At 38.8% G+C, this 72,089-nt stretch overlaps 1 protein-coding gene and 3 non-coding genes across 5 annotated transcripts; 2 read left to right on the top strand and 2 right to left on the bottom strand.

The window, feature by feature from the left end:
• The first annotated feature begins 10,187 nt into the window (after window positions 1-10,187).
• LOC106074173 (uncharacterized) lies at window positions 10,188-40,014 on the top strand. 2 transcript variants are annotated; one of them, XM_056024952.1, is made up of 7 exons: window positions 10,188-10,391; window positions 12,347-12,524; window positions 14,765-15,014; window positions 18,326-18,547; window positions 18,851-19,036; window positions 27,106-27,369; window positions 39,853-40,014. In XM_056024952.1, exons 1-6 carry the CDS (start codon window positions 10,328-10,330, stop codon window positions 27,364-27,366), a joined length of 1,161 nt encoding a protein of 386 aa, XP_055880927.1. In that variant the 5' UTR covers window positions 10,188-10,327; the 3' UTR covers window positions 27,367-27,369; window positions 39,853-40,014. The 2 variants fall into 2 exon arrangements, with proteins under 2 accessions (XP_055880927.1, XP_055880926.1); XM_056024951.1 differs by lacking the exon at window positions 39,853-40,014 and adding an exon at window positions 30,222-30,536.
• Window positions 40,015-50,206: 10,192 nt separating this feature from the next.
• On the bottom strand, window positions 50,207-50,278 carry Trnap-ugg (transfer RNA proline (anticodon UGG)). The gene has a single exon. It is a non-coding gene; the product is annotated as a tRNA-Pro (tRNA).
• Window positions 50,279-53,649: 3,371 nt separating this feature from the next.
• Trnap-agg (transfer RNA proline (anticodon AGG)) lies at window positions 53,650-53,721 on the bottom strand. Its single transcript has one exon. It is a non-coding gene; the product is annotated as a tRNA-Pro (tRNA).
• A 1,098-nt stretch (window positions 53,722-54,819) lies between these two features.
• On the top strand, window positions 54,820-54,891 carry Trnap-ugg (transfer RNA proline (anticodon UGG)). Its single transcript has one exon. It is a non-coding gene; the product is annotated as a tRNA-Pro (tRNA).
• The last annotated feature ends 17,198 nt before the right edge of the window (window positions 54,892-72,089 follow it).

Here is a 72,089-nt window from a genome sequence, read left to right on the forward strand (position 1 = left end):
ATGGATGTGTGGTATGCGCAGTGGAATGTCGTTCGGATGGTTTCGCTGGCTCAAGGTTCATACCCTGCTCGCTGTGATTTCCCTAGTCCTGCGGGAGGTTTGGATTAAGAGGAAATCATCTTCAAATCTGAAGGAACATCCGAAACATGTCAAACAAACCAACAAGAAATCTAGAAATAATAAAAAAGATTTCATACTTCCCCATCCCAGAATCCCTCATTACACATGTTTACGTAATGTCTACGAGAGGAACAGAGTTTTACACAGTGGCGTAGCATTCATGGCGCGAACGGGTTCAATGAACCCAGGTCCACGACCAATAGTGGTCCACAGCTGTGTCGTAGCATTCATGGCGCGAAGGGGTTCAATGAACCCGGGTCCACGACCAATAGTGGTCCACAGCTGTGTCGTAGCAACCATGGCGTGAAGGAATTCATTACGCTTGGGCCTATGACTCATGGCCAGTTGGAGCCCACAACTTAGGAAGAACATTTGTTTGTTCATTTGAAACACTTTGAAGTCGTTTAACTCTGTTAAGAAATTGTAAAAACATTGACTTTTAAGACACTATTACGTATATGCAGTCCTAACGGAGTCAAACGTTATGACATAATTACTTATTTTAAAAAAGGTACGATCTTTACATTGGGATATCTTTACATTTAGATTACTCATTTTTTGTCACATTTTAAATTTGTCTTATTGGCTGGAAAGGGGGGGGGGCACCAAGATGTTCTTCAACCTGTACCCACGGGTACCTTGCTACGCCACTGCTACTAGTTTGATACCGATATTTACTTGTGTAGCAGGCAGTGGTTACGTATAGATCTACCGTCTCTTACTGTCACCTAAATTAAAATTTAACGTAACACTAATAGTCCAATATTTAAACTACATGCTTACATATTACTTCCTAATGTGTCTTAAAACGAATAGATATTAATTAATAATAATATCTTTTAATCTCGTGCTTTTAAGAATGTGCGCTTATAATACTGTCTCTAATTCAGTCACAAGAAGCACTGGCACTTGATTTCCAACATCAATTCGGTCCAATACCAAGCCGTGTTTATGCCATCTCCCATTTAGCTCGAGCCTATCTTTATAGTTCTTTAAGCTATCTCTATTTTTTGTGCTTTCACCCAGACTGCTTTCACATTGGATAAATTGTTATGCTCCAATCAAGACTTACAACACACATGCCAGTCCTATCATATATCATATGAAATCATATTTATCTGGAGCTTCTAAACATTATCACCGACAGCACCTCGGGGGTGGGAGGGGGCTGGGGGCGTGAGATAGAAGGTAGATTGGTCATGAGGCCATAATCTCCAAAAGCAGTAACTCAGATTTAACAATATCTGTTTCAGAACAGAAAAGAAATAAAATAGATTCTAGAACCAACATGTTAGACACATGCAGATCTAGGGAGTGTAAAAGAAATGACATTCCTTTAAAGATAAAATACTGCACATATTTGAATGACTGGTTGTTGATCGTCTCACTAATGACACGCAAGTCCTGGGTTCGATCCCCATAATAAACAATTTTTGTCAAGGACAAATGAAATATAAATGTTAAATGTTTTCTTAGAGGTTCAGCGAGTGCCGATTTAAATTATTTTGACAGCGGATTCAAGTGGTGGTTGATTTTGAAACCAATATGGTGCAATGCCCACACATTCACATCGTATAACCTCAAACCATTCATTCGAAGTTTGTTTGTTTGTTTGTTTTTTTTCTTTTCTAGCGGTGGTTGATTTTGAAACCAATACGATGCAATGCCCACACATTCATATTGTATGACCATAAAACCATCCATTCTAATTACTTTTTTTTTTTAAAAGGTGCGATCTTTGCATTGGAGTGTCTTTACATTTAGATTACTCATTTTTTTTTGTTACACACTAAATTTGTCTTATTGGCTTGAGGGGGGCCCACCAAGATGTTCACGAACCCGGGTCCACGGGTACATTGCTACGCCACTGGTTTTACACATGTTTATGTGTTATGCTACGAGGAACAGAGTTTTACACGTGGGTGTAATTGAACTTAAGTTTGAATTATGTTTTGTTGAGCCTGAAGATTGCTGCAAGCAACCAATGCATGGGACCCAGTTAACATTTTAGTTCATTTCTGACCTCACGAGAGCCTCCAACAGAAACTACAATTTTCTAGCATTGAGCGAGTTTTTTTATTTAGAAACTAATCTAATATTTATAGCCTTTACTTGTAAAGCATAGCCTGTATATATATACAATACGTATATATCTCCAGAAGGGAACTACTATGAGGTTTTCTCTTTTTTTACCCTAAGGGAAATTTTTGTGCTTTTCTCAACCAATCAACATCTGCGTTATATCTCTTGACGGCAGACTTGGAATGAAGCATGTGAAAATTAAGCTGTGTTGAAAGGTTGCTGTGATAAAGAATTTTGTTGGTTCAGCCTGTGGCTCTGTGGTACAGTACATAGTATGTGTGTGGTATATAGCACACTAGATCGAATTATGTGTAGTGCTCATATTATTTTTATGTAACCTACATATTGTGAATGGTGTAATTGACGAGTGTTGTATTGACGTGTGACGGGTATATATTATGTTTCTGAAATGAAGTCCTCTATAAATATGTTAAATGAGATTAAATAGCCCCTCTTCACCTCTTGCATTGTATTCTCAAGTTTGGCAAAAGCGGACTTTAATGGATCTAACCTCGATCTACGAGTATATACGAGTGGTTTAGTAGGTTACATATTGATGTAGTCTTGCACATATTATGCGTATGGTAGAGTACATATTATGTGAAACAAAATGAATGACTTCTAAATGGACATAAAGCCCGGAAAAAGAAATGGCCGGGAAACACCATCATGATTCTAAGGACGACAGTAGATTATGGGAGAGAATGGAACACCGCTGGTGTACTCAGATGTTTACTTGATTCTAAGGAAGGCAACATTGTTATGTCCAAGCAGTTGACTTGACCCCAAGACACGTGAAACCATTGGAGCGTGTGTATCTCACTAGAGCTTGCTACTCTCAATGCCTTAAATTGACGTCACACTGTCCACTATATTGACTAAGACGAGGCTACAAACAATGTAAACCACGAGGCTCCAGTCCACCCAACTCTAATGGCTTCCTGACTTTCGTTGCAGAAAGTAAAGCAGTTTGTCGTCGTGCTGAACTCATGACACCATCATTAACTGTAGGCTGTACAAACAGTTGACCTTTACATCATCTGACCTGTAGATCGCGGGGGGAGGGCTGAAAGGGGTGGTACTTTACTACAACGCGTGTTTAATACATAACATTAGTAACAAGACATTCAACTGTAACTATATGGTATCATGGAAACAATACAGGCCTACAATATAACGTGTACGAAAGATATGAAGGTGGAACGCTTGACTCAATCCAACTGACTCACGACATCAACACAAAACTTCACGAATAAGAGAAAGACCTTTTTGTGTGTGTGTGTGTGTGTGTGTGTGTGTGCGTGTGGGGGGGGGGGGAAGGAGGAGTAAGAAGAGGCTCAGAAAAGATAAAAAGCAAAACAACCGCAAAACAAATTAAGCGGCGAACATAAACCCAACAGAGGCAGAAATAAAGCACTCCAAACTGGCCATTCGTCATAAAGTTTGGAAATATTTATGGTACCCTCTCGTGTTAACTAGGTTACGACACACTCACTCATGTACCCGAGGTCACGCGTGCACACACACACACTCACACAGGACCAACTCCCCCTCATCTTCCAACAGATCTCCTCCAAAAGACATAATTCATTGCCCTGCTTCTCTATGCTAAAGTAAGTCCCTAATGAAGTGGAAGACGCAGTGAGTCCCTGGCCACTTCAGGAAGTTTCTGAAGAGAGAAAGAAAAGAAAAATATCGGTATTGACTAGTATGTCTTAAAAAGTAACACTCAAAGAAAAAAAAAAACCCACGAAAGAGAAAAAAAAATCTTCCAATCTACAACCCTTAACAGTAGGTACAGGTGCAACCCATTCCTACCTTTCTTCCTCCCCACTTGAAGCAGCGTAAATATACTATCTCTTGCCATTTTTACCCACATAGTCTTTTCAAATAAAAGTCATGAAAATTTCGCTTTTTAACTAATCATTTCACATTATTAGTGTAAGGTTAGTATAGTTCCATGGTCTAACATGTTAAGTAATGAGTTCAGCATATCTAAGAAATCAATAATATAGAGTAGATTCCCTAGAACAGGACCGAGGGAGGAACCATTGAACAACTTGTGTTTCATTTTTGAGTTAGTATCATTGACAGAATAAATACCGGTATATAGACTGGTCAAAAAGATAATTTTTGTTCGTAACCTATTGCTATTTAAAGAGATATAAAAATGAAACTAGAGCAGGGGTGGGCACATTTTTTTTCTATCGAGGGTCGCATTTTTTCAAATTTTGGAAAAGGGGGCCGCACATATATATACTTAGAAAAGCAGGATAGCTAACTGTACATAATGTCTCTAAGTTCAAATTTATACTGTAATATTACTGTATTATACATTTACATCTCATATTTTACACTCTCAACTGACAATAAGAGTTAAAAATTTCTGAAACATATTCTATGAATATTGTTTTAAATTTTGGTATTGTCTTTTTACATCACAACATTTCACCACAAAAATATACAGCTGTACTTAATGTGAAGTATTTAAAGGTCTACACTTGTGCATAATGTTCCGGAACTGTGGAACCAGCTTACTAGTTGTTATCCTCTCAAATTACAGTCAGTCAGCATCGACCTGTTGTTACACTTGTTTAATTTTCAAACAAGAAACTACTTGTTGACACATGAGCTCAAATAATGTGAAATTATAGCACCAACGTTCGTTAAAAGTGTGGAAATACAGCTTCTGGTAGCCATAAAAGTCTGTAGACAAACTTGAACGGGCGATATGTTTTCGGGTTTGTTACTTGAATGTAACGTTATAAGCCTGACATTTAGCCCCCATCTTTTTGAAATCATATACTAATATGAAAACTACTGATGAATAGATCAATTAAGCCTACATTTTTTATTTGGCACCTACTTCGTTCTCTGTTTATACTTTAACTTAAAAAAAAACAACAACATAAAGAAACTGAAACAGACGCAAAATAGAGTCGCGGGATTTAAAGCAAAATACACAAAAAATATATATATATAAATTCAACAAGGCTTATATTAATGTGTAGCAATTAGTTTGGATCAGTCATGTAATTAAATATGTAATAGATCTAGACTAACACTAATAAATCTCTGCGATTAGAAATATTTCTTTTACCAGTTGTTTTTTGTTAAGAGCAGTTTCATGCTTTTAACGTTGTCAATACACTATGATCCTATCACTTGACTGGACCAAGTGGATAGGGGGAGAAAGAACGGGGCATCTGGGTGATCGCTTTTAAAATGTATTTAAAAAAAAAAGGGAACGACCTGAATTCGAACTTGTGGGCTAAAGCCTTCTCAAGATTCTCAAGCCAACACTAGCGAAGAGTCTATGAACATGAAAGATTGTAGAGTTATCTCTCTTGTTTCTATTTCATGTTTGTGCTCACTATGCCTGAGACAGCAGCCTAATATAAAGGGGAATAATCTAACTTATAACCACCACTTCAGTCAAGTACTATTTCTTTTCATTGTTTGAGATACCAAACAAAGTAATTTAACTAATGTAATTTATAAAATACGATAAGAGATGTCTTTTGATGATTTCCCTGTTTTTGGTGTTAGTCTCCATTCCAGTATCCTAAGTTGAAAAAAAAACAAACATCCAGCGTGACTAATAGGTACTGTAAGATTAATACATTCAGTAGTCTAAGACTAATAGATCCAGGAAGACCTACACACCCAGTAAGACTTACACACCCAGTAAGAAAGACTTACACACCCAGTAAGACTTACACACCCAGTAAGGCTTACACACCCAGTAAGACTTACACACCCAGTAAGACTTACACACCCAGTAAGACTAAAAAAAATACATTATTACTGAGTTCACATCACAAGAAGGAAAGAGCAGTGCTCTCTGTCTAGAAATCTACTAGCCTGGATAGTCTACTCCCCGGCTTTGGTTTGTATATGAATCTTGTTCAGAATACTAACCATATTATGGTTATATTAACCCTATTATGTAGGTTAGTGTTATTATTACTGAGCATTACTATCTAAGCCTGTTGGTGACGTGCTATTTTTGTCCTGCTTAGCACTCTGATCTGAAAAGGTCTAAGAATTGAATCAATGGCGTCCACAAAGAAAACGTACTTAGTAGAAGACCTAAGTTAACACCAATGGTCATCAACTTATTTTGTTTTCTTATACACATTCACTGTAGACTCTCCAGAAAGCCTCGTGCAGACGAAACTCTCAAGATCAAACAATAATGTAATTAGTTACCACCGTAACAAAATATTTAATCGATTGCCCTTTAAATTGGTAAGAGTGTCTGTATGTGCGTATCCGTGGATATACGTCTTGGGGTGTTTTTGTGAAGGGGGAGAAGAGGGTGCGTATTTGTATACACGCCATCAGCTGAAAAGAGCGCTTGTGGATGGCAAATATTTAAACACCTCGCCTCGACAGATTGGGAGAGCTTACTGATCGATAGGAAGAATACAGAAGTGGTGGGACTTCAAAGCAGGACAACTGCGGTGGGACTGAAAATAAAGAAACAACATAAGTGCAGATTAATGCCCTTGATGTGTGTTCTTCAACTACCGAGTTCTTTCTCTTGTCTCGCTATCCGTTCACTCACCCGACCCTGTTCAGAAATATTTAAAATCAGACAAGAGTTGATGCACTGATTTAGACCAGCACAAACATCCATGAAAGACCGTACACGCACAGTTCACTCTCAGGCACGAACACACTGATAAGTTCTTACGTTTTTCTTTTCATTTTGTGTACTTCTATCCCATAATTTCTGCTCCCCCACAGAGCAGGACAGAGCTTTGTTTACCAGAGACATAAACAGCGCGCCTTAACAAAGTTCACTTCAAACTGGTCCGATCGCCTTCTCTTGTTTAGCGGACGAACTTCTAAAGCTCAATTATTTCACCTTTCACGCGATACAGGTCTGAAGACATATCTAGCTTCCTCTTTATCTACCCAATCTTTTGTTCTGTTCCTCCCCCCATCTTTATCTCTCTTTGTCTCTCTTTCACCCTCTCCCCCCTGCTTTCACGTCGTTTGTGGTATACAGAGTGTATAGGGATCTAATATTTATATTGGTACACACTTTAGGAAGAACTGACAATATATTTGCACATACTCTACGGATCAGATCTCACATCTAAACAACTCTCAGGGCTGACTTAATCAAACTTCTATTTCTGTCGCCTTTGCTTTTACTGTACTAAGGGGACATCGAGAGAAGGGCACCAGGGTCCGGCTCATCACCTTCAGTTTGAGACAGTTTTCTTCTACTCTGAAAATACTTGTAGTGCATTTTGCTTTGTCTATAATGTAAGCACGGCTAGCGTGATACCTTTTTTTGTGAGCTGATGTTTTGTTGGTGAGATTATACCTCATAAGAAAACCAAGGGAATTAACCTAACCAATGTTAGTGGTTGTTAGATCTAGCTGAAGATGATGTTGATTCATCTATTGACTTGGAATGTTATCTGTGTGTTTCGTAAGTAGCCTACAACTCACCACAGAACAAATATTACACAACAAGATCACGTGGTCTGTTGAACACCAAGTTTTATTACAGAAATAAGGGGGGCACAGTGGACGTTGTCAGGTTCACTTCCAGCAGTCTCTTCGTCTCTCGTCCGTTAATTGTTCTCTATCTACTTCCGTTCTCACTTTTAAACGTACTGTCACGTCACAAAGGAAATACCCGATTCCTACGTGCCCTAATATTGAGTCATTACACCATTTGTTATGGAGTGACTGTAGATGTGTGTATTGATGGACGTAATCTGATGTAGCACATGTACTGTTTTGATGCTAAGATCTGCTATTGGATGGACCGGGTATAAAGGCTGATGAAGGGAGACACTGCCAACTAGAGAATGAGAAGAGTTGATTAGAGTACAAAGCTATTTCTCAAAACCCTTTAAAATTTTTAAAATTTAATTTCTGTTTTGTATTTTGTACACTGAAATTAAAAGACTTTAGATATTTCGAATAAAAAGAAAGCTTTACTCTTTTATTCAGATTTACGTGTAAATGAATCAAGTTAAACAAGAAGGTAAGATGAATTAGCTGTCTGGAGCTACACCACAACAGCCCCAAACATCAACATCATTTTTTGGGGGCATATGTCGTTTACATATGTCGACTTCTTTTCACTGCTAGCGTCCTTAGCAACAAGAGATCGGCTGAAAAAATCAAATTCTTGATAGAATATTTTTAAATGGCGCTGTCATGAACAAAAATGACCTCTTGAAAATCGACACCAACAGTTGGGAAAAAAGAAGCACTGGATAGAACAAGAAGAAAGGGTCATATACTGCAGATGGCCTACACACCAGAAGTAGAAAAACGGGTGAAAGGGCTACACCGTTTGCTGATTACAGATGCCTCTTTAGCCACATGAGAAATTACAAAGGGAAAAGATCGTCTTGCAACGACATGAAATGCCATAGGCAGAACTGGCACAGTTAGTGTTAAAGCTGGGTGTAACAGGGCTGATATACTGTTCTTATTATTAATCACACTTATTTTCAACCGTCACTCAATTCAGTGATTCACATTGAATAAATTCTTCACGAATCACTCAACTTAGATCTAATAGAACTGGAAAAATAACAACTCAACAAATTTCTCTTTATTTATGATAAAAAAAATTTAAGCAAATTTGAGAATCTTCGTAGAGGAACAGTGAAATACTAGACACTATTTTCTAAACATCCAATTAAAAGGCTCAAGTAAACTAGGACAACACAATGGTATTACTAATTTGTCGGAATTAAAAAGATAAAGCCCTTCGCTCTTGTATTGTAGACCAACATATTACGGTCCACATAAGATTGTTACAGTTGGCAGTATATGGCTCGTACAGCTAGATCATTAGTATAGTTTTGGAAACAGCCTAAAGTAGGCTCAGAGACTTTGTAAAGTTGTTTGTTTTTAAAAGTACATTTGGTCCTAGTCCAGAACTCCTGAAGGACGGCAGTGGATGAAAGTGTGCTAGGTTTGAACTTAGGATCATCCTGACGACAGTCTGCAGCGCATACCAGACGACCAGCGATCCATTCAAAAGCTTGTTATGTTTTGACTATTAAGACAGCCAGTGACACACCATTAGTAAAGGCATTCACGCACGGTTAAGTATGAGAAAAAAATGGACATGCAGGCATAATGGCGGCAAACTCTAAGGATAGCAGAAAAGAGAGAAATAGAGGAAACTGGTCAACAACAACATTGATGGCTCTGGTCTATAGAGAAATAGAAGAAATAGAGGAAACTGGTCAACAACAACATCGATGGCACTGGTCTATAGAGAAATAGAAGAAATAGAGGAAACTGGTCAACAACAACATCGATGGCACTGGTCTATAGAGAAATAGAAGAAATAGAGGAAACTGGTCAACAACAACATCGATGGCTCTGGTCTATAGAGAAATAGAAGAAATAGAGGAAACTGGTCAACAACAACATCGATGGCTCTGGTCTATAGAGAAATAGAAGAAATAGAGGAAACTGGTCAACAACAACATCGATGGCACTGGTCTATAGAGAAATAGAAGAAATAGAGGAAACTGGTCAACAACAACATCGATGGCACTGGTCTATAGAGAAATAGAAGAAATAGAGGAAACTGGTCAACAGAGCACTGGTAGGGCCACAGAGTTTACAAAAGACACCGAGAACTTGTATTATGTAAAATAATTTAAATTGCTAACATAAAACTCTGACCCTCATCAAAGCTGAAGCCAACTGATTAGATCTCTTACAGGTTGCCCCAAGATGGACATGGTCATTCTTGACGTTTGTCATTCCCATTTTCAGGGTTACCAAAGTCTTCACATCATATTAGTTTAAAAATATCAACTTTGGGAAAATAATGAGGGAGCGTGAAATTTAAAAGAAGAAATGTATTACTTAAAAACTTGAAACTCCAGAAGAACGCAGCATCATGGCAGCATCTCTAAAAACATTGACAAATCACGGGAGCTTACTCTCCGTACCTGAAATACTCCGGAAGTAATAATTCTGTGTACATGTCTAGTGACGTGAGCGCCAGGAATGGCAGAAGAACATGTCTCAGCAATGATGTCGTCTGCAATATAAAAACAAACAAACAAACTCCAGACACATCCTCTAAACTGTTTACTTGACCCGACCTAGATATTTTTCGATGGCAGCCAACACAAATGACACGTACGTGTACACAGGACTGCCTCAAAATTGGAAACAAACAGGTAGATCTACTACTATCTACATTAATGGGTGATTAATCTACAATCTAGAATAGATCTAACTAGACGGTCACTTACTATAGACACTATAGTATATTCTAGATCTATATAATAATTATTATTATCCACATTTCTAGATCTAGTTATCTACAACCAAATATATAGAAAAAATAAATGATATAGATGATTCCATTCTAAATTATATTCAATGATGGTACTTACCAAATAAGGGAAATGTGGATCTGTTCACTTCGAAGCTACTTCATTCGTTGTGTTCTAATTTCTTGGCTAAATAAAATACACATAGTGACTCCATGGTTCAGTAAGAGTCGGAGAGAGAGAGAGAGAATAACATTGAACTTATTGAACAGAAACTATAGAGCCACTGCTTTTCACTACTGGCAATTGTTAACCATTTTTGTTACCTTGGCTGCATCAACTCCAAATATATTCTGCTGGATAAAGACATCAACATCATTAGCCAAAGCAATTGGCACCATGCCCCGGCTGCAGAAAAGAGCGTGGGACAATACCTTGATGACTACCAATACCAAAGCTTTAGTCTGCCAGATCTGTGTCAGCCTACTCATGGTAGGAAAATAAGCTGAATGTCTTCCACCTCCGATGCCTAAGGCAGATTCTTAAAAAAGGTTTCAAAGTGGAAGTTCTTCCAAGAGCAGGGTGCCAGGATATCCGCGCTCTTATCAGCAGCAGACGCCTTGGCTGGCTTGGTCATGTGCACCGAATGCAACAAGGTCTACTTCCACAAGACATTCTGTATGGCAATCTAATAGAAGGCAGGAGAGCTGCTGGTCGCCCACTTTAAAGGATACTGATTTATGGAGAGAGAGAGAGAGCATAAAGGAAGGGTCCCGGCTTGCAGGAGTAGAAGGAAGGTTAGAAGTGTAACAATACCTGGTGATGGCCCTTGTGTTCCTCTCCAACTAACAGTTGCACAATTTTATTGTTGCCAGATAAAATTAAATGCCCTACAAAGGCAGGCGGTTACAACAAATACAAATACATACAAAAGTAAACAAGCAAAATATATATACAATAAAGATTTTAATAAGTGGAATAACTCCACATTGACAGATACATATCTCAATATGTATTAATTCCCTTTTTCAATATCAAACAAAATTAATTAGTTACCACTATTTAATTAATTATTTGGTTATTTTTTAAATTGATTCATGTGTTGTCTTCGACAATAAATAATTGTGTAAATTTTCAACTTGATCCGAGAATGTGAAGTGGGAGACATAACGTGTTCAAAATTTGTACCAGAGAGAAAGACAGAGGGAGTTGATAGAAGCTTTGTTAAACACACACACACAAAGAAATACAAATACGTTGATTCACTCAGCCTCCTCACTCTTTCTCATATCCTCTCTTTCTACCCTCTTTCTCTTTCTATCTGTGCCTTCCCTCTATTTCTTTATATATTTATATGGTTCTTTCGTTAAGTCTCTCTCTCTCTCTCTTTAATCGTCTTCTTCTCTCCTCCTTACACAATGCCACTCTCCAAAGTTCCTACAAGTTTTTAGTGCAAAGTAATACTTAGAAAACATTTCACGATACAACTGCAAATATCATGAAATGATTTTATGCTAGCGCCCAGTTACACTTGAAGCCAGCAACACAGCAACACATCAACACAGCAACACATCAACACAGCAACACAACAACACATCAACACATCAACACAACAACACATCAACACAACAACACAGCAACACATCAACACAGCAACACAACAACACATCAACACATCAACACAACAACACATCAACACAACAACACAGCAACACAACAACACATCAACACAGCAACACATCAACACATCACCACCGAGTAATACGTTCAATAAGTTGAAGTCCATGGAGATACTTGTTGGTAGACGGACACGGACATGAGTTCCTTGAAGAAACTATCCAGGTCTCATTACTCCACAGCGCGGCCCAGGGTGGGCATCAACGGATTTGGCCGCATTGGCCGGCTGACGTTGAGGGCTGCTCTGACCATGAATGTGGATGTTGTGGCCATCAATGATCCGTTCTTGACCACGGGTCATATGGCCTATATGTTTCAGTACGACTCCACGCATGGCAGATTTAACGGGACAGTCACCAGGTAGATTTATATTTGTATGTTCATTTTTTGTTCAAACTTTTTATTTGATGAAGTAGGCCTATAATTAATTTAATCATCCATCCGTCAATTAACATCCTCCATCCGTCAATCTAAACATTTATTTGTCAATTTATTCATTTATTAATTCATATTTCCTCCCCCCCCCCCATTTTTGCTTTTATCTTAAATTATTCATTTATCTGCCAATTTATTTATCCATCTTTGAATCTATTAATCCATGCATCCATATTTCTTTTGATTTATCATCCAATTATTCATACATCAATTTACTTTAAAAAATCATTTAAAACCTACCCATTTTTAGTTTAGTTATAATGACCTATTGATCCAAATATTACTACATCCAACTAACTACTCACACATGTATCCATCCATGTACTCAGCCCTTTATTCAGGCATTCATCTAGATTGATATTTATACATTACTCCATTCAAGCTTCATTATAAATCATTTTCACTTATTCAATCATTTTGCAACAAATTTTCATCCATTTCCTTTGAGTCTTATTAAACATTTATCCATGTATCAACCCCCCCCCCCGAAATGAAATACCCCCACCCCCGCAGGGGGGGGGGGCGGAATTAAGTAACTGATTTTTGCTTTCATTTTGTTTATTTTAGGTGAGATTTTAATACTAAATCATCACTTACCACAGCACAGCCGAGGCAGTTTTGAGTTGAAAACCCTCTACCAGGGGGTTTTGAGTTTAAATCCCCCTACCAGGGGGTTTTGAGATTTAAAAAACCCCTATCAGGGGGTTTTGAGATACAAATCCCTCTACCAAGGGGCTTTGAGTTTAAAACCCCCTACAGGGGGTTTTGAATTTTAAACCCCCCTACCAGAGGTTTTTGCAGTTAAATCCCCCTCTTCTATAAAACAAAAAAAAATGCAAACAACAATCCCCCAAATTCCAACACCACAGTTGAGGAAGATTTTGATTTTAAAACCCATCCAAAATTTACGATAAACTCCATCTTCAATATAAAAAAGCAAATTACACACTCAAAATTCTATGAGCGTAGCCAAAGGGGTTTGAGTTTAACCCCCCCCCCTTCCAGTTGGTGTTTGAAACTAAAAAAGTATCTCTTCGATATAAAAAAAAAAAGCAAATTACACACTATAAAATCTATGAGCGTAGCCAAAGGGGTTTTGAGTTTAAATCCCCCTCCTCTAGATGGCTTTTTCTTTAAAGTTTAAAACCCCTCCAGATGGTTTTGAGTTTTAAATTCCCCTACAGTGCGTTTAGAGTTGAACACCTCTCTCTTCAATATTATTTTAAAGCAAACTACAGTCACCAAATTCTATGATCGTAGCTAAATGGGGTTTTGAATTAAAAACAAAACAAACAAAAAAAACCCAGAGATTTTTTAGTTTAAAACCCCTCAACAGATGATTTGACGAAAAAACTTTCCTTTTCGATATAAAATCTAAAGCGAAATACAGGCATGTAATTCCAAGAACGTAGTCAAGAAAGGTTACAAATTTCTACCAGTGGCTTGGGCTCCATTAATTAAGTGTGAATAGTCTTCTGCCGAAATTGAAAATCATTAAATGTGTCTCAACAAAGATGGCTAAGACAGATTTTAGGAGTCAGTCATAGAGATCGGGTCTAAATCAAAGAAATCATATGCCGAACTGGGAGTCGAATCCTTAGTAAGGTTGTGACAGAGCGTCGCATGAGGTTTTGCGGGACATGTTTTCCGACAAAATGAATTACGCAAAATAAGAGTTGCGGAAACAGCTTGCCGGAAAATGCGCCGAACGGTGCGAGAGGGTCTAAGTCAGTAAGAATAGCACATTAGCTTTTTGAAATAAAACTTTTTAATAGCAAGATAATGCACTGTAGATACCTCAGAATATGCATTTTGTTGGCTTTCAATTCCAGAAATAGTGCTCGGCGGCGGGGCTTCGCCCCGCGCTGGGGGAGCGCTGCGAACTCCCCCAGACCCCTTGCTAGCAAGGGCGGGGAGTCTACAATAAACAATAAACGTCTTCCGAAAGGGTCAGAATGTAATAAAGATTAATTATGTACACACACACACACATATATATATATATATATATATAATTTTTTCCGCGGGGGCGGGGGGGAATCCCCCCCAAAACCCTCCCCGAAAAAAAGTCCTGGCTACGCCCATGCATGTATCCATTTCTTCTGTCCCATTAGACATTTATCCGTGTTTCGATGTATCCATGTCTTCACCCATCTCTCTGACAGCACCGCCAGTGAGCTGATTGTGAATCACTTAAAAATCAAAGTCTACAACAACAAAGTACCAGGGGAGATTCCTTGGCTCGATCACGAGTTAGATTTTGTGGTCGAGGCGACAGGAGCGTACACCACCATAGACAAGGCCGGAGAGCATCTGACTGCTGGCTCCAGAAAAGTTATAATCACCGCCCCTTCGTCTGACGCCCCAATGTTTGTCTGCGGGGTCAATCTGGACTTGTATCAACCGTATATGAACGTAAGTATGAGACTACTCAACCTCCGCGAGTAACAAATGGACAGATGGTGTTTAGGTCATCTGCTTCTATGACCGACAAGGGTGTCTGTCAGATGACCACTACAGCAACCAAGCGCAATTACTTTCCCCAACTAATTTCAGGTACCCTTCTGAGTTGGGTGTACGCAGGGGCGGACTGGGGGTCGAAATCGGTCCGGGCATTTCTATACGATCCGGTCCACAAATCATATGCCATTTAATGGGTTTGTAATTATATCTATCCTGAAACTCATTGTGTAAAGTTTGAAGATGTATCGAAAACTGGGTTTAGGTAATAAGATGTAAAGCCTGAATAATTTATGCCACGATTTTGAAATTATCTGACATTACTCAATGTATAAAAAGTATAATTCTTGGAATGAGAACTTTCTTAACGAAACAAAAAAGCATGCTACCATTTAGTCAATTTAGCCCTACATTAATATAGACATGTCCAAAGACTTGGGATGGTCTCCACTCAACCAACTGTTACATCGTTTAGGAATGTGTCCAAAGGAATTACTGGTCGAACGTCTTAGCCAACATCCATCAGATATCAAGTTGTCCAAGTGTCTAGTGTCGTCAGATGCTTTTCAGCCATTTCTATTCAACTTTTGAACATGTAATGACGTCCTTCACAAGCTACTTCTTATCTTATATAATATATAATATATATAATGCTGCCAAGTCAGTGGTTTTCTTGGCTGGCTCAGGCAACCCATTATATCATCTAATAGCACTAAGGAAGAAGGAGCACATATCACACAATTATCGCATCATTTGCAGACATATGGACTTCAGTGTACAAACTCCTTATTCTAACTTCACAAGATCATCTCAAGGTTTACTTTGTGACTGTAGTCAAACAAGTCAAAGTTTGACTAAAGGTTTACTTTGTGACTGTAGTCAAACAAGTCAAAGTTTGACTCAAGGTTTACTTTGTGGCTGTAGTCAAACAAGTCAAAGTTTGACTAAAGGTTTACTTTGTGACTGTAATCAAACAAGTCAAAGTTTGACTAAAGGTTTACTTTGTGACTGTAATCAAACAAGTCAAAGTTTGACTAAAGGTTTACTTTGTGACTGTAGTCAAACAAGTCAAAGTTTGACTAAAGGTGTACTTTGTGACTGTAGTCAAACAAGTCAAAGTTTGACTAAAGGTTTACTTTGTGGCTGTAATCAAACAAGTCAAAGTTTGACTAAAGGTTTACTTTGTGGCTGTAGTCAAACAAGTCAAAGTTTGACTCAAGGTTTACTTTGTGACTGTAGTCAAACAAGTCAAAGTTTGACTCAAGGTTTACTTTGTGGCTGTAGTCAAACAAGTCAAAGTTTGACTCAAGGTTTACTTTGTGACTGTAATCAAACAAGTCAAAGTTTGACTAAAGGTTTACTTTGTGACTGTAGTCAAACAAGTCAAAGTTTGACTAAAGGTTTACTTTGTGACTGTAATCAAACAAGTCAAAGTTTGACTCAAGGTTTACTTTGTGGCTGTAGTCAAACAAGTCAAAGTTTGACTCAAGGTTTACTTTGTGACTGTAGTCAAACAAGTCAAAGTTTGACTAAAGGTTTACTTTGTGACTGTAATCAAACAAGTCAAAGTTTGACTAAAGGTTTACTTTGTGGCTGTAGTCAAACAAGTCAAAGTTTGACTAAAGGTTTACTTTGTGACTGTAGTCAAACAAGTCAAAGTTTGACTCAAGGTTTACTTTGTGACTGTAATCAAACAAGTCAAAGTTTGACTAAAGGTTTACTTTGTGACTGTAATCAAACAAGTCAAAGTTTGACTCAAGGTTTACTTTGTGACTGTAGTCAAACAAGTCAAAGTTTGACTCAAGGTTTACTTTGTGGCTGTAGTCAAACAAGTCAAAGTTTGACTAAAGGTTTACTTTGTGGCTGTAATCAAACAAGTCAAAGTTTGACTAAAGGTTTACTTTGTGACTGTAGTCAAACAAGTCAAAGTTTGACTAAAGGTTTACTTTGTGACTGTAATCAAACAAGTCAAAGTTTGACTCAAGGTTTACTTTGTGACTGTAGTCAAACAAGTCAAAGTTTGACTCAAGGTTTACTTTGTGACTGTAGTCAAACAAGTCAAAGTTTGACTCAAGGTTTACTTTGTGACTGTAGTCAAACAAGTCAAAGTTTGACTCAAGGTTTACTTTGTGACTGTAGTCAAACAAGTCAAAGTTTGACTAAAGGTTTACTTTGTGACTGTAGTCAAACAAGTCAAAGTTTGACTAAAGGTTTACTTTGTGACTGTAGTCAAACAAGTCAAAGTTTGACTCAAGGTTTACTTTGTGACTGTAATCAAACAAGTCAAAGTTTGACTAAAGGTTTACTTTGTGACTGTAATCAAACAAGTCAAAGTTTGACTAAAGGTTTACTTTGTGACTGTAGTCAAACAAGTCAAAGTTTGACTAAAGGTTTAATTTGTGACTGTAATCAAACAAGTCAAAGTTTGACTAAAGGTTTACTTTGTGACTGTAATCAAACAAGTCAAAGTTTGACTAAAGGTTTACTTTGTGACTGTAGTCAAACAAGTCAAAGTTTGACTAAAGGTTTACTTTGTGACTGTAATCAAACAAGTCAAAGTTTGACTCAAGGTTTACTTTGTGACTGTAATCAAACAAGTCAAAGTTTGACTAAAGGTTTACTTTGTGACTGTAATCAAACAAGTCAAAGTTTGACTAAAGGTTTACTTTGTGACTGTAGTCAAACAAGTCAAAGTTTGACTAAAGGTTTACTTTGTGACTGTAATCAAACAAGTCAAAGTTTGACTAAAGGTTTACTTTGTGACTGTAGTCAAACAAGTCAAAGTTTGACTAAAGGTTTACTTTGTGACTGTAGTCAAACAAGTCAAAGTTTGACTCAAGGTGTACTTTGTGACTGTAGTCAAACAAGTCAAAGTTTGACTAAAGGTTTACTTTGTGACTGTAGTCAAACAAGTCAAAGTTTGACTCAAGGTTTACTTTGTGACTGTAATCAAACAAGTCAAAGTTTGACTAAAGGTTTACTTTGTGACTGTAGTCAAACAAGTCAAAGTTTGACTAAAGGTTTACTTTGTGACTGTAGTCAAACAAGTCAAAGTTTGACTAAAGGTTTACTTTGTGACTGTAATCAAACAAGTCAAAGTTTGACTTAAGGTTTACTTTGTGGCTGTAGTCAAACAAGTCAAAGTTTGACTAAAGGTTTACTTTGTGGCTGTAGTCAAACAAGTCAAAGTTTGACTCAAGGTGTACTTTGTGACTGTAGTCAAACAAGTCAAAGTTTGACTAAAGGTGTACTTTGTGGTCTTGCAGATTGTCAGCAATGGTTCCTGCACTACCAACTGTCTGGCGCCACTGGTCAAAGTCATCAATGAGAAATTCGGCTTACAAGAAGGCCTGATCACATCCGTCCACTCGTTGACCTCCTCTCAACTTGTGGTGGACGGGCCCAGCAACAAAGACTGGCGGGGAGGAAGAGGTGCCTTACAGAACATAATCCCAGCCACCACAGGGGCGGCCACTGCTGTTGAAAAGGTGGGTACTGAATAGTACGGAACACTTGATTTTCGACAAACCAATTTTTTTTTCTTACCCTTTTGTTCGTCTGCTTGGGTTTCCAAATGTTTCTTGAGCTTGTTTCATCTACTCACTTTCTGTCCTTCTAGTTGTTTAGTTTTTCAACAAAGTTAAAGTGTCTAGACACTTGTTTAGACGACGCATCAGTAACTTTATGGAATTGCCTTTGGTGCTAGATTCACTGTAAATGTGAATGCTGTCCACACTGAAAAGTAAGGAGAACTGGAAATTTATTTCTTAAACCATTTTTTTTCTGTGCAGGTCCTACCAGAGATGAGAGGCAAGCTGACGGGAATGGCCTTCAGAGTGCCCACACCTGACGTGTCCGTGGTCGACCTGACCTGTAAACTGATCATACCCGCAACTTACAAGGAAATTGTGGAGGCAGTACGAGAGGCTTCAATGAACGGCATGAAAGGAATCATTGGTTTTACAAATGAAATGTTGGTGAGTGGGTGGGAACAATGAATGTCTTTACTATTTGGGGATATAGGCTAGAACTAAGGGCGTCTTTACTATTTGGGGATATAGGCTAGAACTAAGGCCGTCTTTACTATTTGGGGATATAGGCTAGAACTAAGGGCGTCTTTACTATTTGGGGATATAGGCTAGAACTAAGGGCGTCTTTACTATTTGGGGATATAGGCTAGAACTAAGGGCGTCTTTACTATTTGGGGATATAGGCTAGAACTAAGGGCGTCTTTACTATTTGGGGATATAGGCTAGAACTAAGGGCGTCTTTACTATTTGGGGATATAGGCTAGAACTAAGGGCGTCTTTACTATTTGGGGATAGGCTAGAACTAAGGGCGTCTTTACTATTTGGGGATATAGGCTAGAACTAAGGCCGTCTTTACTATTTGGGGATATAGGCTAGAACTAAGGGCGTCTTTACTATTTGGGGATATAGGCTAGAACTAAGGGCGTCTTTACTATTTGGGGATATAGGCTAGAACTAAGGGCGTCTTTACTATTTGGGGATATAGGCTAGAACTAAGGGCGTCTTTACTATTTGGGGATATAGGCTAGAACTAAGGGCGTCTTTACTATTTGGGGATATAGGCTAGAACTAAGGGCGTCTTTACTATTTGGGGATATAGGCTAGAACTAAGGGCGTCTTTACTATTTGAGGATATAGGCTAGAACTAAGGGCGTCTTTACTATTTGGGGATATAGGCTAGAACTAAGGGCATCTTTACTATTTGGGGATATAGGCTAGAACTAAGGGCGTCTTTACTATTTGGGGATATAGGCTAGAACTAAGGGCGTCTTTACTATTTGGGGATATAGGCTAGAACTAAGGGCGTCTTTACTATTTGGGGATATAGGCTAGAACTAAGGGCGTCTTTACTATTTGGGGATATAGGCTAGAACTAAGGGCGTCTTTACTATTTGGGGATATAGGCTAGAACTAAGGGCGTCTTTACTATTTGGGGATATAGGCTAGAACTAAGGGCGTCTTTACTATTTGGGGATATAGGCTAGAACTAAGGGCGTCTTTACTATTTGGGGATATAAGCTAGAACTAAGGGCGTCTTTACTATTTGGGGATATAAGCTAGAACTAAGGGCGTCTTTACTATTTGGGGATATAGGCTAGAACTAAGGCCGTCTTTACTATTTGGGGATATAAGCTAGAACTAAGGGCGTCTTTACTATTTGGGGATATAGGCTAGAACTAAGGCCGTCTTTACTATTTGGGGATATAGGCTAGAACTAAGGCTGTCTTTACTATTTGGGGATATAGGCTAGAACTAAGGCCGTCTTTACTATTTGGGGATATAGGCTAGAACTAAGGGCGTCTTTACTATTTGGGGATATAGGCTAGAACTAAGGGCGTCTTTACTATTAGGGGTGTCACAACATTCGGATGGTGAGATGTCACGATGTGTTGTGATGCCGGGGATTTTATTTGAATTCAATAGTTGACAAAAAATGAAGATCTAGAATCACAATTGACAATTCTTTGATAAAACAAAACTCTGGAACTTTATTAAATACAACGTAAGTACAGTTTATGTACAAATTACAAATCAATGAGCATGGAACATATTACAAAGGCTTTTCAAACAGAGCTCTTAGAAACGTGACTAGCTGCAAGGACTTAATATTATCGACTGACCTTACTTTCTTACTACCGCCAATTCTCTGGCGCTAACTCTTTTCAAAAATGTCTTTGTTTAAATTCAAATCAACCAATAGATTTTAAACATACTAATTATGTCCCTTGGGTAAATCCTGACTTGAATGACAAGTGTCTAAATTTGAGGATTAAATCCCGAGACTCATGTCGAGGGCTTATATTACTTTCAAAAGTGAAATGTACAAACAATTCTATAATGTAATCTGTGACATATTACCCCCCTCTCCATTTAGCATTTGTATGGTAATAGAAATGCTCGTATGTATTAAAATTATTTAAATATACACAAAATACCATACATGAAATTATAGAAAAATGGTTGAGGTAACATATGACAAAATAAAGTCAACTTGGAGATAAAAAATGTAAATGCAGTGAATAAAATTATTGATGACTTTGAACACCTGTTTCACTATACAAGTGGTTATGAAAATGAGACAATGCTTGTCATGAACAATATCAAAAGTTGTACAAAGCATAAATCTTGAATTGAATAAGTTATGAAGCTTCATGATGAAATTAAAATATGACATTATAACTCATTTGTGAAAATGTGTACATGGAAAAATATATTGCATATGAAAAATTGACATAGAAAAATAATTGTGATAGTACATGACAATCTTCTGAGAAAATAATACTCAATGTGATATAAATCTCAACATGAAAAATTCCAATTGTCTGTCATGTATCTGTACTATCATAATAGGATATATGCAATAATAATATACCTGAAATAAAATGCTCATGATTTAAAAATTAAAATGTCTGATGCATGTCATATGCAAAGATGCTGAAATATAATTAAAAAGTATCTTGAATGAGTGACCTTCCTCAGTGGGTTGCTTGGTGCTAAAATAAATGTAACATCTGATATAGAATACCTGTGGAAAAATATGAGTAGACAAATTAATTGATTAAGTACAACTGAATACTGTTCTTCCTTGACGAGTATGAATGATAATGGATCAAGTGGCACTAAATATGCTATAGTACATATGTAGAGTAGAAATGTAAAGTTCGGAACCTTTCTGAATTGCCGACATGGATGTGCATTTTCTAAACTTGAAGAAAAGGTCTTTCAGTTTATGAAGCTGTTGTCTCCATGTCATAATGATCTCACAGATAATGTCTGATTGAACCGCGTTTGAGTTTGGTGAAAATAAGAACTGTCCGAAACCAAAACTCAATTTTCTGGTTGATGAACTTTGACGCTGTAGAACAATGGTAGCAGAATGCTTTGCATTAGAATGTTCAATAGAGCAATGACTGAACATGTCTGAGTTCAATCGGTCAATACAGCAATGTTGAAGAAGTTCATTTGTTCCTTTCTGAAGAAAAGTTGCCCCTTGAGTGGACGGAGGATGAAACTTGGTGTTGTCAATGTTATTGCTTTCTGAGTTTCTTTCAAATTGCAGTACTGGAAATGTCTCAGAAACACTGGTAAAGAAATCTGCATGGTCTGTAAACACTTTAGTGTCCTTCACTGTTTGTAGTGCTATGTCATTCAGAGTGATGACCTTGGGAATGTCAAATTGATTTGATGCCGGTAATGAAACATCTATCTCAGGAATGGGTGTTGATGATGTTTCTTCTTCTTCCTCAGGAATAGTTGCTAAGCTTGTAAAATGTTCAACTTCTGCTTTGATGTCTTCATTATCTGTTTCATGGTAATGTTCAAACATATGAACATGAAATACTTTGGTTGACTTGTTGACATTGATTTCATAAAGCAGGTTGGAAATCTTTCTGGTGATGGTAAATGGACCTTGCCATTTGTAAAACAGTTTGTTACTGAAATCTGGTAACAGTAAATTGACTTGATCTCCTTGAGCAAAATATCTTGATTTCATGTGTTCATGTAATATTCTTTGACTTCCAATGTTCTTGGTTGTAATGGCTTCTTTAGTTGACTCATATTCTTTCAAATGAGGAATACTTGTATGAGTGATAGAGTCAGATTGCATAAAAATTTCTTTGTTATCTGCCTCTGGTTCATGAGACTTGTCTTGATTGACTTCAGTTTGACCAGTTAGAGTTCTTGTATCATTGCTGGAGACTCTGGGCATGTCGTCTTGTTCTTCAAAGTTCAACAATGGACATTCGGGAATTGGAGGTGGACTTATGACCGGTAGGGATGGGCTTGATGTAACTGGGGGTGTCCATGTTGAATGTTCTTGATTATTGCTGGCTACTGGACTAGTAAATGGTTCTGTTGCATTCTGCATAACTTGAGTAACTGAGGTAGCTATGTGATTATTTTGGCTAACTTGTTCAGGTGCCAAATGTTCTTGCTGTCTGGACATGGATCTTGTCATTACTGCCAAACATTTTTGACCTTGCTCTATGGCATTTGTACATTCAGCAAGTTCTTGAGGAGTGCATTCTTTAACTCCTTCTATGTTTCCAATGATTAGGTCCACTGGTAGATTGGGTGTTACTAATGCTTCTGTTTGACCACTGAAGAATGGTGTAGTAACATAAATGATGGCCTCAGGTAACTTGCTGACAGTTCCGTTGAATGCAGTGACTTGGACGTGGTTGCCTGTGAAACGGTTTGCGTGTACGAAGCGTTCATGTACTAATGTGGACGTGCTTCCGGTGTCACGAAGAACTTCCACCTTCTTGTCTCCTACAAAGCCTGGATAAAATTTGAGACCATTGGATTTTGCAATGACTGTCATAGTTGAATGCTCATTGTAATAGCTTCTGTTATATGAGCTTCTGTTTGGCATATATTGTGGTCTGGAGTCCTGTGAATGACTTCTGTAGCGAGGTTTGTTGTTATCTGGTTTATTGTTTCCAGGTGCTTTGTTGAGATTGTATTGCTCTCTATTGCTGTATCTTTGAGTTGGTGATGTGGGTCTATCAAAATTTTGATTTTTGGAGACTGCCTGTTTTTTCCAACATTCATGAGTTTGGTGACCCTTTTTATGGCAATATGAACATTCTGTGGTTCTGCTGCGGCATTGAGACGTGAAATGCCCTAGTTTATGACATTTGTTGCATTTGACTTTGTCATCTGACTTATATCTTGCATTTTTGTCTTGAGCAAAGCAGACAAAATTTTCTTCAACAGATGGTTTGACTGACTTGTTTGGATAGGCTGCTCTATATTGTCTGATGATCTTGGTTAATGTCTGTATATCAGTAGGATTTCTCTCTATAATGTAGGATTGAATATCTTCTGAGTGAGCATGGGTGATGTTGTCGATAATAATATGTTGACGAAGAGCTTGGTAACTTTCTTCTATTTTGGCCATGGATACCCATCTATCAAACCACATTGACATATTAGCTACAAAAATTTGAGGATCATCATTTTGCTGTGGCCTTTCATTATAGAATTTCTTTCTATAGTTGGCTGAGGTTGCTCCGTATTGGCGCAGTAGAGCTTCCTTGATATCAGAGTAAGTGCTGCGTTCATTGATGGACAGTTGTGAGCAAATGTTGACAGCTTTGCCAGTCAAGAGGGTAAGGAGTGAGCTCGACCAATGTGCTTCAGGTAGACCGGATGTTGTAGCTATTTCTTCAAATCTTATGAGATACGAGTCCATATTGTCAATGTTTTCGTTGAAAGCCGATATTTTGTTCATTAATCTGTATTTGTCAAACATATTTGATTGACCTTGAATTGGAATGCTTTCTTTATTTTCTTTATTTTGTTTTTCGAATTCCATTTTTTCTTTTTCATGTTGCCTTTGTTTCTCGGCTTCTTGCCTTTGTTTCTCGGCGTCTTGCAATTTTTTTTCTTCTAATTGCATGCGTTTTTCAGATTCTTGCTCTTGATATTCTTTCTCTTCTTGTTTCTCTGCCCACTGGTCTGGCTTTGAAATTTGCTTTTCTTTGGCAAATTCTATTAATTCGAAGAATCGTTGTGTTCTAGAACTGGAAGCCATATTTAATTTCTTTGTTAGTTTCTTGTATTGGAGCAAAATGTTCAATATCTGGATTTTGGCTTTATCTCAGATATAATAATAATATAGATCTATTGAGCCGATGTACTTTTTACTGGTTTAACAGTTGGTTAAATCTGGTCTTCTGTTTACTTTGTGCTGCTCAAATGATTATTTACTGGTCTTCTTTATAATGCCAGTTATTTGATTTACTGGTCTTTTATATTGCCAGTTATTTGCTTTACTGGTCTTTTAATATTGCCAGTTATTTGCTTTACTGGTCTTTTAATAATGCCAGTTATTATGTATATTGGTCTTATTCCTTTTGCCAATTACATATAATAATAGTTTTCGTGAGTTAGACGTAACTCTAACGAAAATCTTTATAAAAGAATTATCGATAACCAACTGACCTGTTAAACACAGAAATTCTGTCCTCCGTTAAATAAGAATGAAGTTCCTTTGAAGAGTTTAGAAATTGGTCCCAGATCTAGATCTTGAATAAATTTCGTTAAAAGTTGTCCATGAACTTTTGTTAGTCGGAGAGTGCCAAATATGTCACAACATTCGGATGGTGAGATGTCACGATGTGTTGTGATGCCGGGGATTTTATTTGAATTCAATAGTTGACAAAAAATGAAGATCTAGAATCACAATTGACAATTCTTTGATAAAACAAAACTCTGGAACTTTATTAAATACAACGTAAGTACAGTTTATGTACAAATTACAAATCAATGAGCATGGAACATATTACAAAGGCTTTTCAAACAGAGCTCTTAGAAACGTGACTAGCTGCAAGGACTTAATATTATCGACTGACCTTACTTTCTTACTACCGCCAATTCTCTGGCGCTAACTCTTTTCAAAAATGTCTTTGTTTAAATTCAAATCAACCAATAGATTTTAAACATACTAATTATGTCCCTTGGGTAAATCCTGACTTGAATGACAAGTGTCTAAATTTGAGGATTAAATCCCGAGACTCATGTCGAGGGCTTATATTACTTTCAAAAGTGAAATGTACAAACAATTCTATAATGTAATCTGTGACAAGGGGATATAGGCTATAACTAAGGGCGACTTTACTATTTGGGGATATAGGCTAGAACTAAGGGCGTCTTTACTATTTGGGGATATAGGCTAGAACTAAGGCCGTCTTTACTATTTGGGGATATAGGCTAGAACTAAGGGCGTCTTTACTATTTGGGGATATAGGCTAGAACTAAGGCCGTCTTTACTATTTGGGGATATAGGCTAGAACTAAGGGCGACTTTACTATTTGGGGATATAGGCTAGAACTAAGGCCGTCTTTACTATTTGGGGATATAGGCTAGAACTAAGGGCGTCTTTACTATTTGGGGATATAGGCTAGAACTAAGGGCGACTTTACTATTTGGGGATATAGGCTAGAACTAAGGGCGTCTTTACTATTTGGGGATATAGGCTAGAACTAAGGGCGTCTTTACTATTTGGGGATATAGGCTAGAACTAAGGGCGTCTTTACTATTTGGGGATATAGGCTAGAACTAAGGGCGTCTTTACTATTTGGGGATATAGGCTAGAACTAAGGGCGTCTCTCCTATTAGCTACACATAGAAGTTAGCTAGAACAGTTTGGATCACAGGGCAGCACTTAACTAGTAACAAAATGTCTCGAGCCAAGATCAAAGTCTGTCTTCCATTAACATTGACTGACTCATATTGAGTCTTAAATGTATTTGTGTGTGTTTTATTTTAATGTATCTGGATAGTATAGTATCAAATGACGACTCATTTTCAAGGGAAGTTGATAACCGTGTGGTCAGGGCCAGTAGCGCTTTTGGACGCCTTCAGGCGAGAGTTTGGCGGAAAAAATTGCTCCGCCTGCCTACAAAATTCAAAGTCTACCAGGCGGTGGTTCTCTCAACTCTTCTATTTGGATCTGAGACATGGACACTATACAGAAAACAACTAAGACTACTTGAGAGCTTTCACCAGAGCTTGGCTTCCGAAATGAAAAATCTCGAGTTACAATCCCGTTGAAGTCTGGGATTTTTAAGGTCGGGATTTTTAGGGCAAGGCGCCCCTGATTGCACCCATTTCTACTCTTGACACTTAACATATTCTGGGGAAGTAAAGCGGTTGGTCGGTCATAAAAACGGATGAGCTTTACATCGTCTGCACCCTTTGTTTGCAAGGTCTGAAAGGGAGACCGTACAGGTAAACAGAAACAAAGAACATCCCTATAAAGATCAATTAGAGAAGACAACAGTGAATTGTGTTATTAAATGTCATCTCAGTCGCTGGTTCTTAACAAGAAAAAACAAATTCTGTAATCCTTCATGTGTTTGTAGTTTAGCGGGATCAAAAATAGATCTTACTATTTGTAATGTGTTCTGGCAGGTTTCAGTGTGTGTGTATCTCTTGTTAGGGAGCTCATAGAACACTTGATATTTTATTACTCAGGATTACTCACCCCAGCACGCACTCCTTTCCAGGTGTCCTCTGACTTCAAAGGCAGCACTTGCAGCTGCGTGTTCGACGCCCAGGCGGGGCTGGCCCTGAACGACTCGTTTGTCAAGCTGGTGGCCTGGTATGACAACGAGTTCGCTTACAGCTGCCGGGTGGTCTCCCTCATCAACTACATCTTCGCCGTGGACCTGTGCAGGAGCAAGAGGCGGAAGTCGGACTCGAAGATGCACCGGAGGAAAGGTGACGACGATGACAAGGACCACACATGCTGCGGTTGTCTTGGCTAGATAGTAAGTAGCCACTCTTGGACATGCTGCGGTTGTTGGGCTAGATAGTAAGTAGCCACTCTTGGACATGCTGCGGTTGTTGGGCTAGATAGTAAGTAGCCACTCTTGGACATGCTGCGGTTGTCTGGGCTAGATAGTAAGTAGCCACTCTTGGACATGCTGCGGTTGTCTTGGCTAGATAGTAAGTAGCCACTCTTGGACTGTTCCTTTCAAATAGATAGTGGCGACATCATCAGGAAATGGGAGAGAGCCAATACAAAAAAAAAAACAAAAACATTTTCCCCCACCAAACAAATGTTGCTTCAGTTGTGTTTACAACCTTCTTCCCTGCTCTCCAATATTTTTGTTATCCCCATTGCCCTGCCTACCTCTGATTTCCGGAATTGCGTTTTTTTGGGCTTTGAAATTCTTGCCTGAAAGGCAGGTTTGTTTACAACTTTGGGCTTTGGTCTAAACTTTAGAGAAACCAAATTTTAAAAAAATATTTTTTTTCAATGTTTTTTTTTTTTTTTTGGGGGGGGGGGGGGGGGGGTTGGGGGGGGTATTTGAAAAACATTTTTCCAGTTTCTTGAAAATGTTTTTGTGTCCGCGATTGAAGTTCTTAGCTAATTCCATTTGATTCTATTGAAGAAGAAAAGAGAAAGAACTTCATATCTGTGACTTATGAGTGTCTATGACAGGTATAACTATAAGTTATCTATGAGCAACATTGAGACAGGTATAACTATAAGTTATCTATGAGCAACATTGAGACAGGAATAACTATAAGTTATCTATGAGCAACATTGAGACAGGTATAAATAAGAAATAGGAGTTATCTAAGAGCAACATTGAGACAACTATAACTAAGAAATAGGAGTTATCTAAGAGCAACATTGAGACAGGTATAACTAAGAAATAGGAGTTATCTAAGAGCAACATTGAGACAGGTATAACTAAGAAATAGGAGTTATCTAAGAGCAACATTGAGACAGCTATAACTAAGAAATAGGAGTTATCTAAGAGCAACATTGAGACAGCTATAACTAAGAAATAGGAGTTATCTAAGAGCAACATTGAGACAGCTATAACTAAGAAATAGGAGTTATCTAAGAGCAACATTGAGACAGCTATAACTAAGAAATAGGAGTTATCTAAGAGCAACATTGAGACAGCTATAACTAAGAAATAGGAGTTATCTAAGAGCAACATTGAGACAGGTATAACTAAGAAATAGGAGTTATCTAAGAGCAACATTGAGACAGCTATAACTATAAGTTATCTATGAGCAACATTGAGACAGGTATAACTATAAGTTATCTATGAGCAACATTGAGACAGGTATAACTAAGAAATAGGAGTTATCTAAGAGCAACATTGAGACAGCTATAACTAAGAAATAGGAGTTATCTAAGAGCAACATTGAGACAGGTATAACTAAGAAATAGGAGTTATCTAAGAGCAACATTGAGACAGCTATAACTAAGAAATATAAGTTATCTATGAGCAACATTGAGACAGGTATAACTATAAGTTATCTAAGAGCAACATTGAGACAGGTATAACTAAGAAATAGGAGTTATCTAAGAGCAACATTGAGACAGCTATAACTAAGAAATAGGAGTTATCTAAGAGCAACATTGAGACAGGTATAACTAAGAAATAGGAGTTATCTAAGAGCAACATTGAGACAGCTATAACTAAGAAATAGGAGTTATCTATGAGCAACATTGAGACAGGTATAACTATAAGTTATCTAAGAGCAACATTGAGACAGGTATAACTAAGAAATAGGAGTTATCTAAGAGCAACATTGAGACAGCTATAACTAAGAAATAGGAGTTATCTAAGAGCAACATTGAGACAGGTATAACTAAGAAATAGGAGTTATCTATGAGCAACATTGAGACAGCTATTACTTAGAAATAGGAGTTATCTAAGAGCAACATTGAGACAGGTATAACTAAGAAATAGGAGTTATCTAAGAGCAACATTGAGTCAGCTATTACTTAGAAATAGGAGTTATCTAAGAGCAACATTGAGACAGGTATAACTAAGAAATAGGAGTTATCTATGAGCAACATTGAGACAGCTATTACTTAGAAATAGGAGTTATCTAAGAGCAACATTGAGACAGGTATAACTAAGAAATAGGAGTTATCTAAGAGCAACATTGAGACAGGTATAACTAAGAAATAGGAGTTATCTAAGAGCAACATTGAGACAGGTATAACTAAGAAATAGGAGTTATCTAAGAGCAACATTGAGTCAGCTATTACTTAGAAATAGGAGTTATCTAAGAGCAACACTGAGACAGCTATAACTAAGAAATAGGAGTTATCTAAGAGCAACATTGAGACAGGTATAACTAAGAAATAGGAGTTATCTATGAGCAGCACTGAGACAGGTATACTGCAATACATACCAGGTTTAAAGTGCATGTACATTTTTTAAAAAGTATTTCCTAGAACTTCAGCATCCTCCTAGAACTGGCAAGTCGCTTTGACGGAATGATTGATGTTATATTGGTTCACTTAATAGTACATCACTCCATAAGCTGCAAGCGTAGAACTCTAGTCCTACAGTCAGTTTATGAATGTGAAGCTAATGGCTTGTCGATATCAATGCAAAGAGGCTTTTAGCTAATAGAAAGATAAACTATTCGCGACATTATCTTGCCCGAATATAATCGACATTTTAGTGCGAAGGTATTTGTACATTTGTGTTTAGACATATAAAACTTGTTTTTGAACTTTGACCTCAAACGTCAATGAAGTGAAAACAATGTCACAATTGAAGAAATTGAGAGAGGCAAAACATTTTCTGGCTCCTTCGTTGCACAACTTTCAACCAACTTTGTTGCATTCTAATTTCAGCCAGTGTTTGGTGTGTAACTTAGCCAGTAGTGACCTACAGTCTGCAGTGACGTATCTCTTCATTCATGGTGGTCATTTGTTTTTTATACCATATAATGAGCTTTGAACACTTTAGACACCAGTACTTTTACCTTTGTTCAAAGACCTTTGTATGCTTCTAGTTTAGCTAGATATGTTTCTATAAATATAGTATCACTAGATAAGTTTCTATAAATATAGTATCACTTTATATATCTCTATAAAAAAAGTATCACTAATCACTATATATGTTTATAAAATGTTAAGAGTATAAACTTATAATGTAGTAAATCTTGAGATCTGACGTGTTTGGATTGTTTCTTGACATAGACACATAGTTTCAAAGAACTCTTCAATCAGTAGAGATGAAGTGAAAAAACGAAGATCAATTGGAAAAAAAAAAGGGGGGGGGGTGCGACAGATGGCGCTGGCGAACATTTCAAATTTAAACTGCCCCCTTCCCCGGGACCAACAGGTTAATGGAATTTTTATTTGCCGAAGCCAGAGGAGAGGACTGGAGTGTGACGTCAGATGGATTAGAGGTGCACTCTCCATGGCTAGTCGACCGAACGATTGTTCCTGGGACTGTAATCACAAGCGTTTTCTTCTCGCTCATAACAAGCTTCATCAACGCCTAACAAAAGAGCCAAGCTTTGAGGCAGTCTCATGAATCAAATCCCCGCCCCCCTGTGTCTTTCAGATCTCCGCAAGCGGGTGTCTGCGGGGGGGGGGGGGGGGGGGGGAGTGTTTTTTTTTTCTTTTTTTTTTCTTTGTACCTCTGAAGATGTTTGGGGGCGAAAAAAAAAAGGGGGGGGGTCTCGGGGATTGCGTTCGCAGACTTCAGGCTTTGTTCTATCGCCTGCATCAGTTATAATAATAAAAAAAATGGAAGGGTCAGAAAGCCGTTATTAAAAGGAAAAGGGGAGGAAATTGGCATCAGGAACTTTCTTCCTAGCAGACGATATGAAAACCTGATTTCGAGCATGTCAAATTGTTATTTGCTTTCACTGTTGACAGTTTCTTCTGGCATTAAAGATGACTGCGTGCAACTGATGCATTACAGCCCGTGTAGAGCTGGCACTGTCTTGAACCTGGTCTTAGTGGTGTCTGCGGAGTGATGGCTGAGTTAGGACATTATGTAGTGTGACACATGGTCATTAGGCTGCCACAACTAGATCTGTAACCAGGAAGTTAAATACAATTATAATACCGTGCGTTAATATTCTGAATTTAAGTGCCGCTCAATATTTGAAAGCACTGAATGTTTGTAACAGGTATAAGGTGAGAATTTTAAACGCAAATCTGTACACAGAAACAAGAACTACCACCGCGGCATGTGTGATGGTGTCACATCTAAGTGGATGGCCAACAATTTGATTGCCATTTTGTTTTCAGTAGTACAAAAGCCTGACACAATTAAAACAAAAGAAATGAAACGAAATTAACTTACAAATAAATCGTCCAAAGATCTCAAGACTTGCAAACACTAAACATTCTTAATTCTTGTCCTTTTTGTCCCTCTGTCTTTCTTCTTCCCTCTTTCTTTACTCTCACTGGTCTCCCCTTTATTCTCAGGCCTACTTTTCTCCCTCCCTTACTTTTCTTTCTCTGCCTCTCTCCTCTTCTTTCATCTCTGCCTCTCTCCTCTTCTTTCATCTCTGCCTCTCTCCTCTTCTTTCCATCTCTGCCTCTCTCCTCTTCTTTCATCTCTGCCTCTCTCCTCTTCTTTCCATCTCTGCCTCTCTCCTCTTCTTTCCAAACCCTCTGTAAAACACACACCCGAGCAATCGTTTAGGAACAGAAATGCCGAGAGAGTTGACTCTAACATGGCTTTATCTTTTGGTCCAAGAAGCAGCATTATCAACAAAACCCTAACGGTTTAGGATGTCTTAACAGAGAAACGCCCTGAGTATGTAATATTCCGTGAGTTGGCCCAAGTTGTCCAGGTACAATAATTGAAAACATTTGAAAACTCGTGTGGACGAGACAGAAGATAAGAACGTTGGTGCTCCATAATAAGACAAAATGTGAACAAATGGAAGAATGAGGTGAACGATCGTTTCCGGTCTGGATGATGAAGCACAATTTGAGCAGACGATCTAACGCTAACGATCTTTCTAATTGATCAACAGACGATTCGGACTCTTGCATCAAACTGACATAACTCCATCCTTCTACCTCCGGCCCACCCCCGCCCCATTTCTCCCCTGCGGCCCCATTTCTCCCCTGCCGCCTGTTCCCAATCTTCCATTGCCCACACTACTAGAGTTATCCTTTTTTTTTTTTTGGTAACATTGCCGGGGTAAGTTTAAACATCGGATAAGTTGAACATTGAAAGGGGAGATAATAAGAGAGGATAATTATCTTTTTTTTTTCTGCCACTGTTATAGCGGCCCTTGACACACATGTCCGGTGTGAGGAAACTGTAGAAATGAAACTGTCAGACGGAGATGAAATCTTTCGCAATGTTCAGAGATGAACTTTTTAATGAACGTAGAGATGAACTTCATAATGAATGTATTCTACTAGAGACACTGTTCTGTCTGATCACTCTTTGATAACATCGGTTTAAACGACATTGTAGTTTACCGGTACTATTAGATAACTTGCCTGTATATCATGAACATCTTGAACTGGAGTCAAGAAAGACATTCAGAGCGAGAGAACAAAAGAGTGATTTCAAAACCAATCTCGCATCAATTTATCAACTGTAGAAAGGCAGTGAACGTAGAAGATATTTAAAAAGGGCCAAACTCCATGTTTTGAAGAGGTGGGATGTCACTATTCTAGTTAAAAGAACATCTTCCTTTCACAGCATTGTATTTTGGGTACAATGGTCTCGCCTTCATTAGTGCAACGGGACCATGGTTGTAATGAAAGCTGGTTGAGCCGCCTCCACAGTAGTTCCCACCTTTCCATACTGATGATGGGTCTAAAGCAGTGATTCCCAGAGTGATCTATATAGACCCCCAGGGGTCTACGAAGACCTACTTCCAAGGGTTTGGGAACCACTGGTCTAAAGGAAGGACAGAGCGATACATTTTGTATCAACAGCGACGCAGATCTAGCAGTGTGTAGCATGTCTGTGTGTAGCATGTCTGTGTGTAGCATGTCTGGTGCCTGCCAAATGGTTTCTACCTCCTAGTTTTGTTCCCCCCCCCCCAACATTGTCTCCCAAAGCCTTGCTGCCTATATTGAAACAGCCGCGGTGGTTTGGATTCAAAGTTTGCCTTCCATAGATGGAAACTTTCTGGATTAGGCCCAACAGTTCCGTGGGTCTCAGTGTCCTGTATTATTCCTTATCAAACATATATGCTAGTAACTATGTTGAATGAGGGCGACCTCTCCATTACCTTTAGTGTACAAATAGTTAGACCCTGAAAGCTAAAATATAACAAAAACCTGAAAGATTGTTTTTGATTTTTTTTTTAGCTTTAGTGAACTTTCTAGTACTCGACATGTCTGCTGGGCAACACGAAAGACTTGATGTGTGTGTGTGTGTGATAATTACGTTAGCATAGAAGTGTTTGTAAATACAACTACAGCTATGAGTGTGTGTGTGTGTGTTTCATGTTTGCCATTTTTTAACTAGAAGGAGACATAATAACATAGATTCTCTCGGTAATCACACACACACACTTTTCAAGGCACAAATGGTCTGCATGTCGCCCAGACCTAATGTCTGCTTCTTGGAGATAAACCAGTTTAGTAGTTTATTAAATTTAGACATCCATCGAAAAGTGAAAAGATAAAGAACATGAGGAAGCGGGGGGGGGGGGGGAGAAGAGAGGAAAGGTGGAATTAAAAGAGATAACAGCTGGAAAAAAAGAGAAGGGTTAAATCTACGAAATTAGAAAAAAAAAAATATGTATCCACTATGTGCCTACCATACTCTATACAATCGAACAAGACATGAACTCCTGTATGATCTTGTTTTAAGAATGGTTAATATGTTTATGCATGAAATATGTATACTCAATTTTAAAACCAAAAATGATACTTTTAACTGCTCTTTGATGAATACACGAAGAATATAATTTGAATATTGCATTTTCAGTAGTGTTTTTAGTTATTCAAATCTAACATGCGATCTATAAGCAGTGCCGTATGTAGACCCAGGCCATAGGCTATTAAAGTTATTGGGCCCCTTGTAAGGCATTTTTTTCTCCAAAATGACTGAGAATATCTCTGCAATCATATTTGGGGGCCATAAGATATAGCTAATGTTGCCTGTTGGTAAATCCAGCACTGACTACAAGCCGGAATTAGAATTCAAAATCTCGGGCCTCTAAACAAGATAGTGACAGAGATGTTGGATAATTATAAACTAGATTAAATTGAATACACTGATTCACGAAAAAAGTAACGTTTATTTGAACTGTCTCGTTCAGCACTCTGTACACAGTCGACCATTACTTTTGAAATAGTTTCAAATCGCACGTCGAAGAGGTTAGAGGGGGTGGGTATGAGGGAGGTAGGGAAGAGCTGCACTTAGAGCTAAATAAACTCAAGGTGAGTACACGACTGTAAAACTCATATGTTGATAAAACGTTAAAGGTCAGCCCATCACACCTGTGTAAGTCAGTGGAGTGGTCTCCCTTCAGCTACCAAGACATGTTGATAAGGATCGACGTGCAGGGGCTATGGTAGTGGTGTGAGGCTTTATACACCTACATATGTATAATATATACATGGTTACAAAACATGGGATAAACATTCTTATATATATAGATATATATAAACATTCAAATATATAGGCACAAACATTCTAATACATATTTTGTAATATTTGTGTGCACGCGCATATGTATGTGAGTGTGTAAAATTTGCCATTTAAAAAAAAATTGAACATGACGTATCAGCTGCTGGGAATATGTTCAATGAAACTTTAATTTAAAAGTAAATTGAATAAAATTGGCTGATGTAGACTTAGAGATTTTGTTTTCTATGTCTACACATTTAGAGATGGAATACAAAGAATCTCTTCTCCTGAGCGTATTTGATGGAATAAGCTTTTTTTTCTTCTTTCCTATAGCCAACTCATTTCCACAGTTACTGGTGAATATTATCAGAGGTCAGGCATGAAACACAAATACAACTTAATACATCAATCAATAAACACAACTTAATACATCAATAAAATGAACGAACGTGTTTACTAACAGGGTGTTATCTGATTCATTGATGTTTATGTGAACAAAGTTCATACTTCAAGGATGTTATCTGATTCATTCATGTTTATGTGAACAAAGTTCATACTTCAAGGATGTTATCTGATTCATTCATGTTTATGTGAACAAAGTTCATACTTCAAGGATGTTGTCTGATTCATTCATGTTTATGTGAACAAAGTTCATACTTCAAGGATGTTGTTTGATTCATTGATGTTTATGTGAACAAAGTTCATACTTCAAAGATGTTGTCTGATTCATTGATGTTTATGTGAACAAAGTTCATACTTCAAGGATGTTGTATACAAATTCCTACTTCACTTTTAGATGGAAAGGCAAAGAGAAAACGTGAAAAAATGTTTTGTTTCGTTCGTAGAGCATTAAATAGTTGTCACTGTATCTTGAAACTGCCACAAAGATTAAACGTAAAAACTGAATTTGTCCGGCCAGTGGTCACTGATTGTAGCTAGAAAGTGAGTTCTCCTTCAGAACAATGTGCAGATCTGATTGAACTCCTAATCATGTCACAGATGCCAGCCAAATAATCCCCAACTACGAAGGCGTGGACACGTAGTCAACACCTCTGATAGCCGACTCCCTAAACAACTTTTCTATGGAAAGTTTTCTCAAGGGGGGTCCTTCAATGAATCGATACCCACAACTGAGAAACGCTTTCAGTTGATCTCATGGCGCGGAGACTGAGTGACTAGTTCACGATTCGAGTCAATGAGAACAGCCATCAGCAACGAAAAAAGATCATCAAAAAAACAAAACAAACAAAAACTAAGAGCAAAAGTAGGCAATACAATATTGCGCTCATATTCGGCCACAAAGGAGGAGCTTATTTTTGTCTGGGCGGTAAAGCGCTTGACTTCCGAACTGAGAGGTCCCAGGTTAGAATCTCGGTGAAGACTGGGATTTTAAATTACGGGATTTTCTTGATGCCCCAGAGTCCACCTAATGGGTACTGGACTTTAGTTGGGGAAGTAAAGGCGGTCGGTCGTTGTGCTGGCCACACGACACTTTCGTGAACCTTAGGCCATAGAAACAGATTACATTTACATCACCTGATTTATAGATCGCTTGATGGTACTTTCCGTTTGTACTTTTCACTTTGGTCATCCAGTCTTCTCTTTCAGCCATATAATCATTCAGGCTGGATTCAAGGTGGACTCAGGAACACGCTCACTTTGGTCATCCAGTCTTCTCTTTCAGCCACATCATCATTCAGGCTGGATTCAAGGTGGACTCAGGATCACGCTCACTTTGGTCATCCAGTCTTCTCTTTCAGCCACATCATCATTCAGGCTGGATTCAAGGTGGACTCAGGATCACGCTCAGTCCCAACATCAATTAACGTTTCTGCCAGAACACAAACCCAGGACGTTTGGTTCCACAGCTTTGTATTCTTGCATTTGTTTGAAACTATTGACATGAAAAGGGCCGACCACCGCTGGCTTTATACACATTCCCACTAGACACTGTAAAACGTGGTGACATAGAAAGACTACAAACCATTTAGCGCTAACAAGAGAGTTTAGTACGAACGAATGTTTGCTGTTGAAATGTTTACGTCTTTCAAATGGCTCTCAGTGTCTCCTGGGTTTTTATTTCCGACGTCTTGGGTCTTGCTAATTCCAGGGAGATAAAAACCAAATACCGGATTTCAATCTCATTAGGCTAGACTAGGCAATGACTTTCTTTGAGTGTAATTGAACTGGGCGCCACGGGCGAAGTCGCGCCGACCAACTCACCTGCCTTACGCTTAGAGGAAAGCACATTGAACCAGCTGCGTAGCTTGGTACCCGCCTGTTTAAGAATATAATGATGGACCCCCTTTCCTGTAAGTTGCGTGCGACAGAATAAATATCCAATCATGTAAAGTGTCAGTTTATTAACAAGCATGTCTTATTAATTAAGTTACGTTTTGAAAAACAAAAACTAGAGAACTGTTACATAAAACTATAAGAGTTCTGTTTTGATTTATTATCGTACCTAAAGCGGATACTATACTAGAAGTGGCTATAGTAAATCTTGAAAATCTAAATTACTTAGGCAACTTCCTAAGTAACTTTGATCCAAATCAACTTTGAAACTGACACCAACGACTTCATGACAGAACGTAGTTTTGTAGGTGTTTAAATACAACAACAGCAACAACAATGTGATCGTGAATTTAAAACTCTTTCCTTACAAATGTCTAAATGAAAGGTTTGTTTTAAAAGATGGCATTTCTGAACATTATTTAGTAACTAGAATCAGGATTAATTTTTATAATTAATGCTTGTTAGCATACAAAAGTGAACATTTGACATTCGGCTAAATACTTTTATTATCGTATGTGTGTATTGGTTCATAGTATAGCATGAATCTGTATTTGGTATAATATTAATTCACATATCTTAACACGTAGACTAATATAGCCATATTAAACAAAGATATAGCAAATATCTTTAAAATAATCTTGAAGTTTATCTAGAATAAAGCATTATACTTGTTTATTGATATACAGTTATTGATTATTACTAGTGTTTGTTTTATTATTTAAAACCGAACAAGTTTTATTAAGTGAAACGCTGTATTGACAAATTTAAAGTTGCCTCCCTTTAATCGATAAATAACTACTCAGACGGCTGTAAAAAAAAATATTTTTGTTAGTTAATAACCATAAATATAGTTTCTCTTTCAAACCTTGCTATCTGTAAGGGAGTCATCTGTTTCTGTTGCCCACGGTTAACGAGGGTGTCATGTGGCCAGCACAACGACCAACCGCCTTTACTTTTCCCCAACTAATGTTAGAGAGATGGGTGGACTCAAAAAGTCGCCATAGATCCCGAAATTAAATCAGCCACAAATATGCAACGGTTAATTAGTACAATTATGTAGGAATTTAAAACATTTTAATTCTTTATTAACTCTTCATGTCCCTGTGGGCCCATATTGGTCGTGGGCATGGGCCCATTGAACCCCCATCGAGCCATGATTGCTACGCCACTACCTGGAACTTCAAACTGCTGATATATTACTTACCTCACAACAGTTGGGGGGGGGGGGGCGTCGTACCATGCATTGGACTGCAATGCTTTCAAGAAAACTGAAAAGAATATCAACCAAACATTACACTAAAAGAAAATAGGTCGCTGGCGCTCAGTGACACTAGTGGCCCAGTCTAAAGAGTAGTTGGTCTTCTCTAAGTTCACCCTTGCACTTGTTCAGTAGATACGATTTTAAAACGTCCATTCGATATAATGGTAAAACATGGTGTGTTATTATGTGTTTATTAATAAAATTATGTTGAATCAATCATGTAATTAATATTTTTTTAATAGATCTAGATTCTAGACCAACCATAATAAGCGTGTGGGACTGAAAATATTTTTGATTATTTTTATATAGCGCAACTTTCGTGATTGTAGTATGTACAGTGCGCTGTGGTCCAATTTGTGTGGCTCAGTCTGGGAGGGAATATCTTGGAGAAAGTTTCTGAGCTGTCTTAACAAAAGCGATTTAATATATATATATATATATATATATATATATATATATATATATATATATTACTGATCAAGTCGGGATTTAAAGTGAGCCCCCCTCCCCGAATCCCCGAGAAGTAGCCTATTATAAAAACTTACTTTCCCTGAAGTCTAATAAAAAAAACTGCTTGCATATTTAAAAAATAAACAGTTCACTTTCAAGAAAAAAAAGCAACCTTAGTCTTAGTAGTAGTAGTAGTAGTAGTAGTAGTAGTAGTAGTAGTAGATCTAAAAAATGATATCGGAATCTCAATATCTTTTATTGTTTAGTGCAATCTGACGGACTGACGACGGACAGACAGATCACACACAACTAATAATAGCATTGATTCTTTCGGCGGCCTTTAATAACTAACGTTAACTAAAAGAATTGGGGGGGGGGGGGGATACTTCTGATGGTTTTTGAGAGTTGAACAACAAAACGTCATTAAGAATGGCTGAGAAATGTGATGAATGTATTTGTGAAGTACACAAGTACACATCCTATTTGAACAGAGTACACGCCAAGTGGCTGGCTAGCAGCGCGGTCCAATGTGGACTGGACTTTGAAGTCATTGACTCGTTCTGACGTTGTTTGGTCCTCCCATTGTCGTTGTTGTTGGTCGGAGACTAGCTCCTCTCAACCAAAAGTCAAACCAACCTTGACATTCATCCGTTCAAGTCATTCATATTATGAATTTCTTTTGTCACTTTTAAATTTATCAGCTATGACATTTCTAAAACACAGAGACAACAAAAGCATTCAAATTTTAAAATAGATTTTCTTTAGACATTGCGATACAAAATTGAAAGGAAATTTTGAGATTAAAACAGTTTAAATGATTAGAAAAAAACAATATAAAGTTTATACTTTAATTAACAGCGACGTCTTGAACACAAACCTTTAAACTTTTGTTTTAATGTTTGCAGCTCTAAAGTGAAGAGATTTCTGGACAGAATTATTTTAATCACATTTTTCAACATCTAATTTGTTTTCCTGAGTTGAATTGAAAACAATAGAATGAGAACAATGAATTCAACATGCGGATGTATTGAGACCTGTGTAAATAACAACAGAGCTTAATTAGACTTAGATTTTGTCTGTCATTAAATCTCACAAGATGTACAAGCAGAAATTGTTTTTTTTTTTACTTTTTTTATAACAAAGCTTATATTATCTCACTTTGTCTGCCTGTCTGTCTATCTGTCTGTCTGTTTGGTAAAAGGTTTATTCATGTTATTTCTCCCGCAACCATTCTAGGATCAAGTTGAAACATTGCACAATTATTTATGCGCATAGAAAGGACATGAATCAATATAATTAACTAAAGCTCCCCTTTCAGACCTTGCGATCTATGAGCAGGGGCGGACTGGCTATATGGGCATTCGGGCAAATGCCCGGTGTGCCGGTACCCAAAATGGACCGGTAGGACCACAGAAATCATCTTTTTTTAAAAAGTCACATCTGTATTTTATAAGATAAGATTTTATAGTATTTTCTTATAAAAGGGCCCTATGAGTGACGTATTTATTAGGCTACTAATTTAATGTAACACATTTTCCGAAATAATGTAATAGCCCACATCCGTAGACAGTGCTACTAGATCTAGTAGGCTTCATCCTTTTAGGGGCCTACACACAGCCATTAAAAAGCAACATAAGGCCTACGGTATATTCCTTATAAAAAAAAGGATATAGTGTTTACTGTATGAATGTGTAGGCCCTACATCTATCGATAAATTATCAAACTTAACAATGATTTTGAATTACAGGTAGGTCTACCTAGAATTGGATGTCCATTATATAATATACAGTTTATGGGCCCGATAGTATAGAAATTCCCGGGCCGATGATGACACCCAGTCCGCTCCTGTGTATGAGGCAGATGATAAAAAGGTCATCTGTTTCTGTGGCTCACTGTTAACGAGGGTGTCATCTGGCCAGCAAAAACGACAAACCGCCTTTACTCTCCGCCAACTAATGTCAAAAACCCATTAGAGCTGCGTGGACTTAGAGGCACCATAAAGATCCCGAAATTAAAAATCCATGTCTCAACCAGGATTCGAACCCGGGACTCCTTGGTTTGGAAGCCTAACATTTTACTGCTCAGCCAAGGCGTCTCCAATTAGTCAGTTAATTATTGGTAATTAATTGTTTTGATACAAAAAAAGGAAATTAATCCTTCACTATTCACAGATACGGCTAAATATGTAGGGTTTTGTCCCATTAGACAATTGAACACTTCATTTCTCCCACACCCATTTTTGAATCAAGCTGAAAATTTAAACACTTATATATTGCATGTGACAAAACCTTAATCAAATAAAAAATAATCAATCAGTCAATTAATTAATGGTAATTAATTATTTTGTTTGATACTGAAAAAGGGAAATAACTTCTAGATTATTGATAGAAAAGTTTGTTGTAAGTGCGAATTTCTTTCCCTTAAATAAGCTTTTTTTTTAAAAAAATTTCACCTCTCACATCTCTCACTGTGATGAACAGAACGAGGATTGTATTAATAAGTTGATGAAGTGAAGAAAGAAACATCTCTCTGTATTTACTTAAAACTTCTTTAATAATACTTCTTCAACTTTCACATCAAATTAACTTCTCAATTCAATAACAACTTGACTTCATACTTCATAAATAAAACTTAAATGATACATGAAACTTCACTTAGTATAACTTTAACTTCAACTAATAAAACTTTAACTAATGGACCCGCTAATATCACAAAACTTATTACTATTACTAATCGAGGACTGAGCGAGGACCATCGCTCTACAAGAACTACTACTATGCGAGGACCCCGTCTAACTGACTTTCCCCTAATTTATACTTTCTTTGATCGTATGTTCCAGAATCATGGAACCTTCTCAGATAATTATTTTAGTAACTTTGACCTTCTAGAAGCTGACGTGTGCTATTTTTTTTCCTTAACCCTTTTCTTTGATTGGATATCTAAAAATAACATCTCTCACATCACATCTCTCACATCTTATCTCTCACATCACATCTCTCACATCTCATCTCTCACATCTCATCTCTCACATCATATCTCTAACATCACATCTCTCACATCTCATCTCTCACATCTCATCTCTAACATCTCATCTCTCACATCACATCTCTCACATCTCATCTCTCACATCACATCTCTCACATCTCATCTCTCACATCTTATCTCTCACATTACATCTCTCACATCTCATCTCTCACATCTCATCTCTCACATCATATCTCTCACATCTCATCTCTGACATCTCATCTCTCACATCTCATCTCTCACATCTTATCTCTCACATCTTATCTCTCACATCATATCTCTAATATCACATCTCTCACATCTTATCTCTCACATTACATCTCTCACATCACATCTCTCACATCTTATCTCTAACATCACATCTCTAACATCTTATCTCTCACATCACATCTCTCACATCTCATCTCTCACATCTTATCTCTCACATCTTATCTCTCACATCATATCTCTAATATCACATCTCTCACATCTTATCTCTCACATTACATCTCTCACATCACATCTCTCACATCTCATCTCTCACATCACATCTCTCACATCTCATCTCTCACATCTCATCTCTCACATCTCATCTCTCACATCTTATCTCTCATATCTTATCTCTCAAATCACATCTCTCACATCTTATCTCTCACATCTTATCTCTCACATCATATCTCTAACATCACATCTCTCACATCTCATCTCTCACATCTTATCTCTCACATCTTATTTCTCACATCTTATCTCTCACATCTTATCTCTCACATCTCATCTCTCACATCTCATCTCTCACATCTCATCTCTCACATCTCATCTCTCACATCACATCTCTCACATCTCATCTCTCACATCTCATCTCTCACATCTTATCTCTCACATCTTATCTCTCACATCTCATCTCTCACATCTCATCTCTCACATCTCATCTCTCACATCTCATCTCTCACATCTCATCTCTCACATCTCATCTCTCACATCTCATCTCTCACATCTCATCTCTCACATCACATCTCTCACATCTCATCTCTCACATCTCATCTCTCACATCAACTCTCTAACATCACATCTCTCACATCTTATCTCTCACATCTTATCTCTAACATCTCATCTCTCACATCACATCTCTCACATCTCATCTCTCACATCACATCTCTCACATCTCATCTCTCACATCTCATCTCTCACATCTTATCTCTAACATCACATTTCTAACATCTTATCTCTCACATCACATCTCTCACATCTTATCTCTCACATCTCATCTCTCACATCTCATCTCTCACATCTCATCTCTAACATCACATCTCTAACATCACATCTCTCACATCTCATCTCTAACATCTCATCTCTCACATCACATCTCTCACATCTCATCTCTCACATCACATCTCTAACATCACATCTCTAACATCACATCTCTCACATCACATCTCTCACATCTCATCTCTAACATCACATCTCTCACATCATATCTCTAACATCACATCTCTAACATCACATCTCTCACATCTCATCTCTCACATCACATCTCTAACATCACATCTCTCACATCTCATCTGCCACCACAATAACAACATGAACTTTATTTAACAGAGACAAAAAAAAAGGGCAGACAACATGTGTACGGAATCGATGCAAGATGTTCTAGACCTAAAAGAACGTTCTCTTTCTTTCCTTCCATTAGTTTGTTTCAACGCCTCACACACACACAACTGGCACATTCTCTCTACACACCTGCCCTTGTTTCCATTGACACTCTCACGTTAATTACAAGTTTTAATCGTGTTCGATAATTGGTTGTGTTTATTAATTGAGGCACTTACATGTGTTTGACCCAGACTCTGCAATAACAAATTGACTTTAATCTTCAAATCTGATTTGCTCATATGTTTGTAAAAATGTAAGCCTTGCATTGATGGTTTTAATTTCATAAAATATATTTTTTTTTGGGGGGGGGGGCGAAAAAAAAAAAGGGGGGGGGGCTTACGCCTCTTTTTTGGGCTTCATGACACCTTTTAGGTTATTCCGCCCTCAAACCGTTTTGTCTTGATGGACACCTACCGCGTATATTATTTGTTTCCAATTAAACGTTAGGCGCCTCCGCGCTATGTCTTGTGCAGATAAGTCTGAACGGAGGTAACACTCCAATAACCCAATCCAATAACACAGTGGAAAGGCCAACACTATCAAGATACTCGACTCTAATGAACGATGTCGAACAAGAAGTTGAATACTTCATGAAGGGAACAGTCGAATGTTGCTAAGTAGAAAATGTATTTAAGAAACTAAAACTGAACTCTCTCTAAAGCCGTTATTAGAGTTCTCTGTGTTTACTTTCGTTACACTTACAAATTCTGTTCTTGTTTTTAATAGTCGGTTCATTGTCTGAAAGTAACAACTTCGATGAAAATAAAAAACAAAACAAAAATTCGCGTAAAATTCCTTATCGTACCCTAACAATAGGAGGTGTAGGCCTATATTTAGTGGGAAAGCTATATATGCATTGGTAAGCCCCTGGAACGGATTTTTTTCATTTAAAATATCATTATTAAAAAAAAAGTAACCAATATCTTATTTTGCAACAAAAGAAAAAAAAAAAGACTATAAAAGTTGGCCAATTGAATTCCTATCAGATTTCTAACGTATAGATTTCTACACGGGTCTCAAGGGACACATCTCAGTAATGAATTTTTAAGAAAGCATAAAATAAATAAATTTAGTAATTTAAAATAAGGGTTCAATAAAATCAAATATTTGCGACAAGATTATGTGATGTGGGCAGATATTTAGAATTGCCGGAAAGCATGGCATGACGGGCTCAATGTAGCCCGCGGGCCGTAGTTTGGTCATCATTGTTGTATGACATACTTAAGACGAATATCAACGAATAATGTAAAAGACATTTTTTTTTCTTAAAAACAATACTTTTATTAAACGTAGTTGTATCAATTAGTTTGGATCTGTCATGTCATTACATTTGTAATAGATGTAGACTAACACAAATACATTGATGTCATGGGGTGTGGGAGAAATAACATGTACAAACCTTTTACCAGAAAAACAGTCAGACAGACGCAGTGAGTTGATATAAGCTTTGTAAAAACAAAAATAGATGCCTTATTAGGTTTTAAGATTGGGACTCGATCATTTGGGTCCTGATAACCAGCTTATCCGATTAACGTGATTCCACTGTATAATATAATTGGCACTAAGAGATTCACTTCAAATAAGCGGCTGGTCCGTTTAACCGCATGCCCAATGAGCAGGCATCGAGTGTAGCTCAGTGCAAGAAGCTAATGTATAAACGTTTAAATGTGTGTTCACATTTTGTTAACTCATTTCTCTTTTCTTCCCACATTGATCACGTGTTCTTAAGGTAAATGTCTAGTTTGATGTTTTTCAAAAAGAAGAGTATAGGCCTACAAGTCTTTAAGAAGTTTGATATATGTACTTCCTGAAGCAATACGCACAGATACATGTGTTTACCTGCAGTACTCTGGCGAGAGATTAGCCAGAACTAACACACACACACACACACACAAGAGATACATTGAGACTATGACATAGAATATTCATCATTGGCTGGATTTCAAAATCATAAGAAAAGAAAAATGAGCTGTAGCCCTGTATCCTATACAGGTCAGAATCTGGCGATATCTCGAAACTACCAAAGTACAGTAGTACATAATTATGTCAGAGAATGTTACTTGGAATATACTATAGCACTAATAAACTTGTAATGGTGCAGCAAATAAAATCCAAACTTCAGTACTCAAGAAAAAATATATACAAAATACTTTAAAAAAGTGTTTATTCCATATTTATACCCACATTTCTCTCCATACTGTAAGATTATGTCACCATTTCATAAACAATTTTCAATGGCCACTAATTAATTGAATAATAGTTTTTTTTAATGATTCATTTTCTTTCTTAGCAAAAATGAATAATTGTGGACAATTTCAACTTGATTTGAGAATAGAAAGCTGGAGAAATAAGTTCCAACTGTACACCAGAAAGACAGACGGAGTTAGGGTTAGAGTTCACAAAAGCTTTGTAAACAAAAAAAAAAAAGAAAACCACAATAACAAAAAAGCAAAATATTTAAAAAAAAATTCTATTCATTCCTATTTTATTAGGTACGATCAATATTTGTTTAAAGTATCAACTTGATCGGAGCATGCCTGAGGGAGAAATAGCGGTAACTAAATGGGACTAAACCCAACAAATGTAGCCATTTATGTGAATACTGAAGGATTACTTTCCCTTGGTGGTATAAAAAAACAATAACAATTACCAGTAACTAATTGACAAATTAGTTACTTTTAAAAAATTGATTCATGTTTTGTCTATGCCAATGAATAATTGTGCGAAGTTTAAAATCGATCCCAGAATGGGTGTGGTATTAAAAAGACGAGCAGTACATACCGGCTACGCCCTTTGTTTTCCTTCCTAAGCTAAATATTGCTTATTATGACCGGAACACTCTCTGTTTTCTTTATTATAATAAAAGGTCACATTTTAACGATTAACCTAACATACTTTTTTTTTTAGCCCTTGAATTAATTACAATGAAATTTTACGGCTGTCTCCCACTTTCTCTCTCTCTCTCTCGCTCTTTCTCTCTCTCTAGAACGCCCCCTATTTTGTTTTTTTTTAACCTGCGCATCATTATTTCTCCGACATAGACTTTTGACTTGACTAGATTTGCAAATACCCGCTTCATAACGCGCCCCCGACACATACATGCACTTATATTTTGGGCCCGATTATTTTAGTAGTACTTTCACGTATCCGCTCCGCCCCCCCCCCCCCCCACACCCGGCCAAAAACAAACAGTTAGTTCTTCGTACACTCTATGATTTTTCTTTGGCTTTTCAATTCAATCTATATGATTTTTCATCCGTGATCACCCCCCCCCCATTTTGTTTTTTTTTTAGCGGCCATCCTCCGTCGTCCAGCGAGAAGTTAATTATTTTTAAATCCGAACATCCGAAACATGTAAAACAGAAAAAAAACAAAAAAAAAAAAAACATTTTTTTACAGAGGCAAATAAATCTTTGAAACATTATTACCGTTGACAATCAAAATTAAGTATCGTCCTTGCGAATAAGCGGATCTAACAGGGATCCGACTCCGACGGGGGCCGCCTCTGAGTTTGTGTGATAACACAAACTCTTTTTGTAATCTTGTTTTTTATTTAAATGCTTTATAAGTATTCAGCGGCCTTTTAGGGAAATACCTATAAAAAAAATCAAAGATTTGATGCTTGCGAATTTTTAGCGAATAGCAGTAGGTCATGTTGCGAATCTGTCAAAACCGGTTCTTAGTGAGCGTCTAGAAGGTAAAATGAACATGTTTACGACATTTCATGCGGATCTATACGACAGTTTAAGAGATCACGTGATCAACGAGTGTGTCAGTGGTAGTTTCGTGTACATTTATTAGATCAAACGTCTACATCGATTCAATTGTAGGCCTCCTAGCTGTTTGAAGCCTCACACCAACGACCGACCAGCAAGAGAGGACTCTAGCTTTGCACTGACTAGTTGATGCTAGGCGCTGTTGCCAAGTCCCAAATCAGTCATTTGAAACCTCACACCAACGACCGACCAACAAAAGAGGACTCTAGCTTGGCACTGACTAGTTGATGCTAGGCGCTGTTGCCAAGTCCCAAATCAGTCATTTGAAACCTCACACCAACGACCGACCAACAAAAGAGGACTCTAGCTTGGCACTGACTAGTTGATGCTAGGCGCTGTTGCCAAGTCCCAAATCAGTCATTTGAAACCTCACACCAACGACCGACCAACAAAAGAGGACTCTAGCTTGGCACTGACTAGTTGATGCTAGGCGCTGTTGCCAAGTCCCAAATCAGTCATTTGAAACCTCACACCAACGACCGACCAACAAGAGAGGACTCTAGCTTTGCACTGACTAGTTGATGCTAGGCGCTGTTGCCAAGTCCCAAATCAGTCATTTGAAACCTCACACCAACGACCGACCAACAAAAGAGGACTCTAGCTTGGCACTGACTAGTTGATGCTAGGCGCTGTTGCCAAGTCCCAAATCAGTCATTTGAAACCTCACACCAACGACCGACCAACAAAAGAGGACTCTAGCTTGGCACTGACTAGTTGATGCTAGGCGCTGTTGCCAAGTCCCAAATCAGTCATTTGAAACCTCACACCAACGACCGACCAACAAAAGAGGACTCTAGCTTGGCACTGACTAGTTGATGCTAGGCGCTGTTGCCAAGTCCCAAATCAGTCATTTGAAACCTCACACCAACGACCGACCAACAAAAGAGGACTCTAGCTTGGCACTGACTAGTTGATGCTAGGCGCTGTTGCCAAGTCCCAAATCAGTCATTTGAAACCTCGTCGAATCCTTCCTCTGTTTTATTGAAGCTTTCTCTCTATAACCATTGCACTGTTGTGTTTTTATTAGCATATATATATATATTGTTACGAATCTCACTATCCAGGCACTCTGCAAACTGCACCTTACAACACCAACTTAAAGAACTTGACAACTCAGGGCTCCAAAGTAACGTAACACTTTAATAGTTGAATAAATAACAGCCAATACTGTAAAATTGGCAGCACGTACACTGTACAAATATCTCTCCTGTTAATAGCCGTACCGCCGTATCAACTCTTGCACTGGCCTCTCCGTCTCGTTCCGGGCTTCCAATGGGTTCAACAGTTCAGGACTGACTTCACACACTAGGCTCGTTGTGTCGGACTGATCACAGACCAAGATCAAGACGCCGTTGGTCTCAACTGTACTTGATAGTACTCCGCACTGAACCGTCGTAATGCTCCGTACAAAACCACACCGCTGAACTGTGCTGTAGTCGACCGTGTTCTGAACTCTTATCGTGAACCTCCTTTCTGAACCGTCTTGACTGCGTCACCTCCGCTCTTATATAGGGTCCCTACTGGCCTTCTCGAACCGGACAGAACGCCGCTCGACGTTTCTAGGTGGTCAGATGACTACAACTCTCGTGACGCTCCTGAGCTCTGTTCACGACGTCGATCCTTCCCGAACCGCCGTGTTGACACTCGTCTCGGCTGACCGTCGTAACTCGTCACGGTTGACCGCTCGTCTAGCGCTGGCCTGGGGCGATTTGCGTCGGCTGACTACACTCACACCACTACCCCCATCTGTGCCACCACCAAGTTTATAACACTATATATCTATCTCTCTATATATATATTTATACAAGGCGTAGGACTACCTGCACCTTTTTGAAAAAAAAACAAACTTTTCCTGTCTTTTAACGTATATTATTTTTTTCTTCTTCATCGTTCTCACTGTTATGTTGGAGTGTTCAGATGAGTAGACCAATATATGAGATGTGTTGCGCAGTGGTTTCCAAATCAGGGAGCTCTCCATATAGTTTTCTTTCTATTGGGGTGATTTGGGGCCAATGTCTTATACGGGCCTCTTGGTAGAGAGAGCAGTTTTGGAGGACGTGGTCGGCATTTTCTGGTGATACTCCACATGGGCAGATTTCACTGGTTCCAATTTTGAGCTTCCGGAACATGTGTTGTCGCATTCTGTTGTGTCCGGTCCTGAGTCGAAAGATTAGACGTTGGTCTTGTCGGGATAGCTTATAGTAAGCATCATCTTTCTTGTGATTTGGATGGGAGCTCGTCCATTTCTCATTTATTTTATCTACAATTAATTTCTTCATTTCTTCTGGAACGTATATTATTAATTTTTAATAGTTAAAAGTTAGGTAATCAACTACTGAGTACCAGCACCTAATCCATGAGTACCGGCACCTATTTTTTAACCAAAAAAAAAAACAACAACACTGTAAATATATATATAGGCCTACAAGGCTTTTTGTGACGGTACGCACTGGTACGGCGTACCGGCACCTATTTGAAAAAAAAAAAAAAAACTTTTCTCGTATATTATTAATTTTTAGCAGTTGAAAGTTAGGCAATCACTGAGTACCGGCACCTATATAAAAAAAAAAAAAAGCACAGTTTGTATCTATATATATCTAGTATGATTATTAATGATTAGTTGTTAAAGTGTTGCTTGTTTTTGGGGCCTATGTTGTGTCCTCCAAAGGGCAGGTAGGCTCATGACTGGTAGCTCTAATTTTGCACATTTCATTTCTCAAATAGAATTTTCACTATTTTAAATTGAACACAATTGAACACTCAACCAAATTTCGTAAAAAAAAAATAAAAATAAATAAATAAAAAAAATACAACGGAACAAAAACTATTAGGGCTCGTCCGGGATTTGAACCCGGGACCTCTCGCACCCAAAGCGAGAATCATACCCCTAGACCAACGAGCCACTTATAGTTGGGGAAAGAAAGTTACTTGATTGTCTTAATTGGTTTTCAAGTTTGTTCACGTGCAATTTGATTGTGTTTACTGGCTTGATCGTGACCTCCGCCTAAGGTGCCAGCTTGATAAGGAGATTAGGTTTGACCCACTGGCGGATCCAGGGGGGGGGGCGGGCGGTAGGGGCGATCGCCCCCCCCCCCCCCCGAAGGGGGGGGCGGACGAATTTTAGTATAGAATTCACACAACTTGTATACGAATTTATTACTTATGTTAATAATATATACTAATTATTTATATTTCAACCTATTTTTAGATTATTTCGCCCCCTCCTTCTAGTATTTTGGCCGATTTAGTAGGGTCGGGAGGGGGCGATGGCATCAATCCGCCCCCCCCCCCACCATAAACTTTCGAGTGGGGGGGGCGGTCCTATTTATTTGTAGAAATCACAGCTTGCTAACAGAATCAATTAAATATCTATATGATTAAAACTTGTTATTGGTATTTTAACCGGTCTTTATATTATGTCGTTCACCTGTTGGCCGATTGGAAGGGGAGGAGAGAATACCTCTACTGCCCTTCCCATCTAAACCCTTTGTGTGTGTGTGGGGGGGGCGGTCCTACATTTATGGAGAAATCATAGTATATGAACAAAATTAGTCGAATATCTATATAATATAAACAGGTGGAAGTGCGATACATGCAATCCCCTTCACCCCATCGGACAAACCAATACTTTTTCTTTTTGTATTATAGTAAGAAATTACAAAATTAAAAAAATCTGTCACTAATATAATTTATATATGCTATAAAGTAAATTCTTATATCGAGTCGCCCAGCCCCTATTCTTTAATGCAAAATGCAATCATTAGCAGAAATTATAAAAAGGAGCGAGGATTAATTGTTTTCATTTTACCGCCCTTCCCCTTTCCAGACAGAGTTTGTGTAATTTCACATGAATTTATCATAACTATTTTAAGAAAGACTTTGCGTTGGAAAAGTTATAATTCAAACAAAATTTTTCAATATAACAGTCACGGTTGAGATGAGTTCAAAAGCCAGATAATCTTTTCCTAGTCGACTTTTTCCAACCTTTACTCTATCTCATATTTTTCTAGTTAAATAAATTTAGGACTATAACTCACAAATTATACTTGAATTCTATTGAATATTATTAATTGAATTTTTTTTTTCGGCGGCGATCCTCAAAGCCTTAATCTAAATATGTGGGGTATCTTATCTTTTCAAAGAACAAATCGGCTGTATTAGCAATGTATTAAGGGACTATAAATTCGTATTAGAATATTTTTCCACATTATTTAAAAGGTCCCTTATAATAGTGTTATAAACCTGGTGGTGGCACAGATGGGGTTAGTGGTGTGAGTGTAGTCAGCCGACGCAAATCGCCCCAGGCCAGCGCTAGACGAGCGGTCAACCGTGACGAGTTACGACGGTCAGCCGAGACGAGTATCAACACGGCGGTTCGGGAAGGATCGACGGCGGTCCGGGAAGGATCGACGTCGTGAACAGAGCTCAGGAGCGTCACGAGAGTTGTAGTCATCTGACCACCTAGAAACGTCGAGCGGCGTTCTGTCCGGTTCGAGAAGGCCAGTAGGGACCCTATATAAGAGCGGAGGTGTCGCAGTCAAGACGGTTCACGGCAGGGGTTCAGAGCCCGGTTCACTACAGTCCGGTCGACTACAGCACAGTTCAGCGGTGTGGTTCTGTACGGAGCATTACGACGGTTCAGTGCGGAGTACTATCAAGTACAGTTGAGACGAACGGCGTCTTGATCTTGGTCTGCGATCGAGTCCGACACAACAAGCCTAGTGTGTGAAGTCAGTCCTGAACTGTTGAACCCAGTGCAAGCCCGGAACGAGACGGAGAGGCCAGTGCAAGAGTTGATACGGCGGTACGGTGTTATAGAAGAGATATTTGTACAGTGTACGTGTTGCCAATTGTACAGTATTGGCTGTTATTTATTCAACTATTAAAGTGTTACGTTACTTTGGAGCCCTGAGTTGTCAAGTTCTTTAAGTTGGTGGTGTAAGGTGCAGTTTGCAGAGAGCCTGGATAGTGAGATTCGTAACAATAGAATGAATAATGAGCTCTAGGTCAGGAGAATGCGTTACTGCAGTGAAGTATGCCAGTAAAAGCTTTTGGCGTCGGGGCTGCGCCCCGAACTCCACTAATAAGTAATGAGCTGTGGATGTCAGGAGAATGCGTTTCAGCCGTCAAAAATGCAAGAAAACGCTTTTGGCGTCGGGGCTTCGCCCCGAACTCCACTAATAAGTAATGAGGTGTAGATGTCAGGAGAATGCGTTTCAGCCGTGAAAAATGCAAGAAAACGCTTTTGGCGTCGGGGCTTCGCCCCGAACCCAACTAATAGATAATGAGCTGTAGATGTCAGGAGAATGCGTTTCAGCCGTGAAAAATGCAAGAAAACGCTTTTGGCGTCGAAGCTTCGCCCCGAACCCCACTAATAAATAATGAGCTGTGCTGTAGCTGTCAGGAGAATGCGTTTCAGCCGTGAAAAGTACAAGAAAAAGCTTTTGGCGTCGGGGCTTCGCCCCGAACCCCACTGATAAATAATTAGCTGCAGATGTCAGGAGAAGCCTTGAAAACTGCAAGATTACGCTTTTCGCGTCGGGGCTTCGCCCCGAACCCCACTGATAAATAATGAGCTGTAGGTGTCAGGAGAATGCGTTTCTGCAGTGAAAAATGCAAGAAAACGCTTTTTGGTTTTCGCCCCGAAACCCACTGAGGAAGCTTACAGCGCTCTCCCAGACCCCCAAGCTTGCAAGAGAAAGGCCTCAACATGACTGTTTTTTTTTTTTGTTTTTTTTTCGCCGAAGATTGAGAAACAGTGCTGTACGCACGTTTATGCATAGGGTTAGGGTTTACTGGGCGTTAGGGTTAGGGTTTGGAAAAAAATCGCCCCCCCACTCCAAAGTTCTGGATCCGCCAGTGGTTTGACCGCAGTCTTGGTTCAACTTCAACTTACTCATTTTTTAAAAAAGTAAACAATTACATGCATTTGAAGTTTCTTTTAAAGGCCCAGGCCGGTATTGGTTTGATGTTGTTTTACCTTTGGTCTTATATGAAATCGTGTTCTGACATTTAGTTCAGTAACAACTTGTTACAAGAGATTGTGTGTAATAGTCATGGGTCGTACATACAACATTGTGACTGCTATCATGGAATCATTCATATAGTTAGAGTCCAGTTATAGTAGAATGTTATTGTCATTGTGTTTGCAACTTTTGTTTTCATTTAAACAAGAGAATTTTAATTTAGGAGAGACACGGTCTGTTCAGACATTTAGGAAAAGCCACCTGTAATAATAATTAAATATTTATAAATTAAAAAAAAAAAATTTTGGGGCCTGTCCGGGATTTGAACCCGGGACCTCTCGCACCCTAAGCGAGAATCATACCCCTAGACCAACAGGCCGCACATAATTTGATTGTTAAACTATTTTTGTTGTTTTTATCAAATTTGCAAGGACGCCTCGTTGCCGAGAAGTGTTTCCCCTGGCTAAGTGGGACTGGTTGAAAGTATTTGTTCAAGAAATAAAACCGGGAGTGGAGCGGTTATACGCCATACGGGGGAAAAAATCAACACATTGCTTATCTAGAGTTATTCTAAGTGCAGTATACTATATATATGCTTCACACAATATGTTTTTAGATAATCATATGTTAGGACGAATTCGTACAAGTGTTCTTCACAAGTTTCACATTAGAGAAGCGAGCGGGTTGCCTGAATCAGACAGAAATACTTTAATTAACATGACCAACTAGATTGACACAGAGATACATTCAGCTTGAAATAATGTTCTTTATAAAATGGTTTCTGTAATTTAGGAGATACAAGGCTTAGAGGGAATGGATCAAAAACATACAGAGAGGGCGGGGTACACAGAGAGAGAGAGAGAGAGAGAGAGAGGGGGGGATATAAAAGAGAACAGCAGATAGAGAGAAAGATATTCTCTGGAGATACAAAGAAATGGATAGACAGAGAGATACAGAGATATATACAAACAGAGAAAAAGAGAGGTACAGATGGATAACACAAAGTGCTATAATATTTATGATCACTGATCATGCTATTGATATACTAAGAAAGATGCTATGTATCAGGATGGATTTCCGACAAATTTGTAAAAGACACTCTGCCTTTTACCTGATCGGACTTCCCTATGTTCAGGGATGTTTGTTGTTTTTTTAACCCATGGTGCACAAGCTATAATGACTATAGTACTATAACTTAGGGCCTCCAAGAAATATTAAACACTAAGAAATAATGTCTGGACTTATCAAATGCCCCCAAATGGTCCCATATCTATAAAAAAAAGCTTAGGGCCTTTTGAAGTTTGAATACAGTACTGAATATGTAAGCTTGGGGCAGGGCGGGACTTGTAAGTTGACAGGATTACATCTGGTGATCGACACTACATCGCAATCCGATCATGACGCAACAGTTGAATACATTAATAGATCGTTCAGTGAACCAGGTAATAGAATGTTATTCTGATCTCTGTATGTAACTGGCTCGTTGGTCTAGGGGTATGATTCTCGCTTTGGGTGCGAGAGGTCCCGGGTTCAAATCCCGGACGAGCCCAATTTTTTACCCTAACACTAAAAAATAATTTGGGTCATCAGAATTGAACTGAATAGAATGATTCAACAAATACATTTCCAGAGTGTACACTAGTAGTGAATAGTGATATTGCAAAGGGATCTTCCTACAAACTCGTAGTCTGGCTGCGTGGGTCTGTTTCTAAGTAGGCTTGTAGATTCAAACGAACAAGTTATATTTTAGCACAACGAACTTTTAGTTGTTGTTTTTAAAAGTGAAGTGTTCCGCTAAATACTTAGAATGTGCGAAGTGTCCGTTCAGGAAAAAGTTTTGGAAACATTGATCTAAAGTTCTAAACAGTCATCAAAATACTGTAAAACTTTGGTTATCCGGATTAATTGGGGACAGGATCTGTCCGGACAATCGATCGTCCAGATAATCGAATGCGGAATATTATAAACGTTCCATTTCACCAACAATAAAGAGAATTCATATTGGGTGGGGGGGGGGGGGGGTATCAAGCCGTTGGTAAATTTAAGTAAACTATAACGGAGGACAAAGCTCTTGACTTAGTAGCCTCCCATTAGTGAGAGAACTAATCGCTGGTCATTCACTGCACATCAGCAAGACCACTTAGATGCCGTACTATAAAAAAAAAGGTTGTCCGGATAATTGACGTTCCGGATAACTGACGTCCGGATAAACGACGTTCTACTATAAATATAAAATTTAACTGTTTTGGAAAACAAAATATTTTCAAACCCCCAAAATTATTTTAGGAAACTGTGCACTTCCTCGAGCTTCAGGTTACTAGTCATAGTTTCGAGGGGAGATAAGAAGGCAGAGTGCTTGCCGCTAGGTAAATCTAGATCTAGGTTGCCTGCCCATGATGGAATCTGACGTCTGCTCCTCTCATTAGTAAAACGAGTGAAAACCCCTGACAGTGTGAAGATAAATGTTTAGTGTCATAAGTACGGTAAATGGTACAATTGGGGGTGTAGATTGGCCAAGTTTGTCACAGATTTCACAGATAGTCACTGACTGGATGGATTTCACAGGTGAATTAGTCGCAACTACCTGGCGATATAAAATATATAGATAAACATAAAAACAAGTTTATTTATATACATATATTTTTTTTTCCTTTTTGGTGGCAATCTTTTGATTTTTTTTTTTTCGCGTGCTTGCATTTTATATCTTATTTTCGATATTCTAATGTCTAAATACAGTTATGCTAAGAAATTGTGTATATTATCGTATGAGAATAATAGCAATGTCTTCGTTTCTAAAGATTAAGGACGCATGCAGTGTTTCACATGACTATGCAGACCCAGTTGCAACCTGCATATTTTTCCGCATTTCATGCAGACAAAACCGTTGTCCGCTGGCGGTCTGTTTAAGTTTTCTTCCCGTCTTTTGCGACTGTCTTCAAAAAGACTTTTCTTTGAGTCTCAAATGTTTGTCCAGCACCCTGTGTGAGAGCTTTTCAACTGTCTCTTTCAGAGTCCATCTGCTGCCAGCTACTTTCCTCTGTGCCAGTGAGGTCGAAATGGCGCCTTAATTGATCTTTAGAGCGCTTACGGGGGGGGGGGGGGGCACCGTCCTCCTCTGACCTCGCTAAAGAAGATCGCATTTGGCATGCAGTCGTCTCCCATGCGGGATAAGTGTCCGACCCAGCGCAGCTGTCGAATGGTAATTAGTACTTCTATACTGTCCACTACATAAAAGCATTAACAACAGGATAACCAAGCAATGGGCACCATGTCACGGTTGCAAAAAGAGTGTGGGACAATACCTTGATGACTAACAATACCAAAGCCTTAGTCTACCGGACCTGTGTGATGAGCATTTTGTGAAACAGTGAAACATGGTCAACCTACTCATGGCAGGAAAATAAGCTGAATATTTTCCACTTCCGATGCCTAAGGCGGATCTTTAAATTAAGGTGGCAAGATAAAATAACCAATGAGGAAGTGCTGAGAAAAGCACGGTGCCAGGACATCCGCGCTGTTATCAGTAGCAGACGCTTGGCTGGCTTGGCAATGGTCATAGAATGCCAGAAGGTCGACTCCCACAAGACATTCTGTATGGTCATCTAACAGAAGACAGGAGAGACGCTGGTCGCCCACTTCTAAGGTATACTGATGTAGGAAAACGCGACATGAAGCTCTTCAAAATCGTCACTAACAGAGAAAAAGTGGCACTGGATAGATCCACATGGAGAGCGAGCATAAAGGAAGGGCCCCGTACTGCAGATGCCATACACAACAGAAGTAGAAAAAAAGGGTGAAAGTGCAATAGCACCTGGTGATTACAGACGCCCACCTGTTACCGCAGCTGTGTATCAAGGATTGGCTTCTTTAGTCACACAAGAAGTTACAAAGGGAAAAGATTATCTCTTGAGACGAAATGTTCGAATAATTTTTCTTTATTTTGTCAATGGAATTTCGATTCCTAAACCAACTAAGAAATTAAAGGTTAGTCGAGAGGCTTCCAAGCTGAGGCGCCTCAAGCTCGAGCTTGAGGATTTTTCGGACACCTCTGTTTCCACCCAATTCTGACGAGTTGCCTGCAGTTGGTCGTTGTGCTGGCTACATGACACCCTCGTTAACCGTAGGCCACAAAAACAGATGAACTTTACATCATCTGCCCTATAGACCACAAGGTCTGAAAGGGGAACTAGTTAGGCCAGGTTCACATCTAACTTTGCATTCACTTGCACCTATCCTTTGATACACTATACCGTTGGGGCACTACACAAGATCTGTCAACCTTCTTTCTCCATTCTTATCTCTCATTTGTCTTTGATATAATTTCATTCGGATGTTCTTTCTGAAAATATTGAAGCCTGCCTGGGTGGACCACTTCGGGGGCAGATTTTGAGTTTGTGTTTCCACACAAACTGTCTTTATAATCTTGTTTATTACATGTTACATTATTATGGAGGTAAAAGTACGTAATAACCGAAAATACTTTCTCAGTTTATTTTTGTTCTTAATTCAGTTCAAATATTTAGACTCCACGCATATAGCTCTCTGTACTTCTTATCAATGAACTTATTCAACTTTAATGAGACTCGCGCTTTTTTTTTTAATCTACATAGCAAATGTCTATGTTTGTTTATCTGACAAGCTAGAGACCGTGTGTGTGTGTGAGTTAGTGTGGATGGCTCTGGAATTAAAGTCTTGCAAAGGAACAGGAATAGAGGAGGGTAGAAAAGAAGGTGTAAATGTCAAGGCCACGTCTGCAAATTTCAAGGTGCATAGTATTTCAATAAACCGGAAGTCGTTTATTTCCCGAGAATGAATCTCTTTGAGTTAGCGGCTGACACCAAACTAATGAGGTGCTAGAACTAGTTAACAAAACATCACAGGGGCCTCAGGGGAGGAGGGCGCCCACTGCTGAATCTTACATTATAGAGCACCACAGTCTCACCATGCCTGAACCACCATTTCATGTAATCAGTTACTGAGAGAATCAATTCCTTCTACTTTTTATTAGCTTTTTTTTTTATTCTTTAAAGGTGGATTTTTGCACCTGCCATTCTCCTGCAAGCTTACAGAGGACAGGGGTACTGATGGAGTTACAGAGGACAGAGGTACTGATGGAGTTACAGAAGAAACTTAATACAGGAGAGAAAAACTTTATAAAAAAAAGATGTAGGTAAAGAAATTCTGCTCACCCAGGATAAAGAATCAAGAGTAGGGTGAGGGAATGGGAGGAGTTAGGGGAGGAGCGGCCTCGCCCCCAGATAGGATGATCCCCAGGTATGTGAATCTGTCAAGGGGGCTTAATTCATGGCGTACTTGGGACTGGAGTCAAAGGGAGAGAATCTCACAAGATGTTTCTTCGGTTTCTAGCACTTGAGATGAAAGTCTAGGAGCTTGAAGGGTTAGCTGTGAAACAAGGCAAAAAGAGTAATATAGAACGAAAATGGAGAAGAGAGAGAGAGAGGGATGGAGAAATAGAGAGGGAGGAATAGAGAAAGAGAGAGAAAGAGAGGGAGAGAGGAAGAGAGAAATAGAGAGAGAAAGAGAGAGGGAGAGAGAAAGAGTGAGAAAGAGAGAGGGAGAGAGAAAGAGAGAGGGAGAGAGAAAGAGAGAGGAAGATAGAAATAGAGAGAGATAAAGAAATAGAGAGAAAGAGAGAGGGAGAGAAAAAGAGAGAGAAAGAAAGAGAGAGGGAGAAAAGAGAAACAACAAGAAAAAGAGTGAGAAGGGAGAGAGATAAAAAAGAAAAAGAGAGAGAGAGAGAGAGAGAGAGGGAGTGAAAGGGAGGAGAGACAGAAAAAAGAGGGAATATGAATAGGGCAATGGGGAAGAATGGAGAGACGAGAGAGCAAAGGAGTAGAGAAAGAGAGAGAGTTAGAGCATAGACAAAACGGACCAGAAAAAGAGCGAAAGAAAGAAAGAAAGATGAATAAAAAAAAACAACTAAGCCACTTTAAAGACAAATGATCGTATTAAATTTAAATGCGTAAGTCCCTGGCGTCTGTTCTTTGATTCAAGGACGAATGTTTCCTCCAGGATTAGTGGAGCTTTTATTTCTGTACCTGTTCTGTCTCGTAGAATTAGCCATCTTGGTCTTCAAATCAGTCTTTCTTGTTTTATATTTCTTTATTTTTTTAAATTAAAACATTCTGGTATTACATTATTTGTATTTTATTTCCAATTAGTTTGAATAATATTTTGGGTGAGTATATAATCAGAAGTTCGCTTATCTCATTGACTGAGTCTAGGTTATAACCAGAAGTTAAGCTTATCTCATTGACTGAGTCTATAACCAGAATTTCACCTTATCTCATTGACTGATTCTATAACCAGAATTTCACCTTATCTCATTGACTGATTCTATAACCAGAATTTCACCTTATCTCATTGACTGTGTCTATAACCGGAAGTTCAGCATAACTTATTGCGTGCCAACTGAAACTCGTTAGCTTATTCCAGGGATGCCCAAAATACGGACCACATCTTGACCACATCTTGACCACGTTGTGGTACTATCCGGCACGCCGAAAAATTATAGCACGGTAGGTAGTTAAAAAAGGGGAAAATATACTAATACTAAAGTATAACGTAATAAAATACTCAAAAAGACACAAAGAGTGAGGCATATTTCTTATTCCATATTCTAGAACACATTCATGCAAGCTGCTTCTTCCATAGTGCCATTAGAGCATGAAAGGTGTAGCCAGAGTTAGGCAGGATAACCAATGACTTAGCCGAGTCTCTAATTCACAGGCAGGACTACAATGAACACATGGATACATGCAGGACCTATCTTCTCTTTTTAATGAACGTCTGTAATTTATAAGATAAGAAGATGAGCTCAACAACAAACTCAGAGGCGTCACTAGGATGGTGCGGGCCGCACTGGTTGACACCCAAAAGGGGGTGACACCCAAGTGATTAAATGCCCTTTTACAAAATCAAACAATATAAAAAAAATAATTGTCATTGGCTAAATATCCGAATACGATGAAGCATAATTAATATGTAGAACTAAGGCACATTGTCCACTTTCCATCAGTCCCTCGTGTACATCTACATCTACAACAGGATGATCAACTGCATTAGTTCAAAAGAAAGATTAAATTCTGAGGAACTTAAAGAATAATTTTACAGAGAGATTTGTGTATTTATGATTTGAATAATGAAATATTTGTAGCTGAGAACCCATTTACAGTCGTATTGTAAAGTAAAGTTCCCCTTTCAGACCTTGTGGTCTATAGGGCAGATGATCTAAATGTCATCTGTTTCTGTGGCCAACGGTTAACGAGGGTGTCATGTGGCCAGCACAACGACCAACCGCCTTTACTCTTCCCCAACTAAAGTCAGGTACCCATTAGAGTTTGGTGGACTCAAGGGCGCCCTGAAAATCCCGGAATTCAAAACCATAGTCTTCACCGAGATTCGACCCCAGGACCCCCGGTTTGGAAGCCAAGCGCTTAACCACTCAGCCACCGCGCCCCCTAGTCGTATTGTGCAAGACAGAAATTCACTAATGAGTGATTTCTACACACGTACGATCTATCCAAGACTTCCAACAACCCATTACTTCACGTAAGATCTATCCTAGACTTCCAACAACCCATTACTTCACGTAAGATCTATCCTAGACTTCCAACAACCCATTACTTCACGTAAGATCTATCCTAGACTTCCAACAACCCATTACTTCACGTAAGATCTATCCTAGACTTCCAACAACCCATTACTTCACGTAAGATCTATCCTAGACTTCCAACAACCCATTACTTCACGTAAGATCTATCCTAGACTTCCAACAACCCATTACTTCACGTACGATCTATCCTAGACTTCCAACAACCCATTACTTCACGTACGATCTATCCTAGACTTCCAACAACCCATTACTTCACGTAAGATCTATCCTAGACTTCCAACAACCCATTACTTCACGTAAGATCTATCCTAGACTTCCAACAACCCATTACTTCACGTACGATCTATCCTAGACTTCCAACAACCCATTACTTCACGTACGATCTATCCTAGACTTCCAACAACCCATTACTTCACGTAAGATATATCCTAGACTTCCAACAACCCATTACTTCACGTAAGATCTATCCTAGACTTCCAACAACCCATTACTTCACGTAAGATCTAAGACTTTTTATTTCTTCTCTATTTCATAGCTCTCTTCTTTCTTCGTTTTTTTTTTAAATTAAATTTTTTAGTTGTGTGACTGAGGCCAGTCGTTATAGAAGGCCTGAACACTGACCTGCAACGTCACAACTTGTGGGCAATTTAGACCAATAGCTCGGTGCAAGTGCTGCTCTGGGTGACACCTAAGTAGAAAAGAAAGATGCATTTTTGCTAAAGCAGACTTTTTCCACTGAGAAAATGCATCTCCAGATCAGAATAAAAGCTTAATGGTGAGTGCAGTTTTTCAAACCCTGTTGTGAACTGGGTATTTTGTAAACTGGGTATTTTGTGAACTGGGTATTTTGTGGACTGGGTATTTTGTGGACTGGGTATTTTGTGAACTGGGTATTTTGTCATATCTAATACAGACAAAGTCTTTGTTCACTGAGGGTCTAAGTTTTTTTTTTTGTTTGTCTTCTGCAAAGACTTGTCTTTTGGCCTCAAATGTGTGTCAAAAGGCCTTCGTGAGAGGTCTGCAATGGTCTCTTTCCTCTATGCCAGTGAGGGCAAAATGGATCCTGAGTTTATCTTTATACTCTTTCGGGTTGTGTCACTATTACGCTGTCCTCCGTCTAATGTTTTAGCATATAGGAAAACCTTGTGAGTCTCATCGCACTGAGGCACCGTGTTGAGAACACTATTCTCTGATAACACGGACAAGGAAAGCAGCAGTTCGATTGCAGAGTTTCCCTGTCTCCGTACAGAGCTAGCACGCCATGCGTGCCAGTTTCTTTTTCACTCAAATGGTTATTTTTGGGGTGTATATGGCTCCTTTTGTCTCGAAAGGCAATGGATGCGCCCAAGTGAGTCACTGGTTTTGGCTTAATCTTGAGACGGGGCAGAATCTGGTGTGGCTAATCAAGCCAATTCTAGAACGGCAGACTTTGCCACAATTCGTACATTTGTATGCCTCTGATTTAGGGCTAGCAGATAGGGCAGCTTTCTTTTTTTCCCTCTTGATTAAAGCCGCTTCAATTCTTTTGTTCTCAGCAAGGGTTGTCCCAGCACGCACAGTCTGTCTCCATGCACTCCGGTCTTTGGCTATGTTTTCCCACATACTTTCACTGATGCCTGAGGCTCTCATGTCTCGCTTGCAGACATCTCTATATGTTAGTCTTGGGCGGCCCTTGGGTCTGACTCCTTCCACAAGCTCAGCATATAAGATATCTTTCGGGATTCTACCATCTGGCATGCGGGTGACATGTCCGAGCCAGCGTAATCTCCTTTGTGTCAGGAGAGCATACATGCTGTTCATATTGGCCAATCTCAAAACTTCCTGATTGGAGACATGGTCCCTCCAAGAGATGCCCATTATGCGTCTCAGGCAGCGCAAGTGGAAACTATTCAATCTGTGCTCTTGGTACATGTATGTTGACCAGCTTTCACTGCCATAAAGGAGAGTGCTCACAACACAGGCGTTGTAGACTAGGATTTTGGTCGCTGTGGTCAATTTACCATTTTCCCAGACGCGCTTGGAGAGTTTTGCCAATGCTGTGGTAGCTTTTCCTATCCTTTTTGTCAGCTCGATGTCTAAGTTTAGGTTACTGACAATTGTTGAACCCAAGTAGGTAAATTCCTGCACCACTGAAAGGGTGTGGTTCCCAATTTGTATTATAGGTATTTCTGCAACGTCTTGTGCCAGGATTTCGGTCTTGGAGAGACTTATAGTAAGGCTAAACTCTTGACAAGCAGCTGCTAAGGCGTTCACTAGCTTCTGTAGACCTCCTTGTGAGTGAGATACGAGTGCCGCGTCATCGGCAAACAGCAGCTCCCTTATCAATATACGACGCCTTTTCGTTTTGGCTTTAAGACGTGCCAGGTTAAAGAGCCTTCCATCGGATCTGCTATGGATGTATATTCCGTCTTCCAGGGATTTAAAAGCACTGGATAGTACGACTGAGAAGAAGATGCCAAATAGTGTAGGGGCCAGTACACATCCTTGTTTTACACCGCTCTTAATGGAGAATGGCCTGGAGGAAGAACTTTCAAACTGAACGGTGCCCTGCATATTTTCGTGAAAAGCTGACACTAGTTTTCTTAACTTATTTGGACAGCCGATTCTCTCTAGTACAGCAAACAGACCGCTTCTGCTAACAAGGTCAAAGGCCTTGGTCAAATCAATAAAAGCTATGAAGAGGGGCTGCTTTTGTTCTCTGCTCTTCTCCTGTAGCTGCCGCAGAGAGAAAATCATATCTGTTGTAGATCTTCCTGCCCTAAAGCCACACTGCGACTCTGGATAAACACGATCTGCCAGGATCTGTAATCGCTTTAGTAACACTCTAGCAAAAGCCTTTCCGACTATGCTGAGCAGTGAGATGCCTCTGTAATTGTTACAATCAGAGCGGTCGCCTTTATTTTTATAAATTGTAACAATGTTGGAGTCTTTCAATTCCTGGGGGACCATTCCTTGTTCCCAGCACAAGCTTAGCAGTTCATGGAGTGGTTTGATTAGGGCATGTTTTCCAGCCTGAATTACTTCAGCAGGAATGCAATCTCCTCCGGGTGTATAGGAACACCTGAATGCAAGGTAGGCCTAGCAAGTGGAGTATACTTGACTCACAGGGGATGCTAGAAAGTTCGTATGTTGCACTAACTCTCTTATTTTATATTTATAACTGTATTGAATACATAGCTCTAGACATTTCGTCCATAAAATCGATTAATTTTTTTATTATGGTTTGTTTGTTGTCATTTGACTTGTTTATTCTATAGTGTCTTTTCATGAAATGTTTGTCTTGTTTTCTGGACATTTGTGGCGTCTTTTGTAGACATTTGTCGTGTTTTTGTGTGTAAACATTTGTGTGTATATTAGGGATATTATTATTATTTTGTAAATAAATATTACTTTTTAACATGTTAATTTCCAATCTTATTCCTGCGTGGAGAATCTTTATTTGCTAAACACATATTACTTAATAATGTTGAGAGTGTCAAGTAACTCCCATGATTATTCACAATATGTATTTAGCTACTATCAGTATCAGACACTAGACTAGAAGCGGTCCGTGGCCTTTAAAATACGAGCATGATGACCAGTTGATGGTCTGAAACACATGGCCAAGCTACCCATCATATAACCCAGATTGCATTTTACCTTTGAGAGATTTACATCCGTTTAATACACATTTATGTACTATATATTCACCAGCCCACACAAATCGAGTTTGAAATCTTAAAAGGAAGTTAGACCTAGAACACCTTTTTACAAAACTTAAATCAACTCACTCTGTCTGGCCAAAAGTTTGTACACGTTATTTCTCCCACACCCAATCTTGGATCAGGTGAAATTATTATCAATTATTTTCTTTTACCTGACAACACAAGAATCAATAAAAAAAAATTAACCAATTAGTTAATTAACTATTGGTAATTAATTATTTTGTTCGGTATCTCAAACAAGGGAAAGAAATTGTACTTGACTGAAGTGTTGGTAAAAGCTGAATTAGTCCCTTTTATAGGTCGTCGTCTGAGTCTTAGTGAACACAATGTAAACAATAGGACGCAACTATAGAAACAATAGAGAACTAGACAATATTTCATGTTCATAAGCTCTCCACTGGCAGAGTGGTTTCCGTGTTGGCTTCAGAAGCATGAGAAGGCTTGAGCCAAAAGTTATAATTCAGGTCTTCCTTTTTTTTATTTTTGTAAATGCTTTTTTGTTTGTTTGTCTAGATCTATTACAAATTTAATGACATGACTGATCCAAACGAATTGATCCAACTATACTTTTTTTTTTTTTCAAAGTATTTTTTTGTATTTTGTTGTTTCTTTTAGATCTAAACTTAGAAGACGATGCGCAAATGTTTCCCGAACATTCAATTATTAAACTCTTGAATCAATAATGACTTACTTTCGGAAGATCCCGAATGCGATAGTCCTTTCAAGCACGTGATCGTCATAGACCTACATCTAGATCTCTAACCAAATTTAAATATGTTAAATTTTAACTTGAAAACTGACTCTCGAGTTTTCCTTCTATTCTCAGTGATTATCAGCTGTTAAATTTCTAGGAAAATCGTTAGAGCCATTTTCGAGATCAGCTTTACTTGCAGGTTCCTGGCTGGTTCCAGGTTCCATGAAGTTCTAACTTAAATACGGTTATTGTAAAAAAACAACAACACCTTCTCACCCCACCCCAACAAATTTGGGCTTTAATATTCAATTTTAATGTGAACAGTAGCCACATAATTGTAGGAGTGTGTTTTGACTGTACGTGTGTGTGTGTTTTGTGGGTAAGTGTGTGAGTGTGATGTTTTCAGCTTCTACGAAAAATAGTTCGTCGCGCAATCACGCATGTTTATCAAGATTGTTTCGCGAGGCGTTCGCGTCATCACAATATGACGTCACGTCTAATTAGCCCCCAACTCTCTGTTTTTTTTTTCTTCCTTATTCTGCCCAACTCTCCTCTTCCAAGAGAGGGAGGGGGGCGAGGACTTGCGAAGACAATGAAGAGATGATTATCCCCCCTTCTGACCGGAAACAGGCCATGATTGAATTTAGATGGGGGGGGGGGGGAGAGAAAAAAAAGTTTGCCTCCCGACGACATCCGAACCAGACGATTTAATTGAATTCGCAGTCTGGGAGCAGAGAGGTGGGGGGGGGGGAGTGGTGAATTGTTTAGATTTAATGTATTCATATCCCGAGTTAAGTCGCATCTGTGTTAGTGGCCGGGACCGGTATTAAACCACACAAGCGAGATGGCACAAGATTTCGGCAAACTATTCCGTGGTTGTCTCCTCTTCTCGTCTGCTTAATAATGAGATTTCATAATTTGTTTTTTTTTCTTTCTTTGATTTTTTCCACATCACTTTTATTTTTAATAATTCTATTATAATTATTTCGCAATTTAAAAAAAAAGGAAATTAATTACCGAGACAACTATTTGATCGAATGTCGCAATTTTATTTGAATTTGCGATTTTCAGATAAAACTGCATTATGGGATAATCAGAGACAGAGGCAAGTACCACAAAGATTTAATTATGATAGACATTAACCAATTACTCCTTGATTCACTTAAAAAATGAATTTTTAAAAATACTTCTACTGCAGCAGACATAAAGGGGTTAAAACTAAATATACAGAAAGTTACTTCATTAGGTCATTTCAGACATTTCAGTAGGTCATTTCATTAAGACATTTTAGTAGGTCATTTCATTAAGATATTTTAGTAGGCCATTGCATTAAGACATTTCAGTAGGTCATTTCATTAAGACATTTTAGTAGGTAATTTCATTAAAATATTTTACTAGGTAATTTCATTAAAATATTTTAGTGGGTAATTTCATTAAGATATTTTAGTTGGTCATTGCATTAAGGCATTTCAGTAGGTCATCTGTTTTGTTGTACATATCTCGGAGGTTCCTTCAGATTTAAAGACTATTACATCGTAGCCCAAACCATCCGCAGGACGACGTCGGATGGCAGCGGGCAGGGATCGAACCCGAGACCATCAGGACAACAGTTTAGAGCGTATACCAGTCAGCCATTCTGTATCATTAGGTCACTTCGTTAGGTCAACCTATTTGTAGACCTACTTTTCAGTTTTCTCTTGGTTATCATGTCAATCTAAAGAGCCCTTTTCACGTTGAGGACACTTAAAGTTGGAGGCACTCCTTCGATTATAAAAAAAAGTTACTGAACGCTTCACTTGAAAAAAAAAGTGGGTCGGTGAGAGAAGGGGGGGGTGTATGCATGTATTTGTGCCAGTGAGTGCTTAGAAGAAATGTGAGTTATGAAGGTACGTGTTCCTATACATGAACAAGTTTCTTAGTGACTAGACGCTATATAGGTCAGTGAGAAGACGATCTGACTTCAGAAAAACAACAACCAAAAGACACAGTGTTATTTGAAGATATTCAAGCCTATTCTTGAAACCATAAGTTTCGGCTAAAGTATTGACACTTGGACTGTCTGGTCTTTGATGAGTGGCACGCCAGTAGCACCAACTCACCTGAGAGACTTACACGCACCTATTTCCTGTTCACTAGGGGCAAGTAATCTTGTCTAGCACTTGACTACAGGGAGTAATCTTCCCTTGTGCGATTTTTCTTCTTCTGTTGTGCGTGGACTATGTTCTTCTTTGTATGCCTCGGTTCTTGGGTTGGACTACACCTAGAACTAGTGCACAGAGAAACTGGCCTCGGTTCTTGGGTTGGACTACACCTAGAACTAGTGCACAGAGAAACTGGCCTCGGTTCTTGGGTTGGACTACACCTAGAACTAGTGCACAGAGAAACTGGCCTCGGTTCTTGGGTTGGACTACACCTAGAACTAGTGCACAGAGAAACTGGCCTCGGTTCTTGGGTTGGACTACACCTAGAACTAGTGCACAGAGAAACTGGCCTCGGTTCTTGGGTTGGACTACACCTAGAACTAGTGCACAGAGAAACTGGCCTCGGTTCTTGGGTTGGACTACACCTAGAACTAGTGCACAGAGAAACTGGCCTCGGTTCTTGGGTTGGACTACACCTAGAACTAGTGCACAGAGAAACTGGCCTCGGTTCTTGGGTTGGACTACACCTAGAACTAGTGCACAGAGAAACTGGCCTCGGTTCTTGGGTTGGACTACACCTAGAACTAGTGCACAGAGAAACTGGCCTTTCAACTTCTTCTGTTCCGATGTTGGTCTGACTCAAGGAGTGAAATAAAACAATGTTTATGGAGCCGTAGAGACTAAGAAAGATGAAAAAAAAACAGGCCAGGTTATATCTATGTGTGTGTGTGTGTGTGAATATATGTTAGCGTATTAATATGTATGCGTGTGTATGTGTGTACATGAGAGTGAGTGCGCGTGTGTACGTGTGTGCGTATAAGAAATAGAAGGGTGATATCATGGGCGTAGCCAGGGGGGGGGGGTTGGGGGTTCAAACCCCCCCCCCCCGAAATGAAATCCCCCCCCCCCCCTTGGATCGGAATTTAGTGAATGATTTTTTGCTTTGATTTTGTTTATTTTAGGTGAGATTTTAATACTAAACCATCAATTGCCCCAGCACAACCAATGGGGTTTTGAGTTTAAAACCCCTTACCAGGGGGTTTTGAGTTTAAAAACCCCTACCAGGGGGATTCGAGTTTAAAAACCCCTACCAGGGGTTTTGTGTTTAAAACCCCCTACTAGGGTTTTGAGTTTTAAACCCCCTACTTGGGGTTTTTGCAGTTAACCCCCCCCCCTCTTCTATAAAACAAAACAAAACAAAAATGCTAACGAAAATCCCCTAATTCCAAGAGCACAGTTAAGGGATATTTTGATTTTAAAACCCCCTCCAAAATTTACGATAAACCCCCTCTTCAATATAAAAAAAGTTAATTACGCACTCAGAATGTTATGAGCGTAGCTAAATGGGTTTTGACTTAGTTTTTAGTTTAAACCCCACTTCAGCGGGGTTTGAAGGTAACAAATACCTCTTTAATAATAAAAATAAAGCAAATTATACACTCAAAATGTTTTGAGTGTAGTCAAAGGGGTTTAGAGTTTAAACTCCCCTCCAGTGGAGTTTGAAGCTAAAAAGTACCTCTTCAATATAAATAAAAGCAAATTACTCACACTAAAATCTATGAACGCAGCCAAAGGGGTTTTGAGTTTAAACCCCCCGCCAGGGGGGTTTGAGGCTAAAAAATACATCTTCAGTGTAAGAAAAAAAGCAAATTACGCACTCAAAATGCTATGAGCGTTGCCAAAAGGGGTTTTGAGTTTAAACCCCCATTCAGAAGGGTTTAATGCTAAAAATACCTCTTCAATATAAAAAAAAGCAAATTACACACTAAAATTATTTGAGCGTAGCCAATCCAATCGGGGGTTTTGAGTTTAAACCCCTCTTCTACAGATGGCGTTTGTTTAAAGTTTAAAACCCCTCCAGATGGTTTTGAGTTTAAGATCCCCATACAGAGCATTTTGAGGTGGAAAACCCCCAACAGATGATTTTGACGATAAAACTTCTCTTTTCGATATAAAATCTAAAGCAAACTACAATCACTTAATTACAAGAGCGTATTCAAGAGTGGTTACACATTTTACCAGTGGCAGGGCTCCCTTAATAAAATGTAGTGAATAGTCATCTGCCGAAATTGAAAAACACTAAATGTGGCTCAACAAAGATGGCTAAGACAGATTTTAGTAGTCAGTTAAAGAGATCGGGTTTAAATCAAGGAAATCCTATGCCGAACTGGGAGTCGACCCCTTAGTAAGATTGTGAGTGAGCGACGCATGAGGTTTGAGGACATGTTCTCCGACAAAATGAATTACGCATAAGAAGAGTTGCAATGATATCCTAGTACAACTTGACGCCACTCATTCATTGAGGTCCTCATGGCAGGTGGGAAGAGGCTTCAGACATTACCAGTGACAGATTTTTATGGAAACAGCTTGACGTCAAATGATCCGAACGGCGCGGTAGGGTCTAAGTCAGTAAGAATAGCGCATTAGGTTTTTGAAATAAAACTTTTTAATAGCAGGAAAACGCACTGTAGATACCTCAGAATATGCATTTTGTTGGCTTTCAATGCCAGAAATATTGCTTGGCGGCGGGGCTTCGCCCCGCGCTAGCGCTCCCCAAACCCCATTGCTAGTAATGGCAGGGAATCTACAATTTTATAGAAACATCTTGACGGCAAATGCGCCAAACGGCGCGGGAGGGTCTAAGTCAGTAAGAATAGCACATTAGGTTTTTGAAATTTTTTTGAAACTTTTTTTTTAATAGCAGGAAAATGCACTGTAGATACCTCAGAATATGCATTTTGTTGGCTTTCAATATCAGAAATAGTGCTTGGCGGCGGGGCTTCGCCCCGCACTGGGGGAGCTCCTAGCGCTCCCCCAGACCCCCTTGCTAGTATTGGCGGGAAATCTACAATTTTTCCACTAACTCATGGTAGAACCTATTCTAGGGCACAATAAACGTCTTCCGAAAGAATAAAGATTATTTAAACACACACACACATAAATACATATAAAAAAAAATTCGCGTGGGGGGGGGGGGCGGGGGGATCCCCCTAACCCCCCCCCCCCGAAAAAAAATCCTGGCTACGCCCATGGGTGATATGCATATATGTAAGCATGATAGGTTTCACCACTCTGCTGTGATCAAATGTAGGCCTACTATCTAACTATAGATCTAGGTGTCTGCAGTGAGCCAATGTACTATCTAACTATAGATCTAGGTGTCTGCAGTGAGCCCATGTACTATCTAACTATAGATCTAGGTGTCTGCAGTGAGCCCATGTACTATCTAACTATAGATCTAGGTGTCTGCATTGAGCGAATGTACTATCTAACTATAGATCTAGGTGTCTGCAGTGAGCCAATGTACTATCTAACTATAGATCTAGGTGTCTGCAGTGAGCGAATGTACTATCTAACTATAGATCTAGGTGTCTGCAGTGAGCGAATGTACTATCTAACTATAGATCTAGGTGTCTGCATTGAGCGAATGTACTATCTAACTATAGATCTAGGTGTCTGCATTGAGCCAATGTACTATCTAACTATAGATCTAGGTGTCTGCATTGAGCGAATGTACTATCTAACTATAGATCTAGGTGTCTGCAGTGAGCCAATGTACTATCTAACTATAGATCTAGGTGTCTGCAGTGAGCCCATGTACTATCTAACTATAGATCTAGGTGTCTGCAGTGAGCCCATGTACTATCTAACTATAGATCTAGGTGTCTGCAGTGAGCCAATGTACTATCTAACTATAGATCTAGGTGTCTGCATTGAGCGAATGTACTATCTAACTATAGATCTAGGTGTCTGCAGTGAGCCAATGTACTATCTAACTATAGATCTAGGTGTCTGCAGTGAGCCAATGTACTATCTAACTATAGATCTAGGTGTCTGCAGTGAGCCAATGTACTATCTAACTATAGATCTAGGTGTCTGCAGTGAGCCCATGTACTATCTAACTATAGATCTAGGTGTCTGCAGTGAGCCAATGTACTATCTAACTATAGATCTAGGTGTCTGCATTGAGCGAATGTACTATCTAACTATAGATCTAGGTGTCTGCAGTGAGCCAATGTACTATCTAACTATAGATCTAGGTGTCTGCATTGAGCGAATGTACTATCTAACTATAGATCTAGGTGTCTGCAGTGAGCCAATGTACTATCTAACTATAGATCTAGGTGTCTGCAGTGAGCGAATGTACTATCTAACTATAGATCTAGGTGTCTGCATTGAGCGAATGTACTATCTAACTATAGATCTAGGTGTCTGCATTGAGCGAATGTACTATCTAACTATAGATCTAGGTGTCTGCATTGAGCCAATGTACTATCTAACTATAGATCTAGGTGTCTGCATTGAGCCAATGTACTATCTAACTATAGATCTAGGTGTCTGCATTGAGCCAATGTACTATCTAACTATAGATCTAGGTGTCTGCAGTGAGCCCATGTACTATCTAACTATAGATCTAGGTGTCTGCATTGAGCGAATGTACTATCTAACTATAGATCTAGGTGTCTGCAGTGAGCCAATGTACTATCTAACTATAGATCTAGGTGTCTGCAGTGAGCCAATGTACTATCTAACTATAGATCTAGGTGTCTGCATTGAGCGAATGTACTATCT

Source organism: Biomphalaria glabrata, chromosome 3 (genome assembly GCF_947242115.1).
Source record: "Biomphalaria glabrata chromosome 3, xgBioGlab47.1, whole genome shotgun sequence".
NCBI lineage: Eukaryota > Metazoa > Mollusca > Gastropoda > Planorbidae > Biomphalaria > Biomphalaria glabrata.

Bases quoted from the DNA above. Each gene is read 5' to 3' on its own strand.
- LOC106074173 (XM_056024952.1), top strand. From the start codon at position 10,328: ATGGCAGCCAACACAAATGACACGTACGTGTACACAGGACTGCCTCAA. The intron at 18,548-18,850 runs GTGGGTACTGAA...TTTTCTGTGCAG, and splicing joins CGGCCACTGCTGTTGAAAAG to GTCCTACCAGAGATGAGAGG. The intron at 19,037-27,105 runs GTGAGTGGGTGG...ACTCCTTTCCAG, and splicing joins GTTTTACAAATGAAATGTTG to GTGTCCTCTGACTTCAAAGG.